At 32.2% G+C, this 72,089-nt stretch overlaps 4 protein-coding genes across 6 annotated transcripts in view; all 4 read right to left on the reverse strand.

Annotated features, from left to right (window-relative positions):
- Positions 1-6,653: 6,653 nt before the first annotated feature.
- LOC111713875 (carboxypeptidase B) lies at positions 6,654-24,639 on the reverse strand. Its single transcript, XM_023488848.1, has 21 exons — positions 24,621-24,639; positions 16,656-16,752; positions 15,602-15,656; positions 15,428-15,497; positions 15,192-15,222; positions 14,636-14,745; positions 14,337-14,410; positions 13,866-13,919; positions 12,901-12,940; positions 12,622-12,669; positions 12,396-12,459; positions 12,074-12,135; positions 11,552-11,598; positions 11,197-11,269; positions 10,458-10,544; positions 10,033-10,099; positions 8,871-8,939; positions 8,429-8,536; positions 8,194-8,317; positions 7,404-7,443; positions 6,654-6,832 (listed from the first exon to the last, which is right to left on the reverse strand). Exons 2-21 carry the CDS (start codon positions 16,743-16,745, stop codon positions 6,700-6,702), a joined length of 1,446 nt encoding a protein of 481 aa, XP_023344616.1. The 5' UTR covers positions 16,746-16,752; positions 24,621-24,639; the 3' UTR covers positions 6,654-6,699.
- A 6,885-nt stretch (positions 24,640-31,524) lies between these two features.
- LOC111713876 (eukaryotic translation initiation factor 5) lies at positions 31,525-40,677 on the reverse strand. Of its 2 annotated transcripts, none has more exons than XM_023488849.1 (13): positions 40,526-40,677; positions 39,508-39,571; positions 39,387-39,444; positions 39,113-39,334; positions 38,745-39,030; positions 37,035-37,223; positions 36,727-36,921; positions 36,419-36,490; positions 34,941-34,988; positions 33,583-33,786; positions 33,072-33,149; positions 32,910-32,993; positions 31,525-32,815 (listed from the first exon to the last, which is right to left on the reverse strand). In XM_023488849.1, the coding sequence occupies exons 4-13, from the start codon at positions 39,154-39,156 to the stop codon at positions 32,714-32,716; spliced, it is 1,302 nt and encodes a 433-aa protein (XP_023344617.1). In that variant the 5' UTR covers positions 39,157-39,334; positions 39,387-39,444; positions 39,508-39,571; positions 40,526-40,677; the 3' UTR covers positions 31,525-32,713. The 2 variants fall into 2 exon arrangements, with proteins under 2 accessions (XP_023344617.1, XP_023344618.1); XM_023488850.1 differs by lacking the exon at positions 40,526-40,677 and adding an exon at positions 39,923-39,950.
- A 6,113-nt stretch (positions 40,678-46,790) lies between these two features.
- LOC111713916 (proliferation-associated protein 2G4) lies at positions 46,791-60,324 on the reverse strand. The gene is made up of 11 exons (XM_023488906.1): positions 60,119-60,324; positions 58,718-58,846; positions 57,429-57,613; positions 56,331-56,468; positions 55,672-55,740; positions 55,078-55,165; positions 53,508-53,611; positions 52,211-52,343; positions 51,325-51,452; positions 48,623-48,749; positions 46,791-46,911 (listed from the first exon to the last, which is right to left on the reverse strand). Exons 1-10 carry the CDS (start codon positions 60,207-60,209, stop codon positions 48,642-48,644), a joined length of 1,173 nt encoding a protein of 390 aa, XP_023344674.1. The 5' UTR covers positions 60,210-60,324; the 3' UTR covers positions 46,791-46,911; positions 48,623-48,641.
- Positions 60,325-64,478: 4,154 nt separating this feature from the next.
- LOC111713862 (probable metabolite transport protein CsbC) overlaps positions 64,479-72,089 on the reverse strand; it is a 17,348-nt gene continuing 9,737 nt past the window's right edge. For both annotated transcript variants that reach the window (XM_023488827.1, XM_023488828.1), the window contains 8 exons: positions 69,867-69,958; positions 68,689-68,770; positions 68,519-68,566; positions 67,932-68,031; positions 67,748-67,838; positions 66,076-66,184; positions 65,840-65,927; positions 64,479-64,644 (listed from right to left, as the gene is read on the reverse strand). In XM_023488827.1, the coding sequence (XP_023344595.1) occupies positions 64,579-64,644; positions 65,840-65,927; positions 66,076-66,184; positions 67,748-67,838; positions 67,932-68,031; positions 68,519-68,566; positions 68,689-68,770; positions 69,867-69,958 (676 nt within the window). In that variant the 3' untranslated portion in view covers positions 64,479-64,578. The remainder of the gene's footprint in view (positions 64,645-65,839; positions 65,928-66,075; positions 66,185-67,747; positions 67,839-67,931; positions 68,032-68,518; positions 68,567-68,688; positions 68,771-69,866; positions 69,959-72,089) is intronic.

Below are 72,089 nucleotides of genomic sequence, written 5' to 3' on the forward strand. Positions count from 1 at the left end.
CAAGTGATGATTTAGTCAAAGCTTGATTGTTAGTACTAAAAATATTAAGAAAAAAATTCTGTGAAAACAGAGAACAGTCGAATAATTATCGTCTTCGCTGTTTCCTTTGATTTAAAGTGATTGGAAGGATTTTGCAATTGTTACATTAAAACTGATATCTGTTGAATATTTTTACGGTTCAGGTATAATTTATAAAGGATGTCTATTGTCTAATTAATCGTGATATAAATACTAAATATATATAATTGATAAACATGTGATGTTGATTTATGCATTACTCCAATCTTTACCATAACAAATACATTTACAATATTTCTTTTATTTAGCTGCCACTATAGTATACATAATACAAGGGGGATATAGGTTCATTGTTCTGTGTATCTGTATCAGCCCTCAACATTAAAACTGATATCTGTTGAATATTTTTACGGTTCAGGTATAATTTATAAATACAACAATTATATATTATCTACATACAATGATAACCAGAAAGACGATATTATAGCAATACTTCAGCGTTTTGATGTTGTTACAAAGCAAATATTTCTACTAGTAACTTAGCAAAGCACATTTACGCTGTACAATTGCTATGTCTATGTTCATTGAACTAGTTTAAGACGTAACTTGAGTTTAAAAGTCGTCTTCTTATTTTCTGGTTATCACCATATAAAACTAACCGTTACATTATGAAATAATCGATGATCCTATGATGATTCTATGACATGAATTCATCTTATGTCAGAGAAGGATTACATCCTGTCCTGCAAAAAAATAATAATTCTTGGTCTATGTATTGAAAACCATTTGATACAATGGGAATAGAAATTAGTTGGTTCTAAAAGTGTTGAATATTTGATAACACTGCGCCTAGGTTTAATGGATAGAGAAAATCAATTAAAATTTGGAATTGTAAACAATATCTCTTTAATCTTTATCCGTTGAATAACATTGAAAAAAAAATCAAATACGACAATTATTCCTCTGTTAAAAGATTGGGATTAAATGTTATAGATCAAGTACAATCTTATCAGCTAGTCGGAACCAAGAAACTAAAATATACAATAGGAGCCCTCATGTATACAAGTTTACCATGAAATGTACTTCTGTTTCTATGAAAAATGTTGACAAGCACGATTATTCGTAAAATATTTATTTTTGGATACGAGCTGTTTGAAAAATAAGTTTAACGCGTTCTCTCATCGTCGAGAGATTTGGTCGAACTTCAATCCCAGCCGTTAAGAAATTAGTTATTCTCTCCACTGAAAGTAGGATGACTTATCCTCGTCATTGAAGAGTTGGGAATGTTGATGGACGGATAAGTTCCTAGAAGGCTTTGAAGCTTAGCTGAATCTTAACCAAGCTAACACTGAGCTATCATGATTCATGATTATGATTATCTGCAAAAGTGAATATTCATGTTTTCTTCCTGGTTTCTTCCTTTGGGTTTATCTATATTATTCCACTTCCTTCCGATATATTTCCCCTTTTATCAACGCAGTATTAGTTCTTTCCCATACTTTCCTAACCTTGTACTTAGATCAGCAGATTATTCAAGACATAAAAAAGTAAGAAATTATTTTTTACCGAATCACAATTTTTAATAATGTTATGATAATGAATTATATTATAAAGTTCAGGAAGGCATAAATTATTATAAAAATAATAAAGATCAGAGAAAACTATTTGGGTCATTTTTGTCTAAATAATCTTACCAAAAGCGCAATGCGCTATATTATAGTACTCAAGCTTTAAAACCACACACGAAACAAAAACAAAACGAAGATTAATCAATGTTTTCATCTTTTCTTGATTTTTCCAGGCTTTGGTTTAGAATTTTGCTTTATTATAGGGAGTGTTCCCGAAAGTAATATATGAGTAAAATAGTACGCCATTGTAAAGAGAAATTGAAGTATACAGGGGGTCCACAAAAGATGAAACTTTTTTTCGACCTTTGAATCTCTTTTAACACAACGAGCTGGAGGTTTGAATTTGATCTTTGGCTTTAAATTATATCTTTTATGGCTAAACTAAATCAGTCGATAAAAAAAGAAACAAGTTATTCATGGAATAATTCATGTAAGGAAAAAGATTAAGTAAATAATATAAAGCCGGTGCCGTTTCTGAATTCTCATCCTTCTTGAGTAATCTTGTATATATAGGCTGTAACTGTTTCCTTGCGACCCGTAATATTTCATGTTTTTAAAATCGAGTACAGATTAAACTTAAACCGTGAAAATTTTCATGAAATAAGGAATTTGTAATAGCTTTAACCAACTCTGTGCTAAAAAGATAAGAAAATCTTTCACATTATTTTCGTTTATGCAAAGAATTACCGTTTTAAATCGAGCATGTAATTAGCGTGATTAGTTAAAGGATGTGGGGATAAATTCAAACATAGGCCTTAATATATCTGTGCCTATGATCTTGTGCAGCCTGGATTTTTGTTCTCCATATTTCTTCAAAATATGAGAAGCGTTTGAATTTTTTCAACACCTTGTATACCATTGTACCCTTTTCTTTTTTGTGAATACTTCCTTCTTTTTAGAGTAACGAAATAACCTAAATTAAGGTTATAATGTTTTTCATTTTCTTTGTTTTAAAAATGAACATGTTATTACTAAACATTAACATTAGAACTCAAACAAAAGAAAGCTGGGAAACTTTATTAATAATTCGTCTTAAAAGTAATAAAAGAAAAGGTATGAACCAGAAAATTTTATTAAAAACAAGTATTTTCTTAAATCTTACAAAATTAAAGGATGTGGGGATAAATTCAAACATAGTCCTTAATATAACTGTGCCTATGATCTTGTGCAGCCTGGATTTTTGTTCTCCATATTTCTTCAAAATATGAGAAGCGTTTGAATTTTTTCAACACCTTGTATACCATTGTACCCTTTTCTTTTTTGTGAATACTTCCTTCTTTTTAGAGTAACGAAATAACCTAAATTAAGGTTATAATGTTTTTCATTTTCTTTGTTTTAAAAATGAACATGTTATTACTAAACATTAACATTAGAACTCAGATAAAACTAAGCTGGGAAACTTTATTTATAATTTGTCTTAAAAGTTATAAAAGAAAAGGTATCAACCAGAAAATGTTATTAAAAACAAGTATTTTCTTAAATCTTACAAATGGAAGACAGAAATAATCAAGGGTGTAATGTAAGGAAAGTTAATTGCGGTCGTGAATACTCTGCGTACATATTTAAACCAGTTCTCTTTGGGCGGAATTTGTAAACAAGAATAGATTCATCAGTGTTCGTTTACCGAGGAGGAGCATTAAATTTGATAATTTTGATAATTCACATAATAGTTTCCTATGACCAGAATATTTTATGTGAAAGATGGATCCCATGTCAGGCTGTAACATCCGTCTTGTGTTTACATTAGCGCCCAGAGACAGTACACTGCAGTACAAAAGATGCGTACATCTCTGAAATAACTTTCCTTCCATTACATCCTTGGAAATAAGTATAAGCATAACATTATCCGGAAAATTCAACAATTCTTCTAGTTTGAGATTTTACTTCAAGAATAAGAAAGAAATAGTTTTTTTTCTCTGTTGAAGTAATTTAAGATTGGAGAGAGAAGAATCTATTACAATGTTCACTGGATTGGATTCCATCTTTATTACACACTTCACAAGTATAGGATTCAAGTTCAGCTCTATTCTACAATGTGATATTTTGAATTCATTTTTAAAATTTTTACATTACCTTTTTGTTATTTTCTGTCTGATAAATTTAGGGTTTTTTAGCCGGCCTGAATAAAAAAAATGTACGCTTAAAAAATTATAAAAATTCACTTAAAAAACACTCTTTATCGTTATTGATAAATTATATTTCTGGTGCAAGATTCCTCGGGGACCCTTTTATTAAAGTTCGTAAGATATGCAAAAACGTATACAAGTGGGGATGGAGGCAGTGCCCCGTCCCCCTAGAACTCAAAACTTTCGAACTTTCAAACTTTTCAAATCTTAAACTGAAGAGTGAAGAACATAAAAAAATTAGTTTGCTGTTCATTCAGCGCACTAAGAAGAATGTATACGTGGACCAGAGCCTCTATGACAGAAGTCCAAATGAAAAATCTATCTAGAATGCACATTTTTCCTAATCGGATGGGGGCTATCAGGGATAGCGAAGTAAAACAATTATTTTTAAATACTGAACCACAAAGGTTTGAGTTTTGAGGTAGTAAAAGACAATTTTGATTTTGTTAAATTTGTATTTAATTAACTTTATTCATTGCACCGCCATTTTGTAATCTTTCTTTTTATTACAAACTTACAAGCGTTGCCCGTGGATTTAAAAAATCGAATTAAAACAAAATAAATTTTAATTTTTTAATGTATTTAGCTTATGTCATCCCCAAGAGTACCCATGAGTTTCCTCACTAAAATTCAGCCCATTCGATTCAGTCGTTTAGCCAGCCATTGCAAACATATAAATGAACAACGAGCTTCATTATATAGATTACTTTTTTCACAAAAGAAACTTTAACAAGTCATAAATATTTTCTGGACCTTTGTTCTTTTTTCACCTCATAGCTGAATTTTTCATTTTCAAAAATGTCTCTAGTTTAATAAATACTAAGTATTACTCACATAACAGTATAATAAAATGTCGATTTTTTAGAAACAATGTTTTTTTCTGCTAGTTTTTTTTTAAGGAGAGATAAAGTTATACACAATTGCAAGGTAATTTGACTGTATGTGTACCTTAAAGTATCTTATGGTTATGCCTGACATCCAAAAAGCCAAATGTTTTGAATTTACAGTTCAAATTTTGCCCCCCGCCCTAGGAGAGGGGTGGGGGGGGGCAAAAAATGATTACGGTTTGCGAAATAATGCCCCCCCCTAGATTTATTTCTGTATACACCCTTGAATATATGGCAAATGAAACTTTGTTAAGTTGGTTTTTCATTAAAGAAAAATTACCTTCAGAGGTTCCTTTTAGTATTTGCCATGAAACAACTGTACTGGATAAAGTTTTAAAATGTTTATCGGTTACCCTATTCAGGGGTAAGCATTAATTGTAAATTTTTATGATCTAAGCTTTACATCAAAAATAAAAAGCCATGATAAACAAACTTCTATTTGTTAATAATTAAGGCAAATAAAGATTTTTGCTTTAACAGACAATATCAAGTCAAACTTCACCTTTCCATGACAATCATAATTTATGATCTTGTAGCCAAATGGATAAAAATAGCTTTTTTTCTAAAAATCAATTTGCAATTATTATCTTTTGTCAGCGTTTTCTACCCCTTCGAAAGCTTATACAGCTAGATGATTGATTGGATGGATATTTTAATCTCGAGAACAAATTTTATTCATGAGATATGAAATGAATTTAAGACTGTAGATTATTCTTTTCTGAGGAAAAAGTTTAAAAATTTAAATTAGATGTTTCAGTGTTCTATCATTTGTCTTTCGAAAACTGCTTAAAACTTAAATTTTATTCTATTTTGCACAAATATTTTAAGAAAAGATATTTAATTTTTTATTATATTCACAATTAATAGTTTTGATGAATTGATGAATTTGATGAACTGTAACATTAAACAAAATTTCATGAATTAGGTAAGGCAATGTATTATTATTTTGTAAAGATTTTTTTTTAATTGTAACTTTGATATTCTCTTTTTATTAATCAAAGTCTTCATAAATGTACGAAATTAAAGTCTACATTAATGTATATTTACTTTAAAAATGAAATTCAGGAAATTTTGTTTTAATTATTAATTAATTATAGGTTCTGAAAGACCGGGCTCGGTAAAAATCTCCGCTGAAAAAGTAGAAATGTGTTAACGTGTTGACTTTCACGAGGTTATATGTCTGTTTATGAAGTTACTAATGTACGCAAATCCTTTACGCAAAGGCTATGATGGGCAAGGGGGACGAGCACTGCGGCTAGAAAAGGATAGAGGGCCGAGCGCTGCGGCTAGGAGAGACTTGGGAAGTTACCGCATGGGAAATTAAACATTTGGAAAGTTGCCACTTTGGAATTATCCTTGGGAAGTTGCCCCTTGGGAAAAAGCCTTTGGGAAAGTACCTAACATTGCCAGGAACCACACCGAGAACGTACTGCATATTTTTCTAAGACTATCCTATATCCTACTGTAATTCATTTCAGTTTAACCCAAAAATTCGGAGAAATTATTTCTTTTATTATTCCTAAATCTCAGTAATTGTAAAAAAAAATAGCCATGAAATATGCGTGAACAGTTTTAAACAGCTCAATTTAATTATTCAATTAATAACCAAATATCTTCAGTATTCCATTTTGAGTAGGTTTAGAAGACGACATTTTATAAATCCCAAGTTCTGGGTTAAACGTACAGCTGAATAGAATGGAAGGAAGACATCTAGCAGCCACCCTGTTTAATTCACAGAGATTTTAACCAAGGCATCAGATGTTTCTCCAAATATGTTGATTTATTTTTTAAAAGTGTGAATATAATTATTTGTTTTGGTGAATGATTTCAAAAATCTAAAAATATTATCTAAAGAAATTCAGTCTTAAGTAATAATGGCAACACAATAACAATTATATATAACACAATAACAAAATATGCATGATGCAATGCAAATGCGATTAGCGCATGCAATTGTTGACAAATCTGTCTAAAATACAAATAAAATATCTATATTAAAAGACTTTTTACTTGTGTAATAAAAAGGTTGGAGAAAATATTTTACAGGCTCTGTGCGATAGCTCTGGCCAATCCTTGGACTCCGGCGAGAGTTGTTCTTGATACATGTAATATCCAGGAGGGCGGGAGAAGAAAACCACGCCCCTTTCCAGGCAGCTCAACAAGATAAACAAACCTAGTAGGGATGATCAATTTATTATTTTTTTTATAAATCAGCCAAATGCTTACTGGGGGTTTGTGCATTAAGACTGCAAATAAATGATGCGATAAAAACTTTAAATCTGAACGATTTAAAATTTTTTTAGCGCATCATTTATTTGCGGTTGCGTTCCGACGAGCATGAGAAATCACCATATAGGCCCCCAAAATTGGAATTTGTATGCAGAACTCGGATTTGAAAAACGAATTTTGAAAAAATTAAAAATTGAATGAGCACGAAAACTCACAAAAAAAGATCTAAACAAAATTTAAGCAATTTTTCGGCTGTCGCTACTTACCTTTTTGATATTTTGATTTCTCCGAGTTTAAAATCGCGGACGACATTAAAATTGTATTTTGATTACATATTTTTTTAGGTCATAATTTGCACAGACGGTGGGTGGTTAGATAAGTTCTAACTTTTATGACGCCTAATTCCTAAACCATTTTCATTAAATTTACTAAATCACTTACCAAAAGCAATTTAAGGAAGTGTCAACTTTTAAAATTTATCAGTAAATGAAATTATGTTTGTCTAATTGACTCACTTTATCCCTGCTCCTCCTCTAGCCCAGTCATCAGCTCCGCCTACAATTAATTTATTAATTAAGATCTGATAAAAGATCTAAAAAACTCTTTTAGTAATGGGGAAATTGTAAAAAATTCATATGTACGGAGATGTCGTCTCCTAACAGTAGGACAGTGAAATCCGTAAATGACGTCACTGATTCCTTACCTGCTACTCCATATTCCGTGACGTCATTTACAAATTTCACTGTTCATGTTCTTAGTAGACGACATTTTTCGTACATTTGAGCGCATCAAGACTGAGAAAGCAACCTTTTCAAACAACCTTGATTCAAATAGAGTAAAATATAGAGTTCTGAATTTAACTTGTCATTTACGCGACTTTAGTTTGTAGTTCCAAATCTTAGAATACTGGTAGTGTTGAACTTTTAAACTGTCCGACAGGTTCTAATTCTTCACTTTTTCAAAAGCATGGTGGCCGAAAAAAATTTTTAAGACTCGGTTGACTTTAAGCGTCTCTTTGCCTTTGTCTTAACCTTAATAAGGTGTCTCAGACATGTGAATTTTAGAAAATTAGGGCTCTTTTTTTAGCTTCAGTTATTCAGAAGTAAAGGGCAACGATCTCATCGATTTTTACTCGAAAGTTTTGGAGCACTGGTAATGAATTATCATATATGAAAATATATTGTACAGGCATAAAAAGAAACAAATCACACTAAGCATATCAAGAATTTAGAGGGAAAACTTTTGACTATAAGTATGGCGGAAAAATGATATTAAAAATCAGCTTCAACATATTATTTCTTGTACCTGTAGCTCTGTACTGTATCTCAGTAGCTGTACCAATTTTGTACAAATCTGTACCACCTGATGCTAGGAAAACCGGTTCTGCAAACCGGTTTGCCATCTCTTTCAACTCCTGCCAATCCGCGACCTTCAATATTCAAATCAAGTAGAATCATTAAAATTTTGATATTTGTTTCTTTGCCTTATTTCTACTTCGATTTTAAAGACTGCTTAGTGTTCTTTTATTTATTGTCAATACCTTTTCTTCTGTTGAAGACCAGGGATATACAATCTTTGACCCATAGCTATGAATTGCAAGATAACTGATGAATTTTCCCGGTTGAGATAGAATAAAGTCTCTCACAGCCTGAAATATAATAAACATGACCAAAAAATATATTGGGGTTGGGGGTCAAATTTTATGATGTTTCATAAGTTTCATTGTAATAATAAAAACTGAATAAAAAAGTAATACATAACGTAATCTGGTATCATATATGCATAATGCTTGACAAAAAGGAGGATCCTGGGGGGGCAATTGGGGTATCAGGAGGGGGAGGGGTCAGCAATATTGACCCCCTGAATACGCCACCATGTGGGGGGGGGGGGGGGGAATTCCATAGTTAGACGCCTTCATGATGCATGGTTTATTGATATTGAGAGAAAAATACACTATAAGAGACTGTGAACGAAAGTGTTACCTGTGTTTCTTGTTCTGAGAAAGGAGCACTCCCAATGTAGGTTTCAAGACATGGTAGAGGTGTCCCCATCTAAATAGGTATAGACAAAAGAGATATCCGGGTGAAGACATCAAATTTGACAAAAAAAATAACAATTTGTTTATCTTGATAAACGTTTGTCTTGATACGTTTTAAATTTTGGCAATAATAACTTCTGATTAAGACTTAAAGTGCAGGGTTTCCTAACCGATTCCAATGTTTATCAGGACACCCTGTAAAATAAGTTGTAAATCTTGATTACGAGTTGTTACTTTTGACACTATTTAGCTGTCAATTTTTCACAGTTAATTCATCCATCTTCACTAAGTTTAATCTTAATTTTTTTGTTCAAATCATAAAATACCTGTGATGTTAACGTTTTCAGTTTTTTGAAAAACGAAACGATCGTTATTAAAAACGATCGTTTTTTTTAAAATGTTCGTTCTTTAAAAATTGTCGCTTTTTTAAAAATTTCGTTTTCTAAAAATTGTCGTTTTTATAAAAATCGTCGTTTCGTTAACGATCGTTAACGATCGTTAACGACGACCCTTCGTTAACGATCGTTAACGAAGAGAGGAAACCGACCTGAAAGGCATCTGTTCTTATTATTAGGTAGTTTTTAAGAAAACATCAAGAAGTTTTAGCTCCCCCACAACTTTTTAACTTCATATGTAAGACGACATTCAATAAAGTTGCATGTAATTTTTTTTCAATCGTTTTCAAAAACGATCGTTTCGTTTTTGGGAGAAAACGATCGTTTTCAAAAACGATCGTTATTCATTTTCTAAAAGTTCAAAACGATTGAAAAACGAAACAAAAAACTATCGTTTAACGATCGTTTTCACAAACGATTAAAAAAGAGATATCCGGGTGAAGACATCAAATTTGATAAAAAATAACAATTTGTTTGTCTTGATACTAATACATTTTAAATTTTGACAATAATAACTTCTGGTTAAGACTTGAAGTACAGGGTTTCTTAACCGATTTCAATGTTTATCAGGACACCCTGTAAAATAAGTTGTAAATCTTGACACTAAGATTAAGAGCTGTTACTTTTGACATTATTTAGCTGTAAATTTTTCACAATTCATCCATCGTCACTAGGTTTAATCTTCATTTTCTTGTGTAAAACATAAAATACCTGTGGTGCATCCATCAATCCAATATCCCCCCAGCTAAATCCAAAATTACGGTTCAAATCCACTCCACTAAATAAAGTACTAATATATAGAAAGAAAAAAATCACAACTTATTAAAAACATAGTTCATTAGTTCCTTTTTTGAAACAAAATATATTTGTAAAATGAAATTCGAAAAAAAAAATCCTGCTAACTTGCTAACTGTCTAACTTTATTTGTTACGGGGATTTGTCAATTTGAACGGAACGAAACAACTATATAAAAATTACCAAATATTTTATGAAACAGAATCTATCTTTAACATAAAAATGTTCTTAACTTAATAAAGCTGTAAAAGAGAATAGATGCGGCTTAATGAATTTAACGCAAATTGAGTGTGTGTGATGAATCGATGACTTGAGCATTACATCAATAACTTGCTACTTACATGCAGTTGGTTAAAATATTCAGCAAACTGGAATCCTTACTTCGGTTCTTTCTCCACATTCTATTGTCTGTATGGGTGTACTCATACCTGAACATTTATTATTTTAATATTGTATTGTATTCGTTAAATTTTAGTAAGATGTTTTACCGAGACTTTTTTCCACAAATGTGTAATATTATTATTCATGTTTTGTTAATTTTTATGGCTGCTGTCTAATTTCTTACCAAAGAGAATAGAATATATATTAGAGGGGAATTTACTAGAAAAAAGTGTAAAACGGCCATTTTGGTGTACTGCTTCCATACTGCAGGTGTACTTCACATATTTGTGCTATATACCCTTTTGGGCCCTGGAACATCATTTTATTGAAAATCTAAAATTGACATTAAAAGAAAACCAAATTATGAAATAGGCTGGTTTCATAACTGACCAATGATCATTTCACATAGACTCTATGCCTTTTACTTTACAAACGATGATTTTCCGTTATAACTATAAATCAAATGATGTTTTTTATTTATAAAGTTTATTTAACAGCTTTAAAAAATTCAAAATTGAAATGGATAGTCTAGGGAACATACTGTATTAATGTACTCTACTGCATATAATTTGTGAACATGTACATGATTTGTACACTTTGAACTCTTTTTTCAGGCTGAAAGGGACTACAGAAATAGTTTATACCGAGGGATTTGCTAAATTCCACTCTAATATATATTCTATTCTCTTTGTTTCTTACCCATCTGGATTAAGCACAGGAAGAATGAAAAAGTCAAATATCTCCAAAAGATCAGCATTGCTTGGGTTCTTTACTGTAAACATTAACTTTTTTTGTCTGAATTATTTATCAGAAATTAAATTATAATCTATTATTTTATTCAGTTTGCATGCAAAGCCAAACGCTATCTTCTATATATTTCGAAGAAGAAGTCATTTTTATATTTAATTGCTTAGTTATGCATTTTTAATTCTAATTCAAGTTAGACTCTGGCATGTATGAAATGACTTTATTCTTAAGTATCAAGGATTTAGCTGGATTTAGCAATAAAGAAATGACTACCACATAGTTCAGAGATTTGAATAAAAATGTTTTCCTAATTCGTTTGCCACGTAAGATACACTAGCAACACTTATCCATTCTCTAAAAAAAAAAAAAAACATTTTCATAAATCTATAAATATGTAAATATGTAGAATTTTACTATTAATAGTTTTGTTTGTAATTACAAACATTTTGAAATTTCAAATATATGTCTTTTGAATTGAATTCGATATTTATAGGTTGTAATATCTGAATAATTAATCTAAAATGTAATTGAATTATTTACGATCTGAGTGGAATAATGCAATTCCGTGGATTTGTATGGGTCCTATGGCTCCTGAATATAATAAGGTGTTGTTCAACAATTTCTACTTATATGGCAACAGAGAACAGTTCATTTAGTAGCAATCAATAACGAATTTAATTCAATATCAGCCAACACCCCCTTTCGCTTTTCGCGAACACTTCCTTTGACTCGTCGATTTCGACGAGTTAAATAATTAACCCTGATATATATTATGATTCAATCTGTGGTATCAATAGTAACTTCCCCAAATTAAAAGAAGTAAGACGACCTTGCATGTATTCCTCCTTCTATGAATATACCAGGTTTGGAATGTTTAGAGTTTTGTCCAATCTGGAAAAAAATAAAAAAGTTTGAATTTGCTGAGTTTGATTTGATTGATTTAGATAAATAGAAAATTGTCACCGAGTGAATAAATTGTAAATGTGCATTCATGTTATTTGGAAATTTAACCTTTTACGCTTTAAACATTTTTTAATACTTTATAATTATTATAGTTCTTTAAAAGATTGAAATTTACTTTTAGAAAATTATATGAATATTAAATTCAACAAAAATTCAACAGAAATCTGTCACAAAATTCCATATTTTACCTTTAGTGCTACAATATTTCTTCCCTCTGCTGTAGTCCCAAGCACTAAAATTGTCACCAGGTCACTGTTCGCAAACGAAACAAAAGAAATAATAAGTGACAAGTGTGCTTTCAAAACTACAATATTTAAATATTCTTTTAGAATACGCCTACCCAGTACCCTCGCTTGTTTTCTTATAAAAGGTAATTAAACAATACATATTTTGTTTTGGTATTCATATTGTTTCCTATATTCGTGTGCCAAGTCTTCCATCCAGTTATATATTGTTTTCAACCTGTAAACAGAGGAGATTTTAATGTTGGGTTCCCTCAAACCGTAGAAATGCTAAAAGATTAGGTTAAAGATTTTGTAATCTCCGAATCTCACTTTGCGACGTGAAATAAAACAGAGTTGCTCGTGTTCTTTAAATTTTTATTCGGTCACGATAATGCTGTTCGATTTGAACAGCATTGAGTTTGTGATATTTTACTGCAATAAGTTAATATGAAGAATAGTTAAAATTTACCGATGATATTGATTCCAGTTCATTTCTCCTCCATCAATCTCTAAAAAAAAGACAATATTCGAAATTCAAAATTAATATGTTTACTGTAAAGAATGTCGATATTTTCAAAAATTTTCTTTTTATTATGAACATACTGCCAAATAGAGGTTAACCGCAAAAGTAAAGACTTCAAAGGCTCCTTTTTAAATTCTTACCCAGCATTTTTTAGTAAATTGATGGTTCCTTTAAACTGTAAGCATTCTTTGCCAAATCATTTGCACATCATATTAAAAACTAAAGACACAAATAACCTTCAGATTTTTAGAATAAAGGAGTTTATAAGGTCGTCCTTAAAGGAGTTTATAAGGTCGTCCTTAACGTCTCATCCTTGGTTGTTAACCCTTTTCATGCTGGCTGTTTAAAAACGAATTTAAAGAACATATAAACGTTATTTAACAGATAAGATACAGCTTACTGGAAACCCTGATGAAAATCACATTTTTGTTCAAAAAAATCTGTATTATCAATGTTACATCTAGAATTAATTCTACACGCCCTATCTTAAATATATTCATTTAGAAATAAATATAAAAGATCCCGTTTCTAGCGACATTCAATAAAATTTACTTCCTCATTCCGTGTCACAGCACTAGACCTTTAGATTACCTCTAACCCCAGTGCACCTTCCCCCCCCCTGCCTCCTCCTTGTGCCCCCGTATATATGGGCAACTTAAACCATGAGTTGCAGAATTGTTTACAATCAAATATACTTACTCAAACTTACATGGTCTAAAGACAATCAGAAACTGATCGTATACTTTTGGATACAATTTAGGAACTAAGGTTATAAATGATAAATCATTTTAACAGATATCTCATTTCACAAAATAAAGATTTAAACATTCCTTTTGTAAAAATATGCTTCGTTCGGTCAACAAGTATACATGATCGGTGCATGGAAATTATTGTTAAAGCGTACTGACTACCTTTTAATTGAGGCTTTAGGGGCTCTATGTAGTTCTGCTCATTCAAAGATAAATCTAAAAAAGTTTGAAATTAAATAGTCACATGATTCCAGAAAAGGGGCTGATACTTTGTTTGACAGATAAGCATTTAGTCTTTTCTACATTGGTATGTCGTAATCTTTTTTAATAATCTTGTACAGTGAAACCCTTAATAACGAATACATCGGAAGAATTTATCAAATGTCGTCTTGGCAATTTTTCAATGAGTTTTATACTATATTACGTAAACTTCAGTATTTTCGAAAATAGATAAATAGACATGAATATGCGGGAACAGTTTTAAAGAGTTCCATATAATCATTTAATTAAAAACTAAATATCTGCAACATTCCATTATTAGAAAGTGAAGAATACGACATTTGATGAATTCTTTCCATGTATTCGTTATTAAGGGTTACACTGTAGTATTAATTTTTTTAACTCTTAACATACCTGAGTTTGTTATTTTCCGCCCCCTCCGTGTAAGAGCATTTGAAAGAATTTCCCAAATAGATTCGCGCTTTAACCTGATATATAAAAGATAAAAGTTTTAAAATTGCTACATGTCATTAGCAAAAAAATCTAACATTTACTTGATATTCTACACAATGACTCTTTTAAGAAGCATTTTTCATGTAACAATAATACTTATAATAATAATATTTATGATTATGATAAAACTTAAAACAATAATAATAAAATTTAAATTACAAATACAGTTTTCAAACGATTTTTTACTTAAATTTCTTCACCTTCTATTTTGACTGAATTCTACAAGTTTATTGCATCCTTCTCTATTTTCTTTGGTCTCTTTATCTATCTCTGATTGCAAATCTTTCATTACAATTTTGTAAGATATTCCCTAGAATAAGTTAAAAGTTAAAATCCACACTTATTAATTAACTTTTAAAAATTTAGGAAAAATACTTTTTTATTTTGTATCTGGCCAAGGGCATATACAGAAATCTAGGGAGAGGCAAAATTTGAACTGTAAATTCAAAACATTTGGCTACTTGGATTATCAGGCATAATTATAAATATAAGATACTTTAAAGATACACATACAGTTCAATTAAATTACCTTGTAAATACTACATTATTTCTCCTTCAAACAAAACTAGCAGAAAAAGCCTGTTTTTAAAAAATCTACATTTTCTTTTATGTTCTGTTACTATAAAGCAGTTCTTAGCAGTGACTGATTGAATTTTTATAAAGACGGATTTGGGTCCAAATATTGGATTAAACTATTGCATAACAGTTTAAAAAGTTAACTAAACATCTTGTCAAAATAAGAATACAAGAACTAACCTCTTTATTCAAAAATTCCTTCACCTTTCCCCTAGAATAAGATTATAAACAACTTATCAATAAATTTGAAGATCCTTAATGGGAAAAGTCATTTGTTCATTTTCATATAAAGGACAAACTTGAGGATTGAGATAATGTATAAGAAAATAACACGGAATAAAGATTATACAAATAAAAAGTGAATAAAGATATACGTATTCAACAAACGTATGAATATTTTATTTGTTAGAATAAACCTGTATTTTAGTGGAAGCATGAAAGTGACCTCGGATCCATTTTGTCGAGGACTGGTCCAGAAGTCAACAACTTAACGAGTAATATTTTATAGATTAAGCCAACATAATTATGAAACATTAGAGAAAAAAATGACACTAATTCATACATATTAATTACTCAATACTCATACTTACCCCAGGAAAGAAATTTAATTTGATCTTCCTCTAGCAAATGGTTAATTTCTAGCACCTAGTACATGAATATACAAAAAAAATAAGTTAATGCATTTGATTGTCAAAAATATTAACCCTTAACAGGGAATTTTCTATTATCTACTTATATTAGCATCCTCCGGAAATAATATCTTAATAAAACCAGCATCTAATATCTAGTATCTACATAAAACTAGTATCTAGTATCTAGCTGTACTAGTATCTAGTAACTACCTGAAACTAGTTTTTAGAAACTACCTTAAATTAATTTCTAGAAACCACGTGAAACTAGTTTCTAGAAACTACCTGAAACTAGTTTCTAGAGATTATCTGAAACTAATTTCTAGAGATTATCTGAAACTAGTTTCCAGAAACTACCTGAAACTAGTATCTAGAAACTACCTGAAACTAGTTTCTAGAAACTACCTGAAACTATCTGAGCCTAGTATTTAGTATCTAAAGGGTGTCTCACATCATATTAGATCGTTTATACCATTAATATTAAATTTTTCGGTAATATAAATATTTGTATGGAGAAATTATGAGGTTTTATGTGTATTATTTGCGTATTTGGCTTTAAAGATTGGAGATAATCCAATATGTTATGGGAAGCTCTGAAACTAGTTTCTAGTATCTACCTAAAACTAGTATCCATTATTAACCTAAATCTAGTTTCTTGTAGTTGTAGCTACCTAAAATTAGCTAGTAGAAACTACTTGAAATTAGTTTCTAGTATCCAACTGAAACTCATTTCTAGTAACTATCTGAAACTAGTATCTACCAAAAAAACTAGTATATATAGTATCTATAAAAAGCTAGTATCTAGTATCTACCTGAAACTAGTATCTAGTATCTACCTAAAACTAGTATTTAGTAACTACTTAAAACAAGTATCTAGTATCTACCTGAAACTAGTATCCAGTATCTACATGATACTAGTATATAGTATCCATCTGAAACTAGTATCTGCAGTATCTACATGAAACTAGTATGTAGTATCTATCTGAAACTAGTATCTTTTACTAGTATCTATAACCTGAAATCCAGTAAAATTCGCTTTTTCGGCAGCGACCAAAATGCTTGTAAGCAGGAAACATTCTCCAAGAAAAAAGAACCAGTTCTTCATTTTGTTTCTGAATAAATCAATTTCCTTTATCTTTTTAAAAACGTGCTTTAATAAATCTATTGAAAGCAGTGTATTTTTGATTATATGAAGATTTATATCTACAAATAAAACATTATAAAATTTTTATTTCAATTAAAAAAGATCAACTACCCACGACATTTAAAAAAGACTTCACATTTGCAAAAAGAAATATTAAACTGAAACCTTGGAAACAGAAATAATTTTTGTGGCCCTAAAGTAAAATTGCTTCCTCGGCCTCCTAAAAACTTCCCATAGGATGGAATGAAAATAAATACAATTTTTCTAGACTTTCCGCTTTTTTTGTTATGACCAGTTTAAAACAGAATTATTACAAACAGGTCTAATGTTCAAACTGTGACACATGCTATATTTGCAAAATAATCAAAGATATCGACAAATTAAAGGCTTAAAATTTGACAAGTGTAAAATGATTAATAAAAATTAAAGGTTGTCAAAAATCAGCAGGAATTAAAAAAAGATGTCTAAACCTATTTCATTTTCACACAGAAATTAAAACCCATCTCTTTCAAAATGAGAAAAAAATCTACAATTCTAATTTCTTTTAGTTAAGAATTCATTGTCTAAAAAGACTAACAATCTACCATCCAATCAATTAAAAAAAAGTAAACAATAAATTAATATCTTTCCTTTTTATAGAGGGGGAGGGGGTAATTACTTTCTTGCTTACTTGATTACTTACAAATATATTATAAAAAAAACTGGAGGATTAAATTAAGGGTTCAGAAAACATGACATCTAAGGGTACAGAAAACATACGTCCAATAATTTGAATATTGTGATAGAAGAATATCAAGAAAAAGTAAGGATTATATCCGCCTAACAGGAATTTTGTAGGCCATAACAGAAGTAAAGTCCCTTTACTGGAAATCAAGGGTAGAAGGACTATTATACGGATTATGGACAGACGAAAGATAGTCACAAAGTACTTGCAGGAACTACTTACTGCAGACTACACAAACAAACAATAAAGGGACTTTATAGTACAAAGTGGACAAAAAGGACTAATGGATCAATAACAAAAATGCTCTCAAGCAAAAATCGAGGAAAATTTTGCCAATTACTTCTTAAAAGCAAAGCAAACAACAAGTGCTTTATTGTGCAAAAATATTCATGTAAAGGGCTACAGAAAAGAATAAGTGAGTTTGAATGGTAAAATCAAAGCCCAAGACGTTTCGACACTTCAAAGTCGACCCTGTCTTAAAAATTGATGAGACTTTTTATCTATGGACTTTAATAAGCAGGCTGAATCTATGTGAATAGATGGACTATAACATAGTGAATATGATTGAGCCAGGGACTAACTGACTCTATGAAAAAAATTTTAAAATCACAAGAACATGCCACAACAGGATATTAAAAAATTCCGGGGTTTTCTACTTCACACACTTAAAAAACACCTTAATTTTGAACAAAAATGTACATAGGAGGTAAGCCCTGAAGCCAAAACTTTGGTGTATGTGAATCTCAGGATTAAGCATTCATATCCATCTTATGTAACCTAAAGATTAATTCAATTCCTCCTAGATACCCCGCCGTGGATAAAGGAAACTGAGTCTTAGCTACAAACTCTGATTATCTAGTACCTTTATCTTTGCTACCCGGTATATTCAAGCATTTACTTCAACCAATGAATTATGTAAGATCTAATAATCTTAGTTTGAAACGTTGAAAGAATATAGAGATTTGAAGAATTAATTTTGTTGCAAATATTCAATTAATTTAGTTGAGGGATCAAATCTTAAATCTAAAAGTGGCCACATTGGAAATCGATAAATGTATTATTATTATTATTATTATTAAAGTTTATTTCGCACACAAAAAATGGAATTTAAACGAAGAACATATGTAAATAAAGAATATTACTTGTTAGTCAGTACATAGAAAACAAATAATATAATTAAATTCATGATATCTAAAGTCGTTAACAGAAACATTGTTTAATCTTAGATCTAGTAGTTTATAAATGAGAGGTTTTTTCCATTTCTGATCATCTCGTAACTTTGAAAACGTTAAATTTTGTTATGCAATAATTCCACTTAAAGCCCAATCGGATATAGGCTGAAGTTTGTTTGTAGATCTATAAGAGAAGAACAGAAAACAGATATATGATCAAATAAAAAAAAAAATTAACTGCTCTTTTTAAAATTTTGTAAAAAAAGTTTTATCTAAAAATAAATTTTAAAAATAACTCCTAGTTTCATTTCCTTTTCTTATAATACGATTTTTTAAAGACACCGGTTTTTAATCACCAGCTTATTGAAAACATATATATATAGACACAATTACATGAAAAAGTAAACAAGGATTATGGTTTTATTCATCTTCTTTATTACGATGCAAACAAATAAATAAATTTTTATTCATTTTATTTCAATGAATTATTTGTAAGTGTTTTTTTCATATTTGCATATTATCGTTATGGTTTCTGAATAACTTCAATTATCATATTTCAATTGATAGTTATATAATCTTTGAACCGTGTCTCTTATTGAATTCCTGAACAAGGAGCTGCAAAACACATTGGCCGAATGTAAAAATTAGGATGTTGGTATATTTCGATACAACAACATTTCACAGACAACGACATTTCATGGATAAAGACATTTCATAGATAAAACCATGTCCTAAGTTATATAGATAATAATACATTTTATAAATAGTGCAATTTTCCAATATTGCGATTATTCCGAAAGGAAGTGAACCCATTAATTCTTGTTTAAGTTAAAAGTTACGATTCTTAATAGTTGATTTATCAACACTGTGTAGTAAAAATGAGAATAATCTGAGTGTCAGTATTCATATTATACATAGAATATTCGTTATCAAAATAAATTTAATTGCTTGTGTTTTGGAATGTTAATGAATATAGGCAGATTGTGTTTAGCAATACTTTATTGATGTAGATACAAGAGATGTCACTACCAAACATCTGGGGGCGGAAACGTCATGTGTGTGTGTCTGTACCAAAAGTGTGTGTGTAAAGCTTACCGAACCAAAGGTGTGTACTGCAGGTATATACACTTTACAGTACATACGAATCTCGGTATTTGTACAGTCTAGGAGAGTACATTTGTTTATCGTTAATTGTTTACTTAAAAATAAGTTTAATATACATGTAGTATATTATTTGTATATTTAAGTAAGCACTGTAAGCCAAGTTTTCATGCAAAGAATATAATTTGATCAAAGTTTACAATAAACTAGTCGTTATTCAAGCTTAATTATAATTAACAACATTGTTCTGCAACTTCCTTGACTGTAGTCATGGTGTGTGTCTGTACCAAAAGAGTGTGTGCAAAGTTTACCGAACTTGTCTGCAAAGCAGTGCGACTGGCTTTCTCATGTCAGACCAGCGCCATTTCCTTTCCCTTTATTCCTATTCCCTGCAAACACTTCTAATCTTATTCAAGAAGACGAATAACGAGTTCATTTTACACATCGATTTAGCCTGCTTATAAACACTCTCATCATTTTTTTTAGCTTTGTTTTCTCCGCTTCAACTCACTTTTGCTTTTCTGTAGCCCTTTACATGTAAATTTTAGCACAATAAAGCACTTGTTGTTTGCTTTAGTTTTAAAGAAGTAATTGCCAAAATTTTCCTCGATTTTTGCTTGAGAGCTTTTTTGTTATTGATCCACTAGTCCTTTTTGTCCACTTTGTACTATAAAGTCCCTTCATTGTTTGTTTGTGTAGTCTGCAGTAAGTAGTTCCTGCAAGTACTTTGTGACTATCTTTCGTCTGGCCATAATCCGTATAATAGTCATTCTACCAAAGGCGGACACAGGGGGGTGGCGGGGGGACATTCGCCACCCCCTGACAGATTCAGGGAGGGGCGTAGCCCCCCCCCTGAGATTTCGAGGCAAAAAATGTTCCCAATTTGATAAATCGTATGTGTTTTTCAATTTTAAGCTATTTGATTATAGATATAATCCTTATTTTTTCTTGATATTCTTCTATCACAATATTCAATTTATTGGACGCAAGACTTTGTGAGCGTGAGACCTTCAAATCACAGTGATTATTTAAGTCAAACATTTCAAAACATAAAATTCCTTAATTATACTGTAAAACCATTCTTTGCCATGGCTTAAAGACATTTAATATATTTATGGTTTTTTAAAAATAATAGCAATATCAATTATTTAGTGCGAAAGAGAAAAATTACATTTTTTAGTATATTTGTGAAGACCCGTCTGTGCTATTCCATGGTTGGTTATGGTTGGTTTCTGTGCAGCCCTGTTGGATTGTCATCATTATGCACAACATTGTATTATATTTCCGTATCTACTTCTTGTTAGTTTTGCATGAATAGAATTACCCTAGCTCTTGCAATAATGGCTTCAAGTCCACTAGGATTTTAAAAATATCTAAATTGATCATTAAAAATGAGCTGAGCGCACAGAGATCCAGAATGCTAGGAAAAATTGCAATAGATTTAAATACTGTCGACTTTGAAGGGTCGTAACACCTTGGCCTTAAATTTTACCTCACTAAATCACTTATACTTTTTAATAAGCCCTTACCATGTACATTTTAAAATTTCAAGTTTTGAAAAGTAATTGGCAAAATTATCATCAATTTTTATACAAGAGCACAAAAAAGGTCAAATTTTCAAGCAAATGATAAGGAACAAAATGTGGGAAGGGGAAAACGAAAAATAGCTCCTTAACAGAAAATCGTTAATGGTATAGAATTTTTAGTTTTGAACAAAAATATTAGTTTTAAGCTGCAATGTATGATGTAGGTCAGATATTTGAGCGCCCTTATTTGCACACTTTTAAAAGTCTGTCCACATCATTCATATTGAAAGTAGCCTTTAATGAATTACGCAAAGATTTTTGTTCTTTATTAAAAAACATTGCTTTTATTTATTTAAGATAATTAATAATTTTACCAGAGACCATAGGAATCCTTAATGGATTCAGTTTAATTACTCTGACAAGATATTGACCGTATTTTAAAATTTTTTTTTGCTAAAATAAAAAATTTAATACGAATTTTGAAAAAGTATCAAATTTGTTAAACAAAAACTATTATCTTTCAATCACTTAAGGTTGAAACATCGGATAAGTATGCGTCACGCGTCACCGGAAGTGACCATAGTCACAGTGCACTGTCTGCTCTACACAACGTTGTTCAAGATACTAACACAATTGTACGCACGGTGAGACGTCTTATACGCAATAAACAACAACTTTTATTTAAACCATAAAGGAATGATATGATTCTAAATAATCCCAACAAGAAGTTGTCTTTTACTAAAAATTAAAGCTACGTGAGTTTTCCTTTTTCACCCCCTTTTAATAAACTTTTTAACATCAAAACTTTTAATATTATTTACAAGCAAGGCATATTTTAGAAAACAATGACTAAAAGTGAGCTTTGGGTTTTATGGAAAGACAAGATTCTCCCTCCCAGTCCCAAGTCTCAATAAAACAAAAGTGCACAACCTCAAAAATCGTCAATAAAACCCGAGATTTTACAGCGTAAAGGAATTTAGTTTACAAACTAAATTTTTGTAATCCCTTTATCTTTGCAACCTGACGTTGTTGACCTTTGATATTTCAAAATTAACTTTTATTATCTAACAGAGTTCATAGTTTAAAATAATTTAATTAATTAATTTTAAAAAATTGGGTTGCAAAAATACAGGGATTAGAAAATCTAAGGTTGTGCCAAAAAATCAATTCCTCTAAAACCTTCTAAAAATGTATGCATAAAGTTATTTCCATTCTGGAAGAAAATGGTGAAATGGTCCACTATGTCTGTAAGACTGTACATATGTATTAGCTTATTTTGTGAGACTACACAACACAAACAACACGATACAACATTATATTATATGTAAACACTAAACCCTAAACAGATTCATCCAATACTCAACAATAAACTGATGACGATTATTTAAAAATGTTCAAATTTTTTTTCAAATAATAAGACAATTGTAGACATTTTTTCTTCTTTTTCTATCCAATGGCAATGTTGTTTTTTTACAGTAATTTTTATTGTTTTGTATTTATTGCTTTTCATGTTGTAAAATGCATAGATCATGGAAATGTACATAGTGGTATTTATCGTTTTATGGTTATTGTATTGATCTAGATATGTGACTGCAAACTCCATTTAATTTTATGTTTGGACATATATAGATATAGATATATATAGATAGATACAAGATTGGGTTTACGCACTTTGAGAAATGTAGATGTCTGCACACTCCTGTATGCCGAGTCCATTAGCGCCTGATCCAATGAGGGTTCAGCCATGTGTTTGGTGTTTATTCTGAACCAATAGAAATTGCATTTTGATAACATCTATCTTTATATCTAGCTCATTATCCAATCAGAGATAAATCCTTATATCGGCGCTATAACAGTAAATGTAAATATTTACTTCTCCTGAAACTATAGTGTGCAAGCCTACTAGTTAATAGAAACACCAAGAATGGATATTTCAATGGGTTTACATGATATGTTGATATGTCAATTTGAAAATATAGCTAGGAGAAGGGAGTTGTACTACCCATCCTATGGAATGCACAGCTAGGTAGTTTTGTAAGTTTTTGTCCTTCAGATCACATTTTTACATTTATTGTTGCGTCAGAGAGGGTTCAATTAATGTAGTGAGAAAAGAGTTTAAAATTCGTGGTAGTATCTAAATTTTATCTTTGAAATCATAAAAAGTTACTGCCGGTTTGACAAAGAAAAAAAAAGTTACTCATAAATTTTTGGCAAAAAAAGGTCATTGAGATTCTGTTTCTTCTTGATTTTTTTAAAGTTTTTCTTTTGAAAAAAATAAAATATGCATAAAACACACTGAATTTACTCGATTTACTACCGTTTTTACAAATTTTTAAAAGGTCTGAACCTTTTTTTTTTTTAAAAAAAAGGCTTTTTATACAAACACAGAGACTGCAGGTCTGATCTGTTTTCTATGCACTTTTGATGTGTTTTTGATGTGAATGCAGCTACTGAATTTTTTCTTATCATTTTTCTTACTTTAAGCACTTTTAATAAGCAGTTTCCCTTGAAATGGAAAATATTTTTGGAAGAAAACTCAGTTCCCAGCAAGAACGGAAGATGACCAAGGAAGTCTAAAATTGACTCACAAGACACGGGGATAGGACGTCCCCACAATTACTCCTTCAGACGTAGTCATATTTAGACCATTAAGATGAGGTCAAGGACGCTGCTCATAAACTGGGGTATCAGGTTACTAATGGCATTTGTCTCTGCAGGGGTCCCTTGTGTCTGTCCGTATTTTTGTCTGTGTGCCGCCACATGTATTTCTCCAGCAGTTGTTTTAAAGCTGTTCTCCACCCCCTCCCCAGTCCCTCCCACTCTCCCTGCAGTCGTCTTATATTCACTTACAGAGGATGTCCTGTGTGTATCCTCAAAAGATTCACAGCTTATGTCAATTCAGGGCGAACACAGGCCCCCCCCAAAAAAAAAAAAAATTTCTCTTCAGTCCTCAAGAAGCATCTTCAGGACGTCCTGACTGGGTTTTCACAAGACGCTGTCAAGTCAGGGTGTACACAGGGTTGGTTCCCCCCCCCCAAAAAAAAAATCTTTGAAAATTGAAATAATCATAATTGAAAATATGTATCCTTTCATTTATACCCCTTTAATAATTTATTTAATATATTTATTACCCACTAAGGAGAGACTTCAGAGAAAACTAAGGAACATTTACAGTCTTTCTTTGAAAAAAAGCTTTATTAACGTCTTCAGACTTGATTAAACAGTAGGATAAGTCGTATTTTGAGAGTTTTAAGATTATCTCTTCAGTCTCATCCTTTTATGGGTAACCCTGAATAATTTTTATTTTCCCTACCTGGTCTCCAAAAATAATGTCCCTGCTTCAAAAGTTCAGTCAAAATGACAGACCTTTAAATAATATCATCGAATGAGACATGTTACATATTTTAACACAAGTGACAATAATTTGACACTTGTTGTAGTTTGAATAAGCTGACATTTCTAGTTCCAAAGTTAAGCATTAAGAAAAAATTTATCAACTTTATTAGTAGAAAAATAATAATCCCTAAGATGAAAATTCAGAAAAAAAACATAATCTGCAAAAAACAGAACTGCAAAGCACAAGATAATACAAATAACAAATCACAATTTACTATGTAGTTTGGACCCACCTAACCAGAGTTGGTTGTTTTGATTGGTTGGCCCTTTATAAGCGAATAAGAATTGTAAATAAATAGATGGATGTACACTGTAGTACAGTACACCAATCATAACTCAGAAACTCCTTGACTGATTTGCCTCAAATTTTGATTGGGGAACTCAGGAAAGCAACAGGAATGCTATTAGCTTGATTTTGTGATTATTATTTAAGTGGGTCGAAAAACAGCTGAAATCGTATTTTACGGTAAACGGTGGGAGTAACTATGAGTAATCTTGGCAGCGCTGGGTTCCCAACAAAGCCTATAGTAATTTATTAAAATTAAATTGATAAAGACAAAAGTTGATCAATAATAAGACGGAAAAGACAGAATGATTTATTTTGGAACTGAATAAGCGCTTGATTGCTCCAGTGTAAATTGTTTTGGCCCCAGGAACAGATATATTAGCTTCAACATCTTCATACAGAAAAATTAAACTTGTATGAACAGTGTTGTGTTTGTATATTGAATGTTTATTGTATATATATTTATTTTGCTTGTGTGTCTCTTTGTTTGTTTGTACACCATAAACGTAAAATCGGCTCCATCGATCGAGCCTAATTAAATCAACTCACTTGAGGAAGTTAAAAAATTTGCTCGGACAAAATGAGGTAATGAGAAAAATCTATAAGGCCAAGACGTTACACCATTTCAAAAGGCGCGGATCCAGGGGGGCTCAAGGGTTCAAGAGTATCTTTTGACCCCCCCCCCTTTCTGGAGACTAACCTGAAAGTTTACTGTAACTTGTTTTCCAGCAGATACGTTAATATGCTTTAACAAAACTATAAATGCTTAAATCAAATCAGCCTATTCTCTATTCTCTTGGGAAAAAGTATCTTTGAAATTTTAAAATGTGTAAATGTCAATTTTTGTGTTGTGTCAGTGAGTGTGTGACATTATGTACACCCTCGAAGAAAATATTAGACAAAAACGATGGTTTTTGAGTTTTTAGTTCGTTTTTGCCTTATAGTTTTCACCTAGGATAACAAATTTGCATGTTTGATATTAGTAAACTTCTACAGAAGACAATTTCAAATCGTTGAACCTGTAAATCTTTTAAAAGTCGAAAAGTATTAAAAGTTTCTGTAAAACGAATCTAGCAATTGCCCATCGCTATATTTAAACCTACAGGGTTAAACCACAAAGAACAGAAGTTAGGAATAGATTAATACTCTACAATCTTGAAATCGCATCCTTTGAGGGTAACAATTAGTCACATAAAAAAAATACCCTGAACCTTTCGCAGTTAATTTCTTAATCTAAAACAGTTAGGGTTTCCAGTCGAAATTTTTTGCACGAAAATTGTGCAAAAATTGTGCAAAGATTTGTTAACGTTTCGAGTAAAAATTGCACGAAATTTCAATGATGCGCAAAAGCTATTTCGCGCAAATTCTGAAGAAAATCTTGGTATTTGCTTATTTCGTTATTTCCTGCTATTTCGTTATTTCGAGCTATTTCGTTATTTCGTTAAATTTCGAGAAACAATTCCAGGAAATGGTGAATAAATTCAAAATTAAACCAATTAGATTCAGAGTCAACTATACTTCAGCCTGCTCGGCGCTCACACATGCTGGCCGAATGAGCCCCAATTCTCAGGTTTTAGGCAATCATTCTCAAAGTAGTAACTGAGTTACTCAGGAATTAATTAAGTAGTAACTGAGTTACTCAGGAATTAATTAATCATAATCACATCATCAGTCCGGTCTAAACTTAATGAGACGAGCAGGATTAGATTGAAGTTGTTTTTTACAGAAACTAAAAATTCACACCATACTGTCCAAATATTAAAATCTTTCATATTTATGCACTATATGGCATGCAACAAATATTATTACTTAATTTCGTTTTCGTGCACACTGCTGAACAAAAATTTCAATTTTTCGTATTCATGGGCATTGCAAAATTACATGCAAAAATGGCCTGTATTCATGCGAATATCATGAAAAAATTCCGACTGAAATTTCGTATTCATGCGAAATTTTGTGCAAAAAAAAATATTTATTTAGAATAAATTCACAATTTCGTGCAAAACTGTTTTTGTATTAATATGAAAATGATGCGGAAATTCGTGCAAAAAAGTTATTTCGTGAAAAACCACGGAACTGTTGCGCAAGAGAATTGGGTTTCGTGAAAAACCTATAAACATTATGTAAAATTGTAATTAGAAATTATGTAATGCCAATGGAAATGAAAATATATATTTTTAAGAGTAATATGTCTGAGTGGAAAAAATTGTAAATGCAGTTGTAATGTCGAAATATTTTTACATACTATAAAAGAAATTTTCTGTTTTGAGCACTTAAAATACCCAATTTTAAAGCTTGTTTCGTTTAAAAAATTTGCGGGGGGCTAGAAATATCAAGGAATGAAAGACACGACGAAAGTAGAATTAAATAAATGACCTGCAATAGACGATACAATTGTTTTCTCATCTTATTATTTATACTATTAATATGCCTTTAAAATTATAGATTAAAAGTAGGAGAACTAGAGTTTACAGACAGAAAGTAGGAGAACTGGAGTTTACAGATAGAAAGTAGAAGAACTAGAGTTTACAGACAGAAAGTAGGAGAACTAGGATTTACAGATAGAAAGTAGACGAATTTAAGTTTACAGACAGAAAGAGGAGAGAACTAGACTTTACAGATAGAAAGTAGGAGAACTATAGATTTTACAGACAGAAGTGGGATAAACTGGATTTTGTAAACTTTTATTTTTTTAACAAATAAGAAATAGGAAATTACTTCTTTTTACAATTTTAAAGAGGGCCCGAAAACTTTTTNAATACAACCTTAAATTCGGTCTTTGATTTCTAAAGTGAAATGTACAGACTAAGGAACTAAGCCTCTGCCTCCCAATTTTATTTTCTAATCATCATAGTTTCTTTGCAACTTGATGTTTTGATATTTATAACTACTTTTTTTAGATCAAATAGCTTAAGTATAAAATATCAAAGGTAAATACAATAAGTTTTCAAAGGTTTAGGAATTAGAATAATCCTCTCCTGCCGACACTAGGCAGCTCAGCAACCTTAAATTCGGTCTTTGATTTCTAAAGTGATATATACAGACTAAGGAACTAAGCCTCTGCCTCCCAATTTTATTTTCTAATCATCATAGCTTCTTTGCAACCTGATGTTTTGATATTTATAACTACATATTTTTTAGATCAAATAGCTTAAGTATAAAATACCAAAGTTAAACACAATAAGTTTTCAAAGGTTTAGAAAATTAAAGTTAGAGACACGTCTTTAGCTCCCCCCCCCTCCTCAAAAAAAACGTCTTCTGAAAATATCTGGATTATGAATAAGACTATAGGAGGGGGTAAGGGTGAAAGGTTTAATCTATGTGTCTTTAACTAGTATTTAGGATTAAATCTATATTAATGATGTTTAGTCGGTTGAATTAGTTACGATACGAATATTAGAGATACGAATATACAGACCAAGGATGTGTGGATGACAGGCGAATAAAGGAACTGAGTACTATCGTCAAACTCAAATCTTATAATTTTTATATCTTTGCATCTTGAAGTCGTTAACCTTTGAAATTCTAACAACGAATTCTGTTAAATCAAATAATAAAATTTTGAAATGTCAAATGAATTTCGCCATAAGGTGGCCAAGATTTAGGAATTTATAGAGAGTTAGAGTTTGTAGCGAGAGTTCAGTTCCTTTATTAAAAACAAATGAAATCTATCAAAGAACAGAATTAAGAATAATCGTTTTAAATAATGGTTGAAACGGAAGTGTGAAAAAATCTGTTTTATATTCATGGATGGATGGTATCAATTTTACATGTTCATGTCTGCATAACATTAAATGGAAGCAAGCTCCAAACCAGAGCTGAAAACTTTAGAATGGTGGATTTCAAGAGTAATGCGTAAACTCCTGGTTTTACTAAACCCGAGATTATTTTAATACGCATTCGATATCCAAGAAAGAAGTTTAAAATTTAACCAATCAGCGTTTCATATTAAGATGTACTCTTTAACTTTTAAAAAGCCGGTAAATTCATCCATGTTCTAGCATTCAATCCATGGTAAATTAATCCTTGTTCTAGCATTCAATCCATGGTAAATTCATCCTTGTTCTAGCATTCAATCCATGGTAAATTCATCCATGTTCTAGCATTCAATCCATGGTAAATTAATCTTCTTTTTAGCATTCAATCCATGGTAAATTCATCCTTGTTCTAGCATTCAATCCAGAGTAAATTCATCCTTGTTCTAGCATTCAAACCAGAGTAAATTCATCCTTGTTCTAGCATTCAATACAGAGTAAATTCATCCTTGTTCTAGAATTCAATCCAGAGAAAATTCATCCTTGTTCTAACATTCTATCCAGAGAAAATTCATCCTTGTTCTAGCATTCAATCCATGATAAATTCGTCCTTGTTCTATCATTCAACCCATGGTAAATTCATCCTTGTTCTAGCATTCAATCCAGAGTAAATTCATTCTTGTTCTAGCATTCAATCCAGAGTAAATTCATCCTTGTTCTAACATTCAATCCAGAGAAAATTCATCCTTGTTCTAACGTTCAATCCAGAGAAAATTTATCCTTGTTCTAGCATTCAATCCATGGTACATTCATCCTTGTTCTAGCATTCAATCCAGAGTAAATTCATTCTTGTTCTAGCATTCAATCCAGAGTAAATTCATCTTTGTTCTAGCATTCAATCCAGAGTAAATTCATTCTTGTTCTAGCATTCAATCCAGAGTAAATTCATCCTTGTTCTAGCATTTAATCCAGAACATTGCGTTGTATTAAAATGTTCAAGCCTTAACGTTTCTTACATTACACTTCATTAAAAATAATATGGTTTCTAGATGAAAGCATTCCTTAATAATTACATTCCAACTTTAGTATTTTTCATCCTAAAATATGCCATGCAAAAAATATTGTGTTGTTCATCTTTTTTTACTCACCCTGTATGTTGCTGTTGTATTGTTACCCTTTTTAGAGAATATGTGTAGAAGAATATGCATTATGCAATATAAAGATGTTATAATATTATTTTTACCGTTTTTTATAATTTGTGAATGAAAGTTTTTACCATTAGACTTTCAACTCAAAGTGCGTCTTAAAGGGACTAGAGACGTAATTTCAAGTGACCTTCCATTTATGGAGTGGCATACCATTGTCTAGCATCTGCATATATTTACAAGATAGGAAAACGCTGGTATTTTCAAATCATCGATCAGATAAAGGTATACACTTTGCCATTGGGAATCGACCATAACCCTCTTTAAATGGAGGATCACTTGAAAATATCATCGTGTATTTGACGAGCTTAAAAAATAGACATGTTTTGGGACACTTCATAAAATGAGTTAAAATTTGACAATTTTCTATGTGGAACAGTAGTTCTAAATTATTTTACCTTTATTTAGGGTCATTTTTTTCTTTCTTTACTCAATGCAAACTGACCCTCCGGTGGATTTTCTTCTATCTAACGGAATCAACAAAATTCATAGTCTGAAATATCTAAGGTCTACAACATTGGGTAGTAAAGTGAGTAAAAAAGCTTTAGTTTACAAACCACAAAGAAAATGTTTTCAGGATTCATGTTTGGGGTTAAAAAAACATCAAATAAAGTAAGACAAATGCTAAATTTTTTTAAAACACTTTAATAACGCGAAATAAAATTAAAAATTTGTTTTTTTCTTTTTTTAACAAATCGATTAAAAAACAGGTTTTTATACTATTAAGTTAAGTAAAAATCTATTAATGAATAAAACATACCACGTATTTTCCAATTGATAAAATATTTTTGCATTTTAGCAAGTATCTACATTTCTAAATTTTTCAACTTAAAACATGAACCATGCCAACTGAAGTTATGATTTCAATTAGTCAAATAAACATGAAACCCAGTAACTTTGTCGTGTTCACAGACCCGTTCATTTTAATAACTGCCAACGGCTACTTAGATTTGTTTTAACGTTTGGAACTAATAGTTAATGAACGTCAGGAGGATGTTGGAAAGTGCCTACTGCGCAATCCTAGTCCTCGAACATACTGCTTAGATTCCTTATCTTACTTGCACCCGACTAAATCTATATTTGGACCTGCTTCCACTCATTAGAATTCAACAGTTTATTAGTGATGGGCATCGTTTATGTAAACGACATTTATATTCGTTACGATGGTGTCGTCCGGAAATACAATAAATGTGAACGAATGACTTGGATCGTTCGGTGAAATGAAAATACAGTCGTTAATCGAGAACCAACCGAAGTAAACAAGAACGAACTTATGAACAACTTAAAAACCCAAATGAAAAGACTAGACTCACTGGACGAGCCCATCTTTACGATTTATTTCTCTTTAAAAACCCCCATCACAAAAAAGCAGATTGCACGAATTTTGCCAAAAACTTTTATCAAAATTTTTGCAAATGCCTTTAACGTTCAATTTTTCTTGAGGGATTTTAAAAATAACGAATTTTGCATGCAATTTAGTAGAGCCAAAAGACTTTCTAAAGTAACCAAATATTAAAGATTAACATCACAGTATTAAAAAAAGTAACAGGTCAATAGAACACGCAATAATAACGCTGAACACTACAAATATATTTATTACTTAAACCACAAATATTAAACACGGGTTGAATGTTGAAGGGATTACAATAAGCACGTCCAGGCGGATATTTGAGGCAGTTATTAAATGAATGAAGAAAATCGGCGACAAATATACCTGGATGTAAACTAGAACCACACTTATGATTAGATACATAATCTAAAAATAATCAAAGACAGGTAAGAATCAAATATATATCTGAGGATTGAACTGACCCTGATTTTGATCTAATACTAGTTCGGAAAATGGTTTCTCAGATAGATTACGATTGAGTTGATATTTGTATAAAATAATATTTGTGCGAATAAATTGCAAATGGTAAATGTTTTGATGAGAGAACCAGGGTCCAGGAATACAAATTAATTTTTAAACGACCAAAAAATGCGACAAAAGAAGCCTACGTGAATTAGTGCTAAAACCCAACTATGTGAAAACTAAAATTTTTAATTTAATCCAACACCGAACATTTGAAGTTTTGTCTAAATTATGTAACTACATAAAAGGAAATATATAGATAGTTAATGATAATACAACGATCAACACTGAAAGCTAACATTAAATAAACCCTCGGCCCAGCACACAACATCATAAATAATGGGTTCAACTCGGGCTATAAACAGTTAAGCTTAAGCTCGCTAGGGTTGAGGGGACGTAAAACGCAATATAACCAGTTTCAAGAATACTAGAATAATTCCAAGATGGCGACCTTGTTCCTTATTTTAGATTTAGTCGAAACTTGGTTAACAATTTTAGTTTTAAGATTGTTTTACAAGGAAACAAATATAATTCTGTAAAGTTGACAGATGTACAATGTACAGTGTACACAGAAGAATGATAAAGCAGATACAACAGCTAGGGTTCACATAGATATTGAGTAGTGTCCACAGTTCACAGGTTAAGTGTAATCTTATACACTCTTGAGTACACACTACACATGCAGTCTATTTTTGCACGCGCGTTTTATGAAGTCCTTAGTGAGGGCACTTGGTAGATTTTGTAACACAGAACAGTAGTGCTCAGCCTGGTTTATAATCAATTCCGATTAAGCAGAATCAAAATAAATTTTTTACCGTAGAGGGTTCAACTATAAATATTTCAACTTTTAGGATTTGAAATTATAGCAGGTCTGTGCACACTGTAGCTGTGGGATTGTTTAGGTTGGTCAGGTTATATATCATCAATATCAATATCATTCTCATCGTCATCTTCGTCTTTTCCATTTGTAGTCGACGCATCGAGATCTTTCTTCTCAGGCTCAGCGCTGGTCTCCTTTAATTATGAATTTATATAAGAATTTATGTTAATACATAATAACACATCACTGTAAAGCAGTGAAAATATTTAAAGAAAAAATAATTAATACCTTGAGCTTAGATATTTTAGCTCTCTCATCAAACTCTAGATCAATATCATCCTCCGAACTATCCTCACTCTCCTCGTCAGCCTCCTATATTAATATATTCAGTATTATTTATCGGTACATACTAGGCTAGGAGTAGTTCTCTTTAACCATCCAATAGAATACCTTCAGCCAGGTGATGAAAGGAGAAGCTTTCTCATGAATCTTAGCCGCCATTTCCTTACTCACATACTTCTTAGAGACCTATAAACAGAATAAAGATGACAAATTAACAAAAAGAGTATTACGATTTTAGCCCCGGGGGAGGGGGTTAGTTAGCAAAGATTATTATTACACATTACTCTCTATTATTTCATTACTTTTCGACAGGAAAACTTTTCGGTTGAAATTCGGTAATAGTTAAAAATGTGTCCGTACATTATATTTCCACGTACCTTCAATTATACATAGATTTTGTGATAAATTGATCGATTTTTGTATTCCGCGTTAAAATAAAATAATTATGAAATATGTTGATGAACACGTCATATTCTTACTACCAAACAATTAAACATTTCCCTCCACTTAATTCTTCTAGTTTGCTTCACATCATACTGGAATTATAAAAGAAGTTTAAATTTAAAAATATAGGATGCACCAGGAACATATATAACACAAAATATACTTCAGTTCTAACCTTCTTGGCCCACTCCAGAATAACCTCCTCCTCCAAAATATCCTCATCGAAGAGCTCCTTTAAAATATGCGGAACCCTGACAAGGAGTGCTGCTTCCTTAGTCTCTATAGTCTTCTCAATACCTCCGAGAAGATACTTCTGAGCTTTCTGGTTTTCATGGGTGAACCTGAGGAACAGGTTCTTATGCTTGGTTATCTGCTTCTCCTACTCGCAATAAACCATTTAATTGAAGACTATGTCATCCCAAGCAATTTCCCCGCAACTCTCACTCAAACATGTCGGGAGTGTTGGGACGTTTCATACATGGACATTTCATAGGAAGACATTTCATAGACATGAAAGACTTATCAGAAAGACAATTCACAGAAGAACATTTCTTCGTTACCAAAATCACAGATAGTTTCATAATAAATGAGAAGACATGACGTGTCACTTAACAGTGCTTAGGATCCGGATCCGTTGGATCCGCAAGATTTTGGCTTCCTGGATCCAGATCCAGATCCAAGGGGTAAAATATCAACCAAAAACTGCAAAAAAAATCTTGTTTACTCCAAAACCCCAAATCTGAACTTTTGAAAAAAAAGATTATAAAATTTCCTCATTTCTGAATGGTTCATCAAGTTTTAGGATAAAAATAAGCGAAAAAAATAAAACCAAAAATTTGAAAATTTTGTTTTCTCAAAAAATTTCAGTAAATCTTAAAGAAATAACCTGGGTCCGGATCCGGATCCATTTTTTTCCAGTGCGGATCCGGATCCGCATCAAAATTGAATGGATCCTAAGCACTGGTGTCACATAAAGGAATTAATTTCTTTGAGGTTCTTAATCCGTAAGCTATATATATTAACAAGCTGAAGTACCCGGCGTTGCTTAGTGGAATTTTGAAAAAAAAAACTGTGGGATATTTTTCCTTTTTGGGGGAAAATTTTTCGTTTTTATAAAAAAACTTTTGGATTTCTTAAAGCCTTTGTCCCAGAATACCCTCAAGTTCTCTCAAAAATGCCAGCCAATTTGGTACAGCCGTTTGGCCATTTAAAGCTAATATTTATGGGGTAAGAACCTTATTAGATTAAAAGCGAAATTTTGATGTAAAATCAGAAAGATCATAGAAATAACATTAAATGATTAAAAGATCAATTTGTAAAACCTTTTCTTCTTTCTCTGAAATGTCTTTCAATATAATATCCCAACACCCTGTTCTGCACAATACCCCCTTTTTTGCCATTCTTACAAGATTTAAAAACCCTCACAAACTTTACTTAAATGAATTAAAATGTAATCTTAAAACAAATTTGCACATTTGTTGAGATAAAGTTTCGAAGAAAAATAAATAGTATATTTTTTTAACGGTTTCTTTCCTTCATCATTTTCTCGTCAAAGAGGAGTTCACACAGTACAATTGGAGCCTAAAACAGTACAGATTAAATATTGATTACTCTTTGTTTAAATATTTTTGCAGATTTAGTTTCTTTAAGGTCAATTTCGATTGCATAATATCGTAAATGATATTAAACTAATTTAGATATCTGAACATTTGTATTGCAGCAATTTTTTCAAGTAGCTTAGCTTACTCAAAGCTGGAAGAATAAGTCTGTAATTATTAAACTTATCTTTTTCGTCCGCTTTAGGGATGGGAATAATTTGAACCTGATGGTCATTTGAACCTGATGGTCATTTGAGCCTGATGGTCATTTGAACCTGATGATCATTTTGAACCTGATGATCATTTGAACCTGATGATCATTTTGAACCTGATGGTCATTTGAGCCTGATGGTCATTTGAACCTGATGGTCATTTGAACCTGATAGTCATTTGAACCTGATGGTCACTTTGAACCTGATGGTCATTTTGAACCTGATGATCATTTCAACCTGATGATCATTTCAACCTGATGATCATTTCAACCTGTTGATCATTTGAACCTGTTGATCATTTGAACCTGTTGATCATTTGAACCTGTTGATCATTTGAACCTGTTGATCATTTGAACTATTGTTCATTTGAACTGTTCATTGTTCACGACTGATTTTCACGCAGGATAGCTCATAAAAGCTTTTTCTATTTATTTGTAGAATTTATAACCAATAATGTATGAACTTGAAGGTTTTTTAAAATCCGGAATTCACATCTTTAATATACTTCCTTATTTTACAAAGATTTCTACTGCAGCATATTTTAAGCGATTGAAGGAGTAATAGACTATTTGAATGAAGCCAAATATATTGAAGCCTAAATTTAATTTATGTCAAATGAACTTGTGCTTAATTTTAGGTTTAAATGTGACAATTTGAAGTAAAATTCGATTTGTAGTCTAGATGAGAACAAGAAACAACTCATTTATGAAGCTTGGATGTCATGCTTTTTGATGATTAGGTCAATTGAACAATTTATTTTGAAAGGAACTGTTCAATCAGACTAAAATATCATATTTTCTGGCAGAAATGCTATATTAGAAGGTTAAAATGTCAACTGAAAAAATTTATTTTATTGAAGTTACTTAAAATTATATGTTTTTAGTGTAAAACTTATCTTTAAAACATCTTATTTGTACTCCTTCATTGTTTTACAGAAAATGGTCAGATTTTTGCTACTTTTCCTTAGCAATTCTCCATATATATATTTCAAAGTCAAAAAAGGTTAACAATTTTGAAGTTGAGTTTGATTTTTTAACCTTTTCACTGGGATTTATTCAGACCTATCACATAATTTTTATTTCCCAAAAAATGTGTAAACTCCTTACTACCCACGCACACCAACTATTAGCAGCCAGTATTCAACAAAATTAAAAATAATTGCCCGTTTTTAGTGTTTGAAGAAGAATTAAGCATGTGTTACCTTATTCTTCACCTCCAACCTTTCAGCCTCTGTAAGGATCTCTTTCTGTACAGCGGCTGACAGTGCTCCCGCCTGTAATTTATCTTATATTTCAACAATGCTGTTAAGATCAACTTGACAAAGCGAGAGGGCNCCCCAATATTTTAAAATGGGAAAAGAATTAGTATTGAAGAAAAAAGAACCATTTTTCTTAGTATAAAATGATTCAAACATCAGTGCACAAAACATTATATGGAGCCAAGTGGAGCTAAATTTTCGTGTTGGTTTCTATTTCGAGACAAATGTTTTCTTTTAACACCTGTATGTACCTGGATCTTCTGTTTCACGAACTGATGAAAGATGTTGATTCTATCTCCCTCAGGTTTTTCAAGGTCATTATCTATAACCAAGCCTCCCAGACCTCCAGATAGAGCCTCCATCCTGCGCCTGACAGCATCCTCACTAGTATCCTCTCCCCAGTCAACCTCATCCTCATCCTGGCCCCAGTCATCGTCCCCGTTATTCTAGATAACCATACCTTTAGAAGTCTTTTATTGCTGTAAAAACAGAAACCTTTTTATTATAAAATTGTACATTAACTGCCGAGAAATGATAGTTGACCAAAACGTTGTGTCACCTGATCTTCATCCGACCCATCCTTCTTCTTGTCCTTCCGGTCCTTTTTCTTAGTAACAGACTCCCCTTGTGCTTCTATCTCCTTCTCCGGTGGATTCTTGATGATAAACGTCGCAACCTTGTGCAGATTATCCATCGTGAAGATGTGACCACAGGCCTTACAGGAGGCTCCAATCAGATTCTTCTTTACCTATAGACATATCTGTAAAACCAATATACTTGCTTGCATTATATGTCAATTCAAGGACTGAACAAAGCTCCCAGCGCCCATCTTCGATTTCTCTAAAATGTTGCCCTTTCTGCCTCATTAAGATTAATGCTTAAACTTTTTATTTATTAAATTATTATTAAACCCGAGATTGGTTTGATACGCATTCGATATCCAAGAAAGTAGTATAAAATTCAACCAATCAGCGTATCATGTTAGATGTACTATTAAACTTTTGAAAAATAGGTTTTTTAACTGTGTCATATCAATTGAACTAAACATCCATTAAATAAATGTAATTGGATTAATGTTTGTTAAGACTCGTTTAAAATGATAATAGTCCTAAAATGTGATAAAATATATTTCTTAATAGGTTCATATTAACATGATTAAATTTATCTTTCCTTAAATGCTCTAAAAGCCGGCTTGTGCACAGCCGACTTTATTTCAATCGGATATTAGTTCAATCGATATAGCATTGTATCTGTAATTGTTATCAAACGTAACTTTCATACAGTAGGGATATACAAAAAAGAGGATTAAGAATAAAATCAGAAATGTGTACATTGGATACTCAGATTAAGCGATCAGGATTAGGGATATCTCATTAAGTGTTCAGTTTTGTTTGCTTAATTATGTCTAAAATTTTAGTTTTAATATTAGTTCAATCGATATAGCATTGTATCTGTAATTGTTATCAAACGTAACTTTCATACAGTAGGGATATACAAAAAAGAGGATTAAGAATAAAATCAAAAATGTGTACATTGGATACTCAGATTAAGCGATCAGGATTAGGGATATCTCATTCTAAAGTGTTCAGTTCTGTTTGCTTAATAATGTCTAAAATATTAGTTTTGCGGTTTCATTTGCTAAATAACGAGGATGAAGTTGATTTAATTTCCCGCATTTTTAATAAACAGATTCCCACATTACTAGTTAAACTAAATAAAAATAATATTAATATTTTGATTTCTCAATGTTATTGATTTCTAAATTATAAAAGAAAGAACAGTTTGTTTTTATTTTCCTTTTTGTTAAAATTTTTATTTTATGATAAGATCTTGCAAGTGTGTAAACTGTAAATGCTTGAAAATTGACATTGAAACGAATTCGAGTAATTGCCACAAAACCAGGATATATTTTAAAAACGCGAAATGAGCTGAAATGCGGTAATTGTTTCAAAATAGAAACATGTTCGAAAATGAAACCAAGTATCATCACAACTAATTCTAGCACCTTATTAGTTTTAGGTTGACTTTTTTTTCCATATAAATGTTTTAGTCATTTTCTATAAATGTATGGTGTAGTTATGTTCAACTCGGCAAAAGAGATATATGCTTGGACCCTAGAAAAGATGACTTTGCAGACTTGGCCAATTTCTAACACTCGAGTTTAGAAATGGGCAGAGTGTTAGTTTTGGAACTAATTTCCCCTGAAATGGAATTAGGGATATAAATTCCAAATAAATTTCCAAGATTGATCTTCACTTGATTAACTAACCTTAATTACAGTTTCGGGGTTTTCGCATTGTTCACACAGAACAAACTTATTGATGAAACCATCCAGCATATCCTGCAGCTTTCCGGCCTCATGGCACCCATTCACGATATACCTCTCGTTCTTCACATCAGATTGGGTCTGAGCTCCCAGCTCACAACCAAAGTACTTGGTGACGTAGGTCGGAGGACGAGCCAGCGCACGTGCAACATCAACCATGTTGACCAGCACAGTCTTGATACCGTTCCCCTTACCCTCAACCTTAGCCTGGATCCTAGGCATCTTATACCTGAATAAAAATAAGATATTTATAGACATTCACTAAAGTATTTTTTTTAACAATAGTTATATTTATTTTATAATATCTTTACCTGTAGAAGGCGTCCTGGACATTCCTGTTCACGTTGAGAGCCATTTTATCTTCTTAAAACTTCCGGTAAATTCAAATCTTGCGTGTGTCGGAAAAAATAATCAATTCCCTTTAACTTAGTGGTATTTGCCTGTGAAATTTAAATTGGGTTTAAGCAGAAATTTTTTATCACAGCATTAAGGTTTCACAGCATAGAAATTTTTTTTAGAGACTACACTGATTCCTGAAAAAAAAAAAATGAAAACATGAATTTGTGCAACAAATGAAAAAAATACCTAATGGGAGCCAGTTTTCGATGTTTGTATCTTGTGCTAGCTGGGACCAAGTAGGCTCCTGAAAGCATGATTATTTGATAACTGCGTAAGTCATAATATCTAGGGTGTCTTCAATGAATACCTGCTGTGGGGGGTGATTCGAAGGTTTCCTCCCGCCACATGCACAGAGATGCAATTGCAGCCACCTAAAAAGATAAAATAAATACTCATTTTATTTTAAAAATTAATATATGGATATATTGTTGTTTTATCTCTTTGAAACCAGATTATTTAAATTTCAAAATTAATTACAGTTTACTTACTTATAAAATTTACCGAATTTACTGATAAAAAAAGGGGGGAAAACTTGCGGTTTGATATTCTGTTTCTGAATTCTCTCTCTCTCCCCCCCCCCTTCCCATGGAGGTTTGCAATTCTAAGATGTGAACCTTTAAAAAAGTGTTCATGTCAACAGATAAAAACGGTTTCAGCGATGTTTATCTTATTGTTTACATAGATATGTATATTTGCCGTTTATTATTCAAGTTCACACTTACGTTTTCGGAGAAGTTAAAATACTGAGGCTTTTTACAAGGACAAATATTTCAACCTTAGTATGCTCTTCACTTAAAAAAGGTCGAGATCAATTGGACGATTTTTACAAATGTGAAGAAAGACCCAGTCTCGTAATTTTTAGGTCAATGATAAAAAAATTATTCAATTTGAGAGCACACTATAAACCTGAGATTCAGAATTGCACTGGGAACAGGTGAATGTTAAACCCTGGATCAAATTACAAACCTTCAATTTAAAGCTTTGAAGAACTAAATATCCTGACTATTGTCCTAATCATATAGAATATTAAATACAGACTTAGCAAGGGTCGATTCAGAGTTATTTGTTGGAAAAAGTTTTAAGTTAAATAACCATTTTTTTGGATATTGTTCTGCAATTTGCCAATCTCAAATCTTTATATATCTTCATATAAACAGTCGTACTGCGCGTGTTGTCTTTAACGCACAATAATGTTTACAAAATAAACTTTTTTGTACACAAGCTATACTGCAGATTTGGCACATTTTTAATTAAGTTATTTAGAATACAATTAATAAAATTAATTTTTAAGTCACAATTTGATTCGATTCGTCAGATTTACTTACAGGGTGGATGATTGTGGGGTTCAGCTGTTGACCATGTATCTGTGTCGCTGTCGTCGGCCAGTACGGCTGTCTGCTGTGAACTACGGATGTCATGTAACAGCAGGTTGTCCAAGGGAACACACGCGGTACTAAAATAACGCAAATTAAATACCGAGATACGGGATTTACGCAATTCAAGGGCATAAATATTTCTGAAAAATTATCCCCCTCCCCTTTGTTAAATAAAAGTGTATTACCCCAGATAATAAGTATGTTTTCGAGAAGTCTAAAATTTTGTTTATAGAGTTTCATTTGCCGAGTTGGGCAAAATAAATCATGAGGGGGAAGAAATAAAAATTAGGTAATCAGTAACATTTGGAAATTAATAACTAAAATCGTGATATACAATTTAATTTTTTTCTCCCCCTCATATAAATTTGTGCACGCGATTTTCAACTATCTTTTATTGTTAAATTAATCTTGGTTTTAAATATCTCAGGGTTTAGTATAAACAATTTCTAGGCCAAGCGCTGAAGCAGGAGGGACAAATAAAGATTGCAAAAACAGGACTTAATTTGGAAAGAGACAATTTTAACCGAAGGGGTTTCGACCCCAGGGTTTACATTGGCAGGACAACGATCAAAGGAAGAAATAGGAAAGAGAATAGTTTCAACTTGAGAACGCTTTTAGACCAATAGACTACTACTAACCGCAGAGCCCGGCCCAGTGGTAATATACCTTTATTTAAACTTATAAATTCTATATAAGGATGGGGGGGGATGCAACTGCTCTGAATACCTGCAGACGCAAGGTTTAGAGAGCAAAACGAACAGATCGATACTTTCGAATGAATAGCTATTACGAAACACTCAGAGTCTGAGGACTGACGTCAGATCCGAAATACTTTGAAAGTTCAAAAGCGCGTCCATCTATTCGTGGAAATTGCGAGAATACCGCGTAATCTAGGAATCTAGTCAGAACAAACATGTTGAATATTTACACAAATATCGTTTTGATATGGAAATTTTTGCAGATGAAGACAAAAAAATACGCTTCTATTTCATTTAATCTGGCAGTCTTTAGAAACCCCATTTCTATTGAATCAACCCGATTTTGTTAAAATGAAGACGATCAAGATTTAGGTTTTGTCTCAAAGAGGTGTCATATCAATTGGACTAATGATCGATTGGAGGTGAAATATTGTCTGCACTAATGATTGATCTAACTAACGAGGGAGGGAACCCCCAGACGCCATGAGCCTCTGCTATGCAGATACGAGCCTCCCAAATTTGCTAGGCAGACCAAGCCTCCACTATGTAGACCAAGCCAAGCCTCCGCTATGCAGTAATTACGAGCCTCCACCATATACAGCGCAGCATTTCTTAGGTAATGTAACATCGTCTATACGCAACATCCCCCCTACTAAACTTCTGACCTATTAACTTTCCGACCTACTGCAATATCGGACCTACGCCATCTGTTTATTTTTGTATTATTTGAGGGTTAGGTTAGGGTAAGACAATTTCTGGGCCGAGCGCTGTGGCTATAAGGACAGGCTAGGGGCCGAGCACCCTGGCTAGGTTGTCGGGCGCTGCGGCCACAAGTCCATATAGCAGCTGTAAAACCACGTGCTAGTAGGTCGGATGTGTATGTGTATCGGATCTGGCGTATAGGTCAGATGTGGAGTATAGCGGATTTGCGTAGGTCGAAAAATACACCACCCATTTCTTAATCTTGGTTATGTGTAATGAAAAATTTTAACCATTTTTTTTTGACATATAGTGAGTGGCATAAGAATATGACATGAATAGGATTAGAGTTACTTATTGATTGTTATGATTAGAAACGATGCTATCCCGTTTGAACTATTTTCAGTTCATTTGAATTCCCTACTAACCCAAAAACCTAAAAATACCAAAGTCTCTATATAGGCATACATTAATAGGCATTTTTACGTATGCATGCATTGTATGCTCAACTTTTGGGTAAAGAACTTAGGTATATTTACGTATTTATCAAGCAATTTTTTTTAATGCTTTGGTTTTCCAGAAACGTATTTATACGGAAAATACGTATACTTTTTACGAAGTAATTTTCCTAAATTTTTAGGTTTTTATTTTACGTATTTTTTTTGAGTTTAAAAGTTTGATGCAAACCTAAAAATACGTATAATTTTGTAAATTTCATACCAAGAAATTTTTTCAAAGTTTTTATGTTTTTTCTTTACTTATAAAATTGTATTTTTTTCAAGTTTCAAAGTTTGATGCAAACCTAAAAATACGTACATTTTTGTAAAAATTATACCAAGAAAGTTTTTAGGTTTTTCTTTTACGTAGTTTTTAGGTTTTTTCTTCACTTAAAAATTGTATTTTTTTCGAGTTTAAAAGTTTGATGCAAAAATGCTTATTACGCGTAATCATTACGAAATTTTGCGAAATTACGTGAAATTAGTCCGCATTTTCACGAAATGGATATTTCCCCAATTACGAGAAGAGTAATCCTGCGAAATTAAACAAAATGGAAATTATTACTCGTAACTGCACGTAATTACGCGTAAGAGAATAATCTATTACGTTGGAAACCCTAATTTGGTTTTATTGTAATCTTTGATTTTAACAATACGTTTTTTCGAAAAATGTTAAGATTTATAAATGACACAAATTTTCTATATTTAATTTGAACTACAAAAAAGGTATCACTTAAATCAAAGATTTAAAAGATAAAAATAAAATTCAATTTAAAGTTTTTTCTATAAATATTTTTCTTTTTATGTAAAAAATGTTTGAAGTTTTATAGATCACTTAAGTCATAATTAGGCACTATTTGATAATTGTTAATTGCTTCTCATCTTTAAGAGAAACCTCTCAAGCCACTATTTTGAAAAATTTTATAACAATCTTTTATTTAAACTTAAAAAAAGTTTTTAAAAACCTCCTGTATTACACAGTTACATTTTGATGTATTGCGCATGTTCATTTCTTCATAACAGAGACTCAGTCAGCATTACAAACCTGGGAGGCTCAGGTCTGCATAGCGGAGGCTCATGTCGTCCGGGGATACCTCCCTCGTTGGATATCTGATAACCAATTGCCGGATAACTCAAATGTTAAGGCATAGAAGATCGATCGAACGGTTGTGGCTTTTGGTTGCAGGAAGGATAAAGCTAATTTGTCGCATGTAATTGGAAGAGGAAGTGCATTGTGACTCACGGCCGCATGCCTTCCCCCGCTTGGCAGGGATGAAAGGAGAAAAACTTAGAAACTCACTTAACGGCATTATATTCTTAAAACAGGATAGAGAGGACACAGGAATTGGGGAATGTTAATCAACGAAATGAAGTTTCGAGATTTTGACTAAAAGATGATTTAGTATTTTGTTTTCAACCCCTGTGCACGGGAATGTAAAACCATCTTTAAACTGCATTATAATATTACTTTTTAATTCAAAAATTCAACATTTCAGGAAGGATGAAAAACCCAATGGAAGCCTGGCGACGGCGTAGAAGAAATGGTTCAATTTGACAATGTTTTGCTTAATTAACAAACATTTTTTGTATCAATGTATTGCTTAATTAGCAAGCGTTTTATCAGTTCATCGCTTCTTTTTCAAACGTTTAATTGACATTGCTTCGTTTGCAAATATTTAATCCTATCATACCAATTTAAAATAGAAATCCAACAGGGCAGTCGCTGATTATTATCTACCACAGAAGCAAAATGGGCTGAAGATCACAGGCCGATTTCTTATTCATGTTACCATAGGTACATCTATATGTCTTATCTATCAATCTAATCTAAACTCCTCTGGTAAAGCGTAACCATGGTGTAACTATGATTCTACCTATGGTAGAATGCGTTAGAAATTGGCCAAATGATTGGGGACTGAAAATTGGTATTCAAACACAACGTCGGATGACATCTCTTCCAAATCATTTTATTTTTTCTTTTCCCAAGGCCAACATAAAAAAATCAACTTAATTACCAACACTTTTCTTTAGACCTGATGTAGTATTGTCACTTTAGATTTGTGAGAAAACTAGACGTTGTATGGGTGATTATTTTACTTGATTTTTTGCAGGCTGGTGTAAATTTCTTCAATGCAAGTCGAGCATAGTTTTTCGAAAAAATATGTCTACACAATGAATGAGACAGTCTGCTTTTTAACTCTTTCTGATGTCAGTTAACACACAATATTTTGGCATTCATTAAATAGCTTTATTGACCGCCTTACCAAGATATAAATATTTCACAATAAAAAATAAAAAATCGATTTTCCATCACCGCTCCGTAGATCAGTGGCAAAGGGTCTTGCACCTAAACAAGAAAAAATTAAACCAGCCACAGTAATTGTTCTTTGGAGACCAGTTATAACTAATATCCGCTGGATTAAAATCTGATTTAAAAAATGTCACTTAGCAGTGTGTGAAGGACCCTGTTGACCCGCCTCTGTCTATCTTCTCTTACAACATGTAACAACATCCACCTGCCTACATCCATCTGCCCTTCAGCCAAAATATGCATATATTGGCACCCATCTGAGTGTTAGAAATGGGCCAAATCTGCATAGTTATTTTTTTTAAGCGTATATATCTTGAAATCCAAGCCGAGTTCAACAAAACTTTGTCCACTTTTAGCTAATAAGGTGTGAGAAATAGTTTATGATGAAATTGGTTTTAATTTTCGAATATATATTTCGAAAAAATTACTGCATTTCAGCTCATGTCTTGTTTTCGGAACATATCCTGGTTTTGAGACAATTACTCGAATTCATATCAATGTCAATTTTCAAGCATTTACGCACTTACGTCACAAAACAAGATTATTTGATCTGAGCTGGGAACTTTAGAATAGTGGATATCGGGATTAATGCTTGATCCACTCTTTTTCTTAATCTCCAGATTAAATATTGCTTGTTCTCCTCATGAATTTTATCTCCAGGTTAATTAAAAGATCAGGATTAAGGATATCACATTCTAAAGTTTTCAGCTCAGGTAAAATATAAACGAAATGGAAAACAAAAAACATTGTTCTTCAATAATTTTAATATTAAAAATCTATATCTAATATTATTTTGTTCTTACAATATATAGATATTACTAGAAATCCGGAAAATTGTTTATTTAAAATGCGGGAAATTAAATCAAATTTATTCTTGTTCAACAAATTCTATAAGGAAATTAAGATTTTAGAAATAATTTATCAGTTAATTTAGTCTTCATAAGATAATTTTTACTTTCAACGATTATTTTGTAAGTTATGATAGTGAGCTTTGTTCTGAATTGATGATTGATCAAAAATGGGAAATTGGGGTTTGTCTCGAAAACGCGACAATGTTTCAAATTCAGGATATGTCCGAAAATGGAAAACCTGACATTGTCTTGAAAAGGGCCAAGGGTTTTGATATAAAAAAAAAATGTTAATCAACGAAATGAAGTTTCGAGATTTTGACTAAAAGATGATTTAGTATTTTGTTTTCAACCCCTGTGCACGGGAATGTAAAACCATCTTTAAACTGCATTATAATATTACTTTTTAATTCAAAAATTCAACATTTCAGGAAGGATGAAAAACCCAATGGAAGCCTGGCGACGGCGTAGAAGAAATGGTTCAATTTGACAATGTTTTGCTTAATTAACAAACATTTTTTGTATCAATGTATTGCTTAATTAGCAAGCGTTTTATCAGTTCATCGCTTCTTTTTCAAACGTTTAATTGACATTGCTTCGTTTGCAAATATTTAATCCTATCATACCAATTTAAAATAGAAATCCAACAGGGCAGTCGCTGATTATTATCTACCACAGAAGCAAAATGGGCTGAAGATCACAGGCCGATTTCTTATTCATGTTACCATAGGTACATCTATATGTCTTATCTATCAATCTAATCTAAACTCCTCTGGTAAAGCGTAACCATGGTGTAACTATGATTCTACCTATGGTAGAATGCGTTAGAAATTGGCCAAATGATTGGGGACTGAAAATTGGTATTCAAACACAACGTCGGATGACATCTCTTCCAAATCATTTTATTTTTTCTTTTCCCAAGGCCAACATAAAAAAATCAACTTAATTACCAACACTTTTCTTTAGACCTGATGTAGTATTGTCACTTTAGATTTGTGAGAAAACTAGACGTTGTATGGGTGATTATTTTACTTGATTTTTTGCAGGCTGGTGTAAATTTCTTCAATGCAAGTCGAGCATAGTTTTTCGAAAAAATATGTCTACACAATGAATGAGACAGTCTGCTTTTTAACTCTTTCTGATGTCAGTTAACACACAATATTTTGGCATTCATTAAATAGCTTTATTGACCGCCTTACCAAGATATAAATATTTCACAATAAAAAATAAAAAATCGATTTTCCATCACCGCTCCGTAGATCAGTGGCAAAGGGTCTTGCACCTAAACAAGAAAAAATTAAACCAGCCACAGTAATTGTTCTTTGGAGACCAGTTATAACTAATATCCGCTGGATTAAAATCTGATTTAAAAAATGTCACTTAGCAGTGTGTGAAGGACCCTGTTGACCCGCCTCTGTCTATCTTCTCTTACAACATGTAACAACATCCACCTGCCTACATCCATCTGCCCTTCAGCCAAAATATGCATATATTGGCACCCATCTGAGTGTTAGAAATGGGCCAAATCTGCATAGTTATTTTTTTTAAGCGTATATATCTTGAAATCCAAGCCGAGTTCAACAAAACTTTGTCCACTTTTAGCTAATAAGGTGTGAGAAATAGTTTATGATGAAATTGGTTTTAATTTTCGAATATATATTTCGAAAAAATTACTGCATTTCAGCTCATGTCTTGTTTTCGGAACATATCCTGGTTTTGAGACAATTACTCGAATTCATATCAATGTCAATTTTCAAGCATTTACGCACTTACGTCACAAAACAAGATTATTTGATCTGAGCTGGGAACTTTAGAATAGTGGATATCGGGATTAATGCTTGATCCACTCTTTTTCTTAATCTCCAGATTAAATATTGCTTGTTCTCCTCATGAATTTTATCTCCAGGTTAATTAAAAGATCAGGATTAAGGATATCACATTCTAAAGTTTTCAGCTCAGGTAAAATATAAACGAAATGGAAAACAAAAAACATTGTTCTTCAATAATTTTAATATTAAAAATCTATATCTAATATTATTTTGTTCTTACAATATATAGATATTACTAGAAATCCGGAAAATTGTTTATTTAAAATGCGGGAAATTAAATCAAATTTATTCTTGTTCAACAAATTCTATAAGGAAATTAAGATTTTAGAAATAATTTATCAGTTAATTTAGTCTTCATAAGATAATTTTTACTTTCAATGATTATTTTGTAAGTTATGATAGTGAGCTTTGTTCTGAATTGATGATTGATCAAAAATGGGAAATTGGGGTTTGTCTCGAAAACGCGACAATGTTTCAAATTCAGGATATGTCCGAAAATGGAAAACCTGACATTGTCTTGAAAAGGGCCAAGGGTTTTGATATAAAAAAAAACCTTTTATAATTTTGATTCCAGAAAATAGTTTTAAATTGGAAATTGTTGTCCTCGTCATGCTTAATAAAATGTTGGCTTTTGTTTTAATTATCGACTTTTACTCTAGATATGGGCATGGGATCCTATAACAGTCTTTCAATTAGTGCCCATTTATAACACTCAGTGTTAGAAATAGGCCAATTTTTAGTTTTGGAACTAATGGCCCTCTGTACTTACAGTAATTATGATAAATGGGTCTTATTACACTGGACAATTGCTGTGTCTCATGCTCATTACTTTTTAAAAAGCTATAACTTGATTCTACAAGTCGTCTTAATTTTTCAGAATTATCTATCTAATTTTGCGGGAGACATCTAGCGGCCAAACTATCGTCCCCCAAAGTACGTGAACTTTACGACCACTGTTTAAATGGTGGAGAGAACGGGCTCTACCTTCATGTCTACGTCAAGTTCAATTCAAGTTCACCTGCAATCTAAATATACTAAATTCTACATACATCTACCTACATACATCTACCTACATTCACCTACCTTCCTTCTATTATGTCTATACAATCCATGTCTAGTGTAGACCCATTACCCAAGTCAACACGTCTAAACACGTCTAAATACCTATTAATTAGCCAGGTTTCTAGCTTTCCACAAGCATTGGAGCTGCTGTCTCCTCGCTCACAGCTTTCTCGGCTGCCTTCTTCTTCTTCTTAGCAGCTTTGGGGTTGGCGGAAGTGTTCAATAATTTCTAAATATTTTGCTAGTAAGTAAAATAAAGGGAATGAGTGACAAAGTAAGGCTTCATTCGTGTTCAGAAAATCTGGAATCTGTTCTTGTGAGTATCAAGGATCTCCAGAGTCAGCAAAACTTACTGATCCAAGGACCAGGCAAATAAAAAACCAAAATACACTTTATAAACTTTGAAGATTGCTCTCAGACATATCCCAAATGTTGATACGAGAGATTAATAAATCTCATGACCTCTGAATTGTCGACCAAGCCCAAGGTGCAGCACAAAAACCATGAGAAAAAATTGAATGTTTGAAGATAAAAGTAATGAGCTATATTTGGGTCCGGATGGAACTTATTGACCGCTAAAAAAAATGTAACAAATCATCTGTTCAAGATATAAACTGCGTTTCAAGTTATTAAGCAAATAGGTTTTTTAAGGATTAAAGGGAAAGGAAGAAAAATTTAGAAAAGAAGTTTTTTTTTTAATTTTACATTTGAATATTTTTTTTTTCAAAATAGACTCAAAATATACAAGCGTTTCAAGTTATTATGCAGATTACTTTAAAATACTTATATTTGATGTAAAACTTAGTTTTTTCAAAAAAAAACGATAGATGGGTTTTGTCATTTAAAATTTTTATTTCAACCTAGAAAGAAATGCAAAAAAGGTTTTTTAATCTTCCATATGATAACAAATTCCTACGTAGCCTCCTGACCTCCTAATGACTTCCAATAGCCTCTTGTCCATGGAATTGGTTAGATTTTTCATTTGATCTGGTCTATCACTAGCGTCCGCTTTCTAACAACAGCCCACACCTCTCTTTGTAAGCTATGATGCCTACCGCTACCAGAGTGGTAAACTTTCATCTTTAGATTAGCCTAAAAGTTCCCTATGGGATTTAAAAAGGGTCATTTTGCCTTTTTGACCCCATTTTTTAGTCACTGAATCATTGACTAACAAGCCAATCCATGTTCTACCTAGATGCATGCCAGGATGCATTGTCTTGTTGGAATACAAGCTTATTTGAATCTCCGAATTCAGATTTCTTTACCAATCCAGGAACTCCCAATAACCCTTGGACTAAAACTTGACACCATCCTCAACCTTGATTGGTCCACTGATCTCTTCCCTGATGATCCTGCCCAGATAATGAACCCCTCTTCCACCTCGTGCCTCCTTTTACGCTCCTGGGGGTTATTGCCATTTAAACCCCAAAGTTCAGCCCAACCGTCTGGGCCATTAAGAATCACACGGCACTAGTTTGTAAAGATGACTTTTGAGAAGTCTAGCTGATCATATGATGTGGCCGATAAACTTTTTTTTACTTGTGTCATTTGGTCAGGACTCAGGAGTGGCAAATGTTTAATTTTTTTCACTTTTGTCCCAGATTTTTGCAATCCTTAACGTGTCGCCCTATACGGAATATTCAAAATAACGATCTCAAACAGGGTTTAACTGGTAGCCTGAGGTGTACTGCTGACCTTAATTCTTAAATTTTTGATTTTTTTTTTGCTTTCTTCGATAAGTTATCTTAATCATACATACATTTTGTACTGTTTTTTTCTGCCTTTACAAAAGAATAAACTGTAAAGTGAACTCGGTTTTAAATCTTCAAAATTTTCAATGTATATGGACAGGCAGCAAGTTCCTCTAAAGTTATTGTTCTATACCCTTCACTCCAATTCACCTTATTTCCCATATTTCTGTGATTTTGGTATTCCACTTGCATAATTATTTGATACACTGTAAAAGTACATTTTTACACTTTGTGTTTACTGTTTACAACTCAAATAAACAAATATTTGCTCACAAATTCAAACTCCTGAAGGAAAACTTTTTTGTAAAATGAAGATTTTGAAAAAATTTATTTCCGAGTCAGAATTTAAAAAAACGTACTTGCATAATAACTTGAAACGCAGTGTATAGAACATATTTTAGGCGATAAGGGGAGGTTGATGTTACTATTTGATTCCCAGTATATATATATATATATATTTATATAACATTTTCAATAAAATTTAAATGAATAGAAACTCCGTCGTCATTTCTAACATTAAAACTGAGTTCCTAAATTATTTCTCCACAAAAATGCTTATTAACCCAAGGAGTATGGAATACAAGGAAGAAGGAATCGACCCGGCCCACCCTACCATATGATTATACATGCTTTGCAGACGGTACTTTATTTGAATAAAAAATATGCTTTGCTTTTCTGTCTTATGTATAAATACCGCGTACATGCATTCAGAATAGGTTAAACAGAGAGAAAAATTAGGCTGAATAACGCCAAAGTCAAACATAAACATTTTTAGGGGTGCAAAAATATTAGCAATACAAACGTATTTTTTTAAAAATCGGTTTTATTCAATATGGTATAGTAAAAAACGCATTTAAAAAACTCTTTACGTCTGCAAAGTATGTATATAATCAAATGGTAGGAGGGCGGGCCGGGTCGATTCCTTCTCCCTTATATTCCACACTCCTTGTTATTAACTTAAAGGAAGTAAATCTATTCTTGCATCGTAAAATATAGAATACAACATGGATGGTGGCTTAGTCACAACTTCTGAATAAACAAAAATAGTCCAACCTGGATTTCCTGATCCTCTATAGTATATTCAGATTTGTATAGTTCAGTATCAAAGGGTAATCCAGTAATCTTCTGAGGTCCGTTGGGCATCAAGAGAACAGTAAACTTAAACTGGGCAACAGACTCGCCTGATAATAAAAAATACGTTACATTAAAAATTCGTTGGAAATCCGAGAATACAAACCTAATAATTCAACTTATTTTTTAAGTTATATGATTAGAAGCCCGAATTCAAATCCTTATGATAGTCTTAAAAGTCCAGAATTTAAAATATTAGAGACTATAGCTTTTCTGTCTGGAAAAGAACTTATTTTTTTAAGTTATATGATTAGAAGCCCGAATTCAAATCCCTATGATAGTCTTAAAAGTCCAGAATTTAAAATATTAGAGACTATAGCTTTTCTGTCTGGAAAAGATGTGACATAATTTAGTTCTTTTTTATTATTTTGAGGTTTTGGACTTTTAAAGGAACCGCATTAAAAATTTTCCTTTATTTCAAAACTGTATTCTATTAAAGTTTATTTATTGAATTTGCAATATTTTTACCCAAAGAGAAAATGTAAGAGGAAAACAACCCGAAAACTTAATTTTAAAACGTTTTATGTTGCTTTTTTTTTTTTTGCATTAGTCACACACACACATTTCTCTTGGCAGTGTAATAAAAAACTTATTAGATTTGTGTAAAACCTAGTACAAAAACCTTTAGTTTTTAAAAGACGAACCAAGGCACAAGCTATGTCTCATCACTTCGTACTGGTCATGTGAAAGTTTGTGGGTAAAAAGCGATTCAATGTCTCCGGCTAGGTTTTTCCTTTTTCTATTACTAGCTCATCAATATCAATTGGGTTAAAATTATTTGGAGGAAGGGTGAACAATTATTTCTTACCCTCCTTCTCAAATAGAACCTGGAAGGGTTCTACAAGCTTGTGTGTAACACATTCTACAACTCCCATTCTTGCTTTCCTCTCATCTTCCATATTTCTTAAGTTGAAGGGCATAGATCCGCTCTGCTTGCTTATCTATAAAAAATCAACAAGAATTAAAGAAAAGTTTTAAATAAAGTTTTACGATGTTCTTTATATATATATTTGAAATGTTGCACGGATGTTCTTTGAGCAGATTTATTTGCTTAGGTTAACTTGTCTTTTGATGCCGGATTTCATTTAGTTTTTCCCAGGGCATTAAAAACATCTCCAAAGGATAATTTGTGAAAATACATACCCCACATGCAATGAATTGTTCTTTCTTATTAGTACTATAGCATAAAGCCATTGTTGAAATATTTTCATTTTTGGAGGTCATTTAGGTCATTCGAGGACGTAAGAGGTCATCAGAAGGTCAAACACTGTATTTATTGCTACTTCTGAATTCCCTGGGTTCCTAGCTTTCGTTTGATATGCATAGGCCATAGTTAAACATTTTCATTTTTGGAGGTCGTTTAGGTCATTAGAGGTCAGTAGAACATCATACACTAGATTCGTTGCTGCAACTGTATTCCTGGGGTTCCTAGCTTTCGTTTGATATGCATAAAGCCATAGTTGAAACATTTTCATTTTAGGAGTTCATTTAGGCCATTAAAGGTCGTAAGAAGAAGGTCAAACATTAGAAGGTCAAACACTGGATTTGTTGCTGCTACTGTATTCCCTGGGTTCCTTGCTTTCGTTTGATATGCATAAAGCCATAGTTGAAACATTTTCTATTTGTGGAGGTCATTAGAGGTCATTAAATTTAATTTTATTTTATTTTATTTTAGGAATTTCGAACCCCCCCTCCACATTGGTTTTTTACATTTTTCCAGGGGAGATCTCCCCCAATTTTCCAGGGAGAGGAACGTCCCCCCTTTTCAACACCAGTGATAACATGGAAACTAGCGAGGTTTTTAAGTTTTCTAGTTCGGACAAGAAATGATTGATAAGAATCCAAAATTAAGAAGCAAATATGTCGCTTAAAATAGGTGCGCTTTGGGTAAGTTTAAGGAATTTAATAATTCCTTTTTGCAATTCAGACATGTTATATTGCAATGCTAAAATTTTTTGTTGAAATTTACTTTCTCTGAAACCCAAACGTTAATAAAAAATGGACAAATGTCTTTATATCAGACATTTAACCAGCTAAAAATAACTTAGTTTTAAATCTTTTGATGAATTCAAGTACAGTAATCTATTACGAGGAATCAAACCGACCTTACTGAAGAACTCTCTCGAGGTTTTCAATTTGAGCATGTATGTATCCTCAGTCTTCTTGTAGATCGTGATCTTGGCATCCTTCTCTCGTCCTACGCCCTCTCCTAAATAAGTTTGAACTTGTTAATTGAAGGAATAAATCGAATGAAGTTTACACAAAAAAAAATACTTAAAATTCTTACCACCTTTCATTTGTTTCTGAACGATTTTATCTTAGCACAATGAGGCAATCTTCCAATCCTCAGGTTTCTTGATTTATGATTACAGAAGAATTTATTTCAATCATTTGAATTTTACAATTGGAGAATTTCGAGAAACAATCAAAAAGGAGTAAGCGGGCATAAAATCCTATTTTTTATGTCCACATAGCATTAAAAAAAAACCTCTTCCGGCCCCCTTTCTAGAATTCTTCAAGCTATATACCACTGCCCTGGGTTAAATATCTTTTTTTAAATTATGAACCTTTTTGGTAGAATGTTAATCAATCATGGAGGATATCCTTGTATTTCAAAAGCTGTATTTTGTACCAGTGCTTAGAATCCAGATCTGTTGGATTCGCAATAGTTTGGCTTACTCGAACCGGATCCGCAAAAATATGCGGATCCACGGATCCGGATCCAAGGGGCAAAAAAGCAACCAAAAACTGCAAAAAAAACTTTTACTATTTACACGCAAATCTGAACTATTAAAAAGAAAGAATATAAAATTTTCCTGATTTCTGAATGTTTAAGTTTAGCATAAAAATAAGCGAAAAAATTTACAAAAATTTTAAAATTCTGCTCTGTTAAAAAGTTCAGTAAATCTTAAAGAAATTACCTGGATCCGGATCCATTTTTTTCAGTGCGGATCAGTGATCCGGATCCGCATCAAAATTTAATGGATCCTAAGCACTGCTTAGTACCTTGGGTAGTATCATACATCAAGTATTGTTCACAGTTAATGTACTACAGTACCTTGGGTAGTATTATAAATCAAGTATTGTTCACAGTTAATGTACTACAGTACCTTGGATAGTATTATAAATCAAGTATTGTTCACAGTACATGTACAATGTACCCTAGTACCTCGGGTAGTATCATAAATCAATATTGTTCAACGTAAATGTACTCCAGTACCTCGGATAGTATCATACATTATGTATTGTTCATCGTAAATGTACTCCAGTACCTCGGATAGTATCATAAATCAAGTATTGTTCAACTTGAATGTACTCCAGTACCTCGGATAGTATCATAAATCGAGTATTGTTCAACGTAAATTGTACTCCAGTACCTCGGATAGCATCATAAATCAAGTATTGTTCAACTTAAATGTACTACAGTACCTTGGATAGTATTATAAATCAAGTATTGTTCGCAGTAAATGTACAATGTACCCTAGTACCTCGGGTAGTATCATAAATCAATATTGTTCAACGTAAATGTACTCCAGTACCTCGGATAGTATCATACATTATGTATAGTTCATCGTAGATGTACTCCAGTACCTCGGATAGTATCATAAATCAAGTATTGTTCAACGTAAATATACTCCTAACACGCAAAGAATAAAGGATAATGTTAATTATTACCTGTTGAAATTAAGACATCTACTCCATAAACTTCATGCAATTCAAACTCAAACTTCTCGTGCTCCTTTCTTTGAGCCTCACTCGGGTTCTAAACATATGTATGTATAGACAACAAAAATGCGTTCTAAACATATGTATGTATAGACAACAAAAATGCAAGTGGTTGTAAAATGAAAAGCTCAAAAATAATAATCAGCAATTCAACGTGTAGATAAACCGGTTTTACTTGAACAATCCTTTGCCAAGTAGAGCTTTTGCTGAAATTGGGAAAACAATTGATTTAAGAGTGAACTGACATTGCAAGTGGTGGGCCCTAAGCTGTTACTGTCAAATGACTGAAGAATTATTTTTCATGTCTGAGAAAAAATTTAACATTTAAAGGCAAGTTTCACCTATTAACTAAAAAATGTACTATTTTCAGCATAAAAATCATAAAATTAAAAAATTCAGCGAATAAAACGAAAAAAACCTTAAAGCGGACATGAATAACATGCGGGAACAGAAAATATTTTCATTAAGAGCGGGGAAATTATTTTTCAAGAAAATGTACACTTGAAACATCTAGATTCTAGATTGTGAAGATTTATTTTCTACCTGGATTATAGTTTTCTCGCCATCAATTCTATTCTGCTCTAACTGATGGGAGAGCATACCCTCAACTGGCTAAAAACATACAAATATTAAATCCAAGTTAAAGAGATTATGTCCCTCGCTTCCCTGCATGATTAAATTACAAGATTTGTCATAGCTTAGGCCAAGTGTTGTCTTGGCACCTTTAGAAATTTAAAACAATCCCTTTGAAATCAAAATTAAATCATCTCTGCAGTGAAACGTTCTATTTTCTTCTCTCACTTATTTATCTTTTTCAAGGTTTCAATTGTGGCAGAAACAGCATTTTCAACTTATTCTGGGATTTCCAAAATATGTTAGTATATTTTGAATCATCAAAATCGAGAAAAAAGAAGGAAAATTGTAACAAGAAATTGTGTTATGGATATTGTGTATTTAACAGAATCTTTCATTTCAAGACGTTCGACCTACTGAACCACTAATGGAAAGCTTGCATTGCACCAAGGACTATGAAAAAAGTTCCGTTCGAGAATGGAATACATTTGAGTTGGTAAGAATTCAATTAGTATTCCATTGCAAATGGGGTTTCTGAATGAAAAAGAACCACGCATATCTGTATTATGATTCACAAGAATTCACTAGTTTTTTTTTTAAGTCGGTAGACAACTCGATTTTGTACTTACTTTACATTTGAAAGCCCCTGCTATTTTAGAGACTGTATCAGTTACTTCATATGTCTCATTCCCAGGCTTGACGAGCCGCAGTGCAGCCTCACTGGCCAGATGGGCAGCCATCATAGCGTCAGCTTTACGTCCAGTCACCTGGGATAAACATTCTGTGACTAAGCTAAAAAAAAAAAAAACAGAAAAAGTTTACACCAATTCAATTAATAATTCATTATTCCAGGGGTAGAAAGTTCCAACCAGTAATTTGCAAATGCTAAGCTTGAGCGCAAAACACGTTTTGGAACATGTCGCGATTTCGAAACATTTCACAGCTCAACAATACTTTTCAAAAATTCACATAGTTTGGTACCTAAAGAAGTTTTACATTATATGGTACACGTTAAATAAAAAAATGAAAAAAAAATTGATTCTGTTCTCATATTTCAAAATATAACTAACGACTTATAGCACTAAAAAATTCGAAAATAAATATTATATTAACTTTTACTACTAAATTTAACAGAAAAATGCGGGAAATTTTTATATCCGTAAATCATCTGTATTCTATATATTAAACAGTAGAAACAAAATACAGAGAAATACGTTTCGTGGCCCCCCCCCTTGAAAAATAAAAAATATTTTTTTGTGAATTGTGCTTTTTGTAGATTATGAAAGTGCGCTTTATTCTAAATTGCAAATTATCAAATTATGATGTTGCAAAACGCGTCCAAGATTCGAATTCGTATTTGTGCGAAATGGAAAACCTTTTGAAAATGGTATTAGTTTTTAATAAAAATAAACGAACAGTTAGTAAAGTGGTGTTTGTCCCAAAACTAGTTTTCCTACACTAAAATCATTCATTTTCCCCAATTTAGCGAACAAGACCGCAAAAAAATAATTCGCTCCGTGCAAACATATAAAATTATTTTTCGAGATAATACACCCCTGCACGTTTTAGCTGATAATTTTAGCAAGTCAGGTGGAGGACTGTCCCAGTTAACAAAACTCGCCGAACATTACATTCGGGGGGGGGGGGGGGGGGGGGGGGGGGGGAGGGGGGGATTGATACCTCCCTGTAAACCCAGAAATTTACTTGGCACGGAAATGAAATCTTACCGGATTCGCCTTATTCTCTCCAATGACAAGCGTATGAGCAACAACAGCGATGAACCCATCAATGTGCGCCCCGAGGTCAATTTTAACCACGTCACCGTCCGCCATTATGGTGTCGGGCTCGGAGTTGAGGGGGGAGTAGTGGCAGATTACATTGTTTACAGATATACATGTTGGGAAGGAGATTCCTGAAAGAATTAAAATCAGAACTATGAGGTCTGAGCTGAAAACTTTAGAATGAGATATCCTTAATATTACTTAATCTGAGTATCCAATGAACACACTTTTGATTTTCTTCTTAAACCGTTCTTACTTGAATATAGTAGAGAAAAATCAAAAACCGGTTTTTATAAATCATAAGAGTTCATCCCATTTCTGTATAAAATCTTAAATGGCGCGCAAAATTTCAAACTTATCTGCTACATATAATACGCGACTCTGATTGAATTTTATACACTTTTCAGATTACAAGTACAAGATTAGATTAGTCTCGATATTATGAAAAAGAGAGGTTTACGCATAAATCTCGTTATCCACCATTCTAAAGTTTTCAGCTCTGAATACATAACAAGTTTTAAATGATTCTTATAGGTAATCCTCACAATGGGCCTGAGTCATTTCAAACGAATATCTATCAAAAGCCGAATTTAAGACAGCATGTATGTAGTCTTAATTCCCTGATCGTACACCATGGGAGGAGACTGTAAGATGACTTAAATCTCTTCAAATATGACGCTTTAAGTTCTATTTAATGTCTTCATTAATAATCTGGCAATGAGAGAAAGATAATGGATAAAAAGATAAAATCTGTAATCCTCTCTGAACTCTCATCCTTTGTTTGTGGGAAGCAGGGGTGTATTTTTTTCAAGTATGAGGAAATTTGATTTTAGATGATTTAGAAGAAGGGGGGGGGGATGTAAAATTGGACTTTTTTCATTCTTTTTGGCAACTTTTTGATATATTCCCTATAAAATCATTAATTTAACCCCAAATCAGGGATTAACAAATGTTTGCACTACGTTCAATCATATTAAACTTCTATGGAAAANCAATCCCTTCAGACTCGACCGGCCATCAAAGTTTGCCACCCCATTTACCGGATGACTAATTTAATTTGGACTGTAAATAACTGCACGCATTAAATACATATTTATTGAGGTTGAACCGTATTTAGTCAAGCTGGCAAGTTCAAACAAAACTTGTCCTATGGATGACCATCTTGAATTATAATTAATCTGCCCGTCCATTTGAAATTTAGAGCATCTTTAACACTAAATCAATTTAATCACTACCTTTAACGACCTTCTTGTCCTTTTTGAAGGCCTTGCTAGTTTCCTCAGAGAGTTTCTTGTCTGAGAGAATACAAAGGTCCCGGACAGAAGCTTCAGGTTTACACAGTTCAACAACCTCCTTCAACACCTCTGCAAGAAAAACAAATTAAACTATACCTGGAACAATCGATTAACTGACTATAATTGGATCATATCCTGGTAAAATTTTTGGGAGTTTTTAAAAAGAATACGAAACAATTCAGAACTTCTATTTTAGCCTTCGCTTCCATGTTTAGAATGGGACGCTGAGTCACGTAACATGATACATTTCTTTATTTATAATGGCAGGCATTGGCAGCCCTAAAACCAAGAATGGAGTCAGACTTCACGCCCGTCAGAACCTTCCAAGCTAAATGATACTTATGTCATGTTTAGGTCCGGGGCTAGGTCACATGGAGGACTGCCCAACTGCCCAAAGCCCGTTCTCTCTTTATATTAATGAAGTTCACGTACTTTGAGGGACGTTAGTTTGACCACTATATGTCTCACGCTAAATTAGATAATTTATACGAGAGACATCTAGCGGCCTAACTATCGTCCCCCTCAAAGTGAATTTCACGAACACTATCTAGAGAGAATGTGCTCAGACTGACACCTCCAGTCCTCCTCTTGTTGTTCGTTTCGCACCTTGATCAAAATATTAAAATGCTATGTTTTTTGCCAGATTGTGACAGATCGGTAATTTCCCAGAGAACAATTCATGGACAAACCAGCAATAAAAAGGTGATCAGGTCTGTCCTATTGAGCGCTTTTTACCCTCCCCCCTCTCTTGAAACTGCGTACATGACTAACATAATATTTATCTATATAAATTCAGGATTCTAAGGTTAAGACAGTTACTGGCCCCGGTGCTGCGGCTAAGTGAAGGCTAAAGTGCCGAGCGCCGCGGCTAGGACAGAACACATGAGCTCGGTGCACATTGTGCAGAATTTGGGAAGAGGAGTCCATGAAGCGTGTCAGTAAGAAATTACCGTATAATCGGTCACTAATAGAATATTTAATTACTTTCGCTGAACGGTTTCACTATTAGCCATCTATTAAGCAGACTACTGCTCAAGTCAGAAATCAAAAGATTTTAAGGACGTATGATCATATTACAAAAAACTTATTTCATGTACAATCTTGAATAGCGAAAAAAGCGTATATTCGAAAGGCAGGAGATCATTATAAAAGCCAAGTTTAATAAATCACTGTAAAGCGAGGGCAAGAAAAGAAGTCTACGTTTAAGAACTAGCAACAAGTATCACAGTCAAACAAGCTCAAATGCATAGAAGCCTGAAAAGTAAAAATACCGTAACTGCTCGAGCTTCATCATAAACTCATAATGCCTGCAAGTTGGCAAAGATATAAGAAATAGCTTACTGTTGACAATATCGGCGGACATCTTATACTTGGTAACCACCAAGTCGTCGGCGATGGTCGGCAAATCATTTTTCTCTCCGGTCTCCCCCATTTCTATCACGACGTGCAATTGTTGATTAAGTAAATCACGTGACTAAGTTTACCGCCAATCTCTTTAATATTCAACTGCTAACTGAGCTGGAAGTTTCCTTCATTTTCAGTGATTTGAGATTGGACTCAGTATAACTGAAAGTTTCTAAGCACCAATAGAAATGGTGTTATATCGATTGTACTACTGAATGATCGGACTAACGTTTATACCAACGTTCATTCAATCAAAGTACACGGGGGGGGGGAGCATTTGAACTACTCCCGTTTGAACTATTGTTCATTTGAACTACTGACATGACGTCATTTCCTGTAGTTCAAATCAACACAATTGCTCATTTTCGAACTATTGTTCAATCACTATAATTCAGATTTAAATTTGTTTATAATTATGAAGTTATGGGACCATACAATTAATTTATAGATAACATTCACAGAAATGTTTCAAATGATGCATTTTAAAAATAGTTTAAATTAACAAAGAAAATTATAGTTTAAATGAACATAAAAATATACTAACCCGAAACCTCAAAAATACGTATGACATACGTATATATAAGTATTTTTAGGTTTAGGAATACGTAAAATTACGTATTTTCTATATACGTAATGACTTACGTATTTTTGTAACCATTTCCTTGGTAAAAATACGTATGACAAACGTAACAATGCGTATGTGAAAAACCTAAAAATCCAATTAATCAGGAATTTTTAGGTTTTTCCTATATTTAAAAATACGTATTTAATATCTGTAAAAATACATATAGGAATAACGTAAAAATGCGTATGTAAAAAAACAACTTTTTAAGTAAAGAAAACCCATAAAAAATACGTAAAAATACGTAAAATAAAAACCTAAGAACTTTGAGATATTACTTGGTATGAAATTTACTAAGATATACGTATTTTTAGGTTTGCATCAAACTTTTAAACTCTAAAAAAAAATACAACTTTTTAAGTAAAGAAAACCTCTAAAAATACGTAAAATAAAAACCTAAAAACTTTGAAACCTTTCTTGGTATGAAATTTACGAAAATATATACGATTTTTTAGGTTTGCATAAAACTTTAAAACCCCAAAAAAATGCAACTTTTTAAGTAAAGAAAAACCCTAGAAAATACGTAAAAATACGTAAAAAAAAATCTAAAAACTTAAAAACCTTTCTTGGTATGAAATTTACAAAAATACATGTATTTTTAGGTTTGCATCAAACTTTGAAACATTAAAAAAAATACAGCTTTTTAAGTAAAGAAAAAACCTAAAAAATACGTAAAATAAAAACCTAAAAATTTAGAAAAATTACTCGGTAAAAAGTATACGTAATTTTTCGTATAAATACGTTTCTGGAATGTTCAGTGCTTATTTGTATTTAGTTTTTATTTTTATTTAATGTTAATCTGTGCTTAATGTTAATCTATGTCAACTGTTTATCTCTGTCAACCGGGTATCTCTGCCAACTGTTTATCTGTGTCAACTGTTTATCTGTGTCAACTGTTTATCTGTGTCAACTGTTTATTTGTACGTGTCAACTGTTAATCTGTTTCAACTGTTTATCCATGTCAACTGATTATCTGTATTTAATTTTTATTTGTATTTGGTTTTGATCTCTTTTTAGTTTCTATCTGTAGCTATTAATCTGTGTTTGGTGTTAATCTGTGTTTATTGTTTTTCTGTGTTTAGGTTTTTTCTGTACTTATTGTTAATCTGAGTTGTCTGTTTAACTGTATTTTGTTTTTATCTGTGGTTGGTTTTAAGCTGTGTTTGTTGTTTATCTTTGTTTAGTGTTAATCTGTGTTTATGATGCAATCATTGCAATACTTCAGTCTATCCATATTTTATGCCCTAACGTGGCCAGATTTAAAAAAAATAGTTTTATCTTAGAGAATTGGAAACATTTTAATACATAATAATCGAAGGACGAGGATTTCAAGGTGACTCGGACGAGAAAATGAGGAGAATGTGGCTCGGACTAGAAATTGATGTGGTGGGCCTTCCTCCCCTCTCATACCTGTCCTCAAAATCTTTTGATTTCTGACTTGAGCATTAGTCATCTAAAGTTAAACCGGTCAGCGATAAAGTAATAAAATGTTCTTTGAATGACTGATTAGTGACTACCCAGTAATTTCCTACTGATATGCTTTATGGACCCCTCCTCCCAAATCCTCCTCCCTAGCTATTCCTAGTCTGATTGCATTTCCCTTCCTCAGGTCAGGCATTGTGGTGTAACTAGGGGGGGCAGTAGTCATCTTGCCCCCCCTGGGAGTTCCAAAAATACAAAATTAAAAGGAAACTACGTTTAGAAAGTAACACCTGACAATGACAAAGACTAAGGATTTGTCTAAATTCACTGTTAATACAAGGAGAGAAAAGTTTTAGCCTTCTAAAGAGAATACTTCTTTACACAAGATGTACTATGACGGAGAGCAGACTTAACGATCTTGCACTTATAGCTTTACACCCTATAAGGCTGTCTGAGCTCTCTACTGAAAAAAAATCATTGAAATGTTTTTGTAGGCAAATCCCAGAAAATTGTAGCTTAAAAGAGTTGGTGAATATGTAGATTGAGTAAATTCTATTTAAAAATTTCAGAAGAAATTTCGTTTTCATATTTAATCAAATTTGACTCCACAAATAATTCCCGAGATTTTAAATGTCAAATATAAAATTTTTTACGAAATTCACGATCATCAGCTGTTGAATTCTCGAGCCTTAAAGAGAGAAAACCCCAAGATGGTTGGTTCTTACTAAACTCAAGGACATCAAAAACCCGGGTCTTGACTTGATCTTTACTTGGGTCTGAGCTGACGCAAAGACCGGGTTTTAGTCGGGTTTAAGCTTTTAAAATCTCATCTCTGGGGTCCCCTCCTCTTGGTTCATGGGAGGAGGGGATTGCTTTGAAAAGCTAACAAAGTTACAACTGAAAATTCTCCAGGAGGGTCTTTACAAGCTGACGCATATGGAATGGGAAACTTTGTTCAACAGAATTTCATCAATTCTGAATGAAAGACCTCTGATCAAAATTCCTGAACCATGGGGAACACTCTGTGCCAACTTGCTATTGTTTGGTCAGAATGACAATAAACCAAACCAAACAGGTCCCCAAGAGACATCACTCCAGGTAAAATTTGTTGCTGATGGAAATCAGAAAATTGTGGACTTAAAAAATCTTGGTAAGAAAATACATTCCTGAATTTTATGATGTGTCAATTGGTGTAATAATAATTTTATTATTACACCAATATTTTATATTTATCAACTTATATATCTTAACCATTTTGTATTTTTCAGTTATGTGTTTTTAATGAGAAAAATTGAAAATAAACATTTAAAGAAACTTGCTCATTATATTTACAAGTCTACCCAGACAAAACTTCTTGTATGGGTTTTATTGGATGGAACCTTGAAACTGCTTCCTCTCAACCCAAACACAAGGATGCTAATGTATAAACATTTATCATTTTTTGTTTTACTGTTAGGCCGGCTTTAGATGATAAACTCACGCGTACAAATTCATTTAAAACAGAAAAACTTTGTCCATTCAACTAAATAAGCAAAAATATTTTAAATTGTTCCAGTCATTTATAAAACTAGTAACTAAAATCTTATTTTTGAATCAGTATAGACGAAACTTTATATTCGTGGTAAAAGATCACAAAATTATTCAAAAAGGGCTTCTTTCTTTCTTGAACTGTACAAATCTTCTATCTCTTCTAAGCTCAACCCCTGAAAAACAAAATAAAAAGTTCAAAATATTACCGAAAAGTATAATCATTTGTTTGCTTTGCTTTTTAAAAAATTGGTTGAACCGATGTATAGTGTAAATTTAGTGTGGTCTACGTGAAGAGCATGGTTGTTGGCTTTACTGTTATTGTGTAAAGTGTACATTTCATTATTTCGTATTTTTTTAATTACCCAATAAAATATGCAATAAAACAACATAAAGACTCGAAAAATTATAAACTGAAGAAAATTATCAATTAAAAAAGATTGAAGAAGGATCTAGTAATTTTTAAATAATATAAAAACTAGAGTTCGTTATCGTATCAAACAATCATGGTTTTCGCCTACGGCACATCTTTTTGTTCCTAAATCGGGATTTTATTCTTCCGAAATAAATCTAGCACACCCTTACTTAAATCCTGTATCCACCCCTGTCTACTTTTAAAAAGTATTAACTTAAAGGGAGTGTTCGCGAAAAAAGGAAGGGGAAACTCACGCGTACAAATTCATTTAAAACAGAAAAACTTTGTCCATTCAACTAAATAAGCAAAAATATTTTAAATTGTTCCAGTCATTTATAAAACTAGTAACTAAAATCTTATTTTTGAATCAGTATAGACGAAACTTTATATTCGTGGTAAAAGATCACAAAATTATTCAAAAAGGGCTTCTTTCTTTCTTGAACTGTACAAATCTTCTATCTCTTCTAAGCTCAACCCCTGAAAAACAAAATAAAAAGTTCAAAATATTACCGAAAAGTATAACCATTTGTTTGCTTTGTTTTTTAAAAAATTGGTTGAACCGATGTATAGTGTAAATTTAGTGTGGTCTACGTGAAGAGCATGGTTGTTGGCTTTACTGTTATTGTGTAAAGTGTACATTTCATTATTTCGTATTTTTTTAATTACCCAATAAAATATGCAATAAAACAACATAAAGACTCGAAAAATTATAAACTGAAGAAAATTATCAATTAAAAAAGATTGAAGAAGGATCTAGTAATTTTTAAATAATATAAAAACTAGAGTTCGTTATCGTATCAAACAATCATGGTTTTCGCCTACGGCACATCTTTTTGTTCCTAAATCGGGATTTTATTCTTCCGAAATAAATCTAGCACACCCTTATTTAAATCCTGTATCCGCCCCTGTCTACTTTTAAAAAGTATTAACTTAAAGGGAGTGTTCGCGAAAAAAGGAAGGGGTTATTGGCTTACGACGAAAAATAATCGTTTTTGATCGCTACTAATCTTACTTCTAAAAGGACTTTTTTCCGCTTTGTGTCTCTGCCACGTAATCATTCAAAGCATCGAGAGAAGACATCTGGCGGAAAACTATTTCGGCGTTTTAAGTTCATTGTATACAAAACCAATAAAAAATATTATGAAATATTAATTATATATGAATGCGTCAAAAAATAATTGATGACTATAGGTTGTAATATCTGATTGATTTGTTTAAAATTAAATTGATTTTTTTACGATACAAGTCGTACCTTGTATTTTTCAGAATTTGTATGGACGCTACATTCTTCAGAATAAGTCGTTTTTAACAATTTTCTCCTTATAGACGCAACAGATAAAAGTAAGATTAGTAGCGATCTAAAGCTATTATTTTCCACCGTAAGCAATCCGTTTAAGCATTCTTAAAAATATTCGTTTTATAGAAATCAAGTCTAACAAAAGTTACAATGTCCATCACTCAAATTTCACTTGTTAGTTTTTAACGACCATTTAACTTTCGGATTTAGTTAGTTTATAAATTGTTGACTGAAGTAAAAAGATATAAATTAAACTAAATAAAATAAATTTGTGTAACAGTGTAAAGGAACTAAACCTTTGTCTTAAACTTTTATTTTCTGATTCCGATATCTTTTAATTCTGAAGGCGACAACCTTTGATATGATATATAAAACCTTTGTTTCTGGTAGTATAAAGTAGGCCACTGTCAAGGTTAGAATAACAAAACAGAAGTAGGTAGAAAACATCCCTCCAACTCCAATACTAAAATAGAAATTTTAATTGACGATAAAGATAATGTATTATCACATCTAAATGTAGAATAGTAAGGAATTCTACTGAGTTTGCTGAATACGCATCAGTCTCCTCTTTTATTAGTATCATTGAACATTAACAACCATGCTTTTATCACCTGCCGATCATAATTGGAACTGTTTTCAGAGCAATAAATAGAGAAATATTGTCTAAAATCCCGAGCAGTCCAGAACCAAAACTTCGCATGTCTGAGGGCAGTATTTCTCCTTTAAAATATTCACATTTCAGTCTTAGATTATATGTTTGTAAATGAAAAATAATGTTATGTGATGGCAGTACACTTTTGAGAAAAATGTGGTAAAAACGTAAATTATTGCATGTATGATACACGTAATATGAAGATTGTTGGCTGATTGAACAAATGAACTTGACCCTGAAAAATAAATGTTGATTTAAGAAAAACTGAAAAATTTTTAATTTTCTGTAAAAGGATCTATACAAAAAGTGTTTAAAATTTATTTACAGAATATAATTTTCTTTCTTATGAACTTTTCATAGAGGGTAAAATAATTAGATCCAATGACTGGAATTGGGTCTGAATGTAAATTTAGTCTTGTATAGCCTAAAGTGAGAGGCGTATGTTAGTTGAACTGTAATTCTTGTTTTCTTTAATGCACAAGAGTTGTCAGTTTTTATTTTATTGTTAGATTTTAAAAATGTTTAAAACGTTTTTAAAATATTACTTTATGCATCTTTTGAATTAGAAACTGCATGAACATGATACAAGGTGCCTCTAAAAAAAGTGTGATTAGGCTATTTAGCCTTTACTAAACAATATTGTTTTGTGTTAAAAAGTGCTTCTAGTATATTATACAAGACCCAGCAATGGGGTGGATGAAACATTTCTCTCTAAAATGCCGTTTTAACCTTCAAAATTAGACCTAATATTCGTAAATATGCTCGCTCCCATTTCCGAAGATATTAATTGTGTTTTCACACACTAGACATTGTTTTCACACACTAGACATTGTTTTCACACACTAGACGTTGTTTTACTGTACTAAAAAGTTTATCTAGTAGCTACAATGTCCATACATTGGTGGGTCGTCGGTGAAACATTTTACTCTAAAATGTCGATTTCACCCTGGCCGTCGTCGACTATTCGGTACAATGACCCTAAATCGGGGGTCGTCGTTGAAACATTTTACTCTTTAATTCCGTTTTAGACTCAAAATATAGTTGGTCCGTTTCAAAAGACTTTCAAAAAAAAATTTTTTTTCCTCAATTAAAACATTGAAATTGTGAAATTTATTCTATTCTATTGTATGAAACATAAAATTAAAATTATAACCTAATTTTTTTTTAAATCTTTGAAAAGAAGATTGAGTGCATTTTCGACTATTAGGTCTGCTTTTAAAGGTTAAAACGGCATTTTAGAGAAAAATGTTTCATCAACGACTCCCTCCCCTAATGGCCATTTGTGGGTATTGTACCTGCTAGAAACACTTTTTAGAACATTTACACAATATTAAGTAAGCTAAAAAGCCTAAACACACTTTTTAGAGACACCCTGTTATTTTTCTTCTCCTCCTTATCCCCCTACTCCACCTTCTCTCGCTTCTTTCCCTTCTTCGGTTGTATGTTATATAACTAAGAAAAATACAAAAAAAAAGAATGCAAAAACATGTTTTCAAATTTCAAATTTCAATGGAAATTATTTCCAAACCGCGATTTGGCTCATTTCTTACACTTAGAAATGGGCAATAAATTCCTTTTGGAACTTATGTCTCTTGTATTTATCTTCTCATATTATATTGTTTTCTGCTGACCTTGGAGATTAAATACAATAACACCATATCCCAACCCGTATCCAGTAAACTGTAGAAGAATGGCCAGGAATGGAATCCAGTTGGCTTTCTCCTGAACACAAATATTAATCTAAAAACCACCAACAAGACTTAAAATAAGTAATGTGTGAGCGTTGTTACAAATAAATAACAAAAAAAATAATACCTTGATTTCTGGGTTTATGTATGGACTACCCCAGGCATAACCAGCTTGAATAGCAAGCGCTGCTGCAACCAAACCACCAGAAAAGAGATACAATGGCCTCCTGTTTAATAATGATTTTCAACTGATATGGTCAAAAAATCTATGAAAGATTAAAAAAAATCAAATGCAAACACTGAAAAGTCGTTCAAACAAATTTAATCAAAAGCCAAGCAACACAAGTTGAGATAGTTTTAACGACCCAGACCTACATTTTATTTGACTCTCATGGATTCTTTTTTTTAATATTATTTTGCTTTTGTACTGATGAGTGATGAGGACATTTTGGATTGTCGAAAGGTATGTTTACTGAAAAGTGGTCTCCATCGTTCTATTTCCAATCTGGTTTGGGTCAACCTTCCACTAACCGTATCTTTAATATCGCAAAAATGAATCCACAGAAAATGGTCACGCTAGCATTTGTCTCTTGATCTGTTACCATGCTTTTTATAACCCCCTCTCTCAAGCTATATTTTGCTAATATTGTCTTTGGGTATATACTGAAAACATTAATCTTTAGGTAACTTTTACGTCCAAAAAAGTATATTTACCTTTTTATTTTATCCAACACAAAAGAAAGAACAATTGGAACCAGGGCTCTAAATTATCAATTTATAATTAAGAAAACGGAAGCAGTTTAAAAAGATAAATTCATAAGATTAAAATTAACAGAAAAAGAAATAACATTAACAGAAATGTTTATATATTGTTCATTACAAACCCGTATGCTGTAATCAGAACTCCGACCCAGTATTGGTTAAAAGGCACATGAATCTCCGACACTATTGTATGCATGTAGTATTCTTAACAAATACAATATTAAATCAATGTCTTTTTAATCTAATAAGAAATTTTCATTTGGTTGGGCTATATTTTTATCTTTTAAAGTTTTTAGTTTTTTACGTTGTCGTTCATCAAAGTCTTAAAATAAATTGATAGTAATAGAGAAAAAAATTTGATTACTAAAAATTCATGTAATTAAAGGATATTAATAAAAAAAACTCTAAATGTTAATTTTTATTTATTTGGAGATTAATAATAAAAATGTACGATACAACTCCCATTTTTATCAAAAGCAAACATGAAGTTGACGAATGATAAATGCCAGTAAACGCCTAAAAACAAGTTCTCTTTGTAATTAACTTTATCCAAAGTTAATCACGTTTTGCTAAATCTGCTTTTCATTTAATACCTGTTCTTGGCAGCTATGTCCGTAAGTATACCCAGAAAGTTCTCTTAAAAGTTAAATCCAAACATTTGCCATTTGGGTGGTTGGATTCCGTAATCCATTGTTGAGTCAAATCTATCTTTAATCATCATTTAAGGAGATTTCACCTCCTGTCTTTTAATTTCGACTTTTAATTGGTTTAATCATAAATAATTGTACTCAGAGCCTTCATACTCATGTGCAATGCACATGTTATTGATCACACAACCCAACCTTTCTTTTTGAAGTTATTGGCTTTATTAACCATTTGGGGATCGTCAACACTTAATACTTTTCATGCGATTTTCATTTTCTTATATTAAGTATGGCAAATTTAGCTTAAGCAGTTATTTTCGACTAGGAATGGTACCAGAAAATAGTCACTTCTACATCACTGTGGTCTTATACTTTGTTATCTAATTTAACCCGTTAAAGTGATTTTGTCATTATTATCTCCATCAATTAGTTTTATGGGATCATGTTCCTAATTTGTTGGTTTTTTTATTTTTATGTTTTTTTTTTATTAATACCCTTTAAATAGAAAAGATGCGACTATAGCATTAAGCCAACTTTGAAACCCGTTGCATTTCTCAGTTAAGCAAGTATAAAAATGGTTTTATGAAAATAAGTTTTTGGTTTATAACTTTATTTTAATATGTATATATAATTTGAATAATCCAAATAAAAATTACCTAGTGCTGGAAATCCGCCCCAACTTATACCGATGTCTATCACCAGATTAAGTAAAAGAAATGGTTTTAGAAAACTCGGGTGTACTGCTCGTCTAGAAAATAGTGATTGATGATTAGATGAGATTCCCCCAAATCTATAATACAGGGTGTCCCAAAAAACATGGGAATTCAGTGACGAATTCGATATCGTCTTTATGAATAATTCTTTGATTTAGTATAGTGATACCTACTGAGAAAGCTGTAATCTGTAAGAGTTTCGTCGGCTATGTTTACATGTACATCTTGCGGAGACATTATAGACACATCTTTTCAGTCTTTTACCCTTTTCATTAAATAAACTCTAGCAGACATAATAATATTATGGCGTTTGAAATTAGGTATTACAATGCTAATTCATAACAAAGACGATATCAAATTCGTCACTGAATTCCCATGTTTTTTGGGACACCCTGTATATTCATATGGTAATAATGCTTTATCTCATATTTTAAAAATGTAATGGAAAATCCACAAAAACCACAACTAGAAGTTGGAATGTGCTTTCAGAGTAATAATTTAAAATCATTTACTCGGATTAGTACACATTCGCCTGTATAACATTTTGCCTATACAACAGTTTGCCTGTACAACATTTGATTGTATTTTAACCATGATTTTCTTGAAACACTCTCAAACTTTGAAACAGAAAAAACCCGCGAAACTGATTTGAAAATTCTGCAAATTCGGTCATATTTCTTCTCTAGAAAATATGGCAGCACTTATCAATGCTGGAGTATCTATAAGCAGAAAGCCTTCCATTATTGATTAAAACAACTATTTATTGAAATGTTTAACGGTCTCTTCGTTTACATCAATTTCCAGACATAAATCCTAGGAATATCAAGATCAACCAATTGCCCCTCTACCATAAGGGTTTGTTCAAAGGGGTTCTCCTATTTATTCTCGAACCATAATGTAACCATCTTTACTCGTAATAGCTGTCTCTTCAGGTCTTTAAACATAGGTTTAATAACAAGATTCATTAGTTTACATTTATTGTCATAAATATATCTGTTATAACGGTTTCCTATCTAATCCACATTCCATAGGTCTAAGGAGTCTCTCAGTAGTTCATCTGAGCCTCTGTTACCTGCTGGGCTAGATGTGGTCTCAGCTAATCCTTCTAAAGATCATATAACTGGTGATCACCTTATCAATCCTAGCTATCTGTCAATCTGCTACAGACTTATGATCCTCTCCTGTGATACTCGTAACTGGTGATTTATGATCATCCTAGTTCTTTGTCAATCTGCTGTAGATCTATGATCTTATACTTGCAGTTCTCCTGTGGTTCATATAGCTGGTGATCTTTGTGATCCATCCTAGCTCTCTATCAATCTACTCTGGATCTCTAGTCTCCGCAGTATCTACAGTATCCACAGTATCTGCAACATCCACAGTATCTGCAGTATCCTCCATATCTGCAGTATCCTCCATATCTGCAGTATCCTCCATATCTGCAGTGTCCTCAATATCTGCAGTGTCCTCAATATCCGCAGTATCCACAGTACCTGCAACATCCAGAGTATCTGCAGTATCCTCCATATCTGCAGTATCCACAACATAAGCAGTATCCTCAATATCAGCAGTATCCACAGTATCTACAGCATCATTAATATCTGCAGTATTCTCCATGATCTGTAGTCTGCTCTGCATCTCTACAGTCTGCTCTATATCTCCGTGATCTGTAGGATGCTCTGCATCTCCGTTGATCTACAGTCTGCTCTATATCTCTAACGTATCCAAATTATCCTTTACCTCTTATCAGTTATCTGTGAGTGTTCTGTTAGCATTCAATGGAGTGTAAGTCCCCAGACCTTTGACAGAATAAACAGAGCTTGCTCAATGTCTATTCGGTTCTAAGGTTCTGGGTAGTGGGTACACTGACACATCTCTGGCTTCAACAATGGATTTCAGCTCAGTAGATATGATAAAGGTTTCAACGGATTTAACCGGAATAAACAAAGAGAACCACACCTTTAAATATTACATGTTGGAAATAAAGGCATAGAGACAACCATCTATTGGAGATGCTCTATAGAAAACTACAAAAAGACAGAGATCTCTTACAAGCCGTGGAACGGATCAAGTTTTTGTGGAAGGATTTGAGAATGATCTACAGTCTGCTCTATATCTCCGTGATCTGTAGTATGCTCTGCATCTCTGTTGATCTACAGTCTGCTC

The sequence above is a fragment of the Eurytemora carolleeae genome, unplaced genomic scaffold, assembly GCF_000591075.1.
Source record: "Eurytemora carolleeae unplaced genomic scaffold, Eaff_2.0 scaffold3, whole genome shotgun sequence".
In the NCBI taxonomy this organism is placed as follows: domain Eukaryota; kingdom Metazoa; phylum Arthropoda; class Copepoda; order Calanoida; family Temoridae; genus Eurytemora; species Eurytemora carolleeae.

Bases quoted from the DNA above. Each gene is read 5' to 3' on its own strand.
- LOC111713875 (XM_023488848.1), bottom strand. From the start codon at position 16,745: ATGAAGAACTGGTTCTTTTTTCTTGGAGAATGTTTCCTGCTTACAAGC. The intron at 15,223-15,427 runs GTTTATTCTAAC...ATCTTATTCTAG, and splicing joins ATGCTTCCACTAAAATACAG to GGGAAAGGTGAAGGAATTTT. The intron at 8,318-8,428 runs GTATTGACAATA...TGAATATTGAAG, and splicing joins GGTCTTCAACAGAAGAAAAG to GTCGCGGATTGGCAGGAGTT.
- LOC111713876 (XM_023488849.1), bottom strand. From the start codon at position 39,156: ATGGCTCTCAACGTGAACAGGAATGTCCAGGACGCCTTCTACAG. The intron at 37,224-38,744 runs GTTAGTTAATCA...ATATGTCTATAG, and splicing joins ACCCCGAAACTGTAATTAAG to GTAAAGAAGAATCTGATTGG. The intron at 33,787-34,940 runs GAAAGAAACCGT...TATTGCGAGTAG, and splicing joins TTGACGAGAAAATGATGAAG to GAGAAGCAGATAACCAAGCA.
- LOC111713916 (XM_023488906.1), bottom strand. From the start codon at position 60,209: ATGGGGGAGACCGGAGAGAAAAATGATTTGCCGACCATCGCCGACGAC. The intron at 55,166-55,671 runs GTAGAAAATAAA...ACATATGTTTAG, and splicing joins GCGAGAAAACTATAATCCAG to AACCCGAGTGAGGCTCAAAG. The intron at 48,750-51,324 runs GTTGGACTATTT...CAAAATATTTAG, and splicing joins TAGAGGATCAGGAAATCCAG to AAATTATTGAACACTTCCGC.